Genomic DNA, 72,089 nt, shown 5'->3' with positions numbered 1-72,089 from the left:
CAAGGTTTGAGAAATCCATCATGAAAAGTTCGGTGGTAGTTCTTTCTTTACAGTTTCAGCCTTCAAAAGGACACCCAACAACCTCCAATCATAAGGTATTTCAGATTCTAACAGCCGATGTCCCAAAGAGGAAGACAAAAGACCACAGCCCTTAAGAGACCTTTTGTCGAACACTCAGTGTGCAATACTTAACAACCCACTGTTAACTGAAGAAACCACTTCAAAGTGTTTAGTATAGGTCCAAGAAGGGGCTGGAATGAAGATGAGACTAGTATCACTTTGTTTTAAAATAGTCTCAGCAACTTCCCAACCCAATAATCAGCTGAATAGGACCTCCAAAGCAACCCAGAAATTTCTAAGTAGGAGCAGTCCAGCAATAGTGGCCGAATGAAGCAGTCTCAGCAGTAGTGATTCCAGAGGTATTTTGGCTACTTGACAATCCAGAAAAGAAATGAAAAACAACCCAGAAATCTCTGGATTAAATCAGACCAAAGGATAGCCGAATAGTTGTACTGTTTCCAAAGAAACTTCAGACTTTTAACAGTCTAGAATAGTAAAATATTAACCCAGAAACAACTGAGCAAAGACTTACAGTAAGAGAGTCTCTGGTTTGAACTATAAACCAGGTTGAACACTTGTCCTTAGGATGACTTTGAAAACCCTTTTCTCTGATTTTAAATCAGGCAAAGTAACTTGTTCTCTGATTCTTCCTGGTCACCAAACCCTTCTTCAAGTGTGTAGAAGCTTGGGAACCCTCCAATGACCTCCAAGAATTAGACGGATGACTGTAAACTTTCAGCCTTAGAACCTCCTCATGTAGTTGGCTGAAATAGAACCACATGAGGGACATGCCAAGCAATGGCCTGCTCTGATACCAAGTTGAAAAATAGTCCTAGAAGTAGGGACTGTGTTTGAAACAAAGAAAACTAGCAAGAGAAGATTAGAGAAGAAGAGAGAGCTACGACAAGAAGGGTTAGAGGATGAGGAGTTCGAACTTAACCTCCCTATAACTCTCTAATACACTTTTATTAAGTTAATTTTTTAGTAATTACAACAGAGGTCCTTAGTTGGACAAGAAATTGCAAAAGATGAACATAAAAGAGTATGGGCCCAGAATAAGGCCCATTACAGAGAAGAACATAAAGATAATATACAGTAACATCCTATGGGCCATTCGGCCCATCTTCTCTACACTTTCTTCTTCCTATTCAATGGAGCAAGGTCTCGGCGGTGATGCCTTCTTTCTCGGAGGCTTCCAGTTTCACCGTCAAGCGAGGCAATAGAAGGCTAGCAAGACCAACATGTCTATTTCATTTCCATCGAGACAGGTGTCGGAACTGGCAGTGGCAACGGCAATGGCAACAACAACGGTGGTTGTGGTGGCATTTATGAGATGCAATACCCTATTCATGATTAGGTTTGAAGAACCCTAAAGAAATGGAACTTTAACAAAGGGAAAGGTAGAGGAAAGGAGAAAATTTATGAAAAGATCTCGCTACCCAGATAGCCCCTCCTAGTTTTCCTCCCTTTCAAAAAATAACCAGCAAGAGTAGCTTTCGGAAAGTCAGCAGGGAACGTTGTTGTTCGATGGAGACGAAGGGCTTGTTGCCGCTCGATGGAGATGAAGGGCTCCATCAATGGAGATGATGGAGCAAGTAACAACGTTGCAGGGAACAAGTAGCAAGAGTAATTTCCAAAACAAGCAACAAGTTGTTGAATAGTGCTTCAAACTTAATGGGTGATTTACCTCCTAATTGTTAGGCATTATTTTGAGTTAGTGGACCATGCTTACCCACTTTCTAGTTTAATTGCTTAGTTTTAGCTAAGGTTATTTTTGTTGTAAGTCTATTTATTTTGACCCGCGATGTTGCTTTTTATATGAATAGAATTGGTAGTGGCTTTGTTTTCAACATATAAAATTTCAATTTCCCAACAATTTCTTGAGTATCAGAGCCAGGTTTGGGTCTTTGTCTGGGAAAGGGTAAAGTAAGAGAGAAAAAGAGTGAGAGAATCCCAATTGAGTTAAACACAATGAGTCAAACATAAAACTGAGAAGAGAAAAATTCCGCCATGGCAAGCAACGGAACTAATTCATCAGCTCTACCCCTAATTCCAATCTTTATAGGGGAAAATTACCACTTTTGGAACCTCAAAATGAAGACCATGTTCAAGTCTCAAGTGTTGTGGGACTTGGTGGAGAAGGGATTTGAAGACACAAATCCGGCCGAGCCCGATCAACGGTTGCGAGAAACCCGTAAGAAGGATACAAAGGCTTTGTTCCTCATTCAACAAGCCATTGATGAAGAAATTTTTCCAAGAATTGCAGCAGCTAGCACCTCCACTCAAGCATGGGAGATTGTAAAGCAAGAATTTTTGGGCGACAAGAAGGTAATTACTGTAAAATTACAGACCCTTCGTCATGATTTTGAAATGTTGGCCATGAAAGAAAAAGAATCTGTGCAAGTATTTTTATCTAAGGTGTATGAGATTGTTAATCATATGAAGTCATATGGTGAAAATGTTAGTAATGAAACTATTGCGAGTAAGTTTTGAGGAGCTTAATCTCAAAATTTGATCATGTAGTTGCTGCAATTGAAGAGTCTTTGGACTTGTCTACTTATACTTTTGATGAATTAATGAGTTCTCTGTTAGCCCATGAAGTTAGGCTGAGTAGATCCTATGAAAAGGTTAAGGAGAAGGCTTTTCATGTTAAGAGGGAGCCTTCTTACAAGGGAAAGTCAGAAAATTCAGGAGGTCGGGAATAGAACAGAGGTGGTTTTTGTGGTCGAGGTCACGGTGGAGGTAGAGGAAGAGGCCAATTTGGTGATCAACGCCAACACAAAAGCACCATCCAGTGTCGATATTGCAAGAAATTGGGTCACAAAGAAGTAGATTGTTGGACCAAGCAGATAGATGAGCAGAAACAAGCCAATTTTACAGAGAAAGTTGAAGAGGAGAGCAAGCTATTCATGGCTCATTCTCCTATCGAAAATGCTTCCAATGGAGTGTGGTTTCTGGACTGTGGATGCTCCAATCATATGTCCGAAACAAAGTCTCTTTTTAAAGAACTTGACGAGTCACAGAAAAGCGAAGTTCGACTCGGAGACAACAAGCAGATGCAAGTTGAAGGGAAATGTACAATTGCCATCAAAACCTCACATGGTAATGTAAAACTCCTCCATGATGTGCAATAGGTTCCTAATTTAGCTCATAATTTGTTGAGTGTTGGGCAATTGATGGTTGGTGGATACTCTATTTTGTTTGATGATGGTTGTTGTTCTGTCCAAGATAAGAAAACATGGCATATAATAGTTAGCATTCCTATGGCACAAAATAAAATGTTTCCTTTAGAAGTCTCTGAAGTAAGAAATTGTGCCTTGATTGCTAGATCTAGTGATGCAAAAATATGGCATTTGCATTATAGGCATTTAAATTTGAAAGGGCTGAAATTGTTGGCTTAAAAAAATATGGTTGTTGGGTTGCCGAAAATTGATGGTCTTGATTTTTGTAAAGGTTGTGTCTATGAGAAACAAATTAGAAATTCATTTCCTGTAGACAAGTCATGGAGGGCTTCTGATTGTCTTGAATTGGTACATGCTGATGTATATGGTCCAATGAGTATTGAATCATTTGGTGGAAGCAGATATTTTTTGTTATTTACTAATGATTACAGCCGCATGAGTTGAGTGTATTTCTTGAAATTCAAATCAGAAGATTTTAAAACTTTCAAGAAATTCAAAGCATTAGTGGAGAAGCAAAGTGGGCGTTGTATAAAGGCGCTCCATTTCGATAGGGGTGGTGAATTTACCTCTAATGAATATAATGTTTTCTGTGAGGAAAATGGCATTCATGGGGAGTTGACGGCACCGTACACACCGGAGCAAAATGGTGTGGATGAGTGGAAGAATCGAACCATGGTTGAAATGGCAAGAAGCATGATGAAAGAAAGTGGTGTTCCTAGTCAGTTCTGGGCAGAAGCAGTGGCAACAACAGTATACCTTCTCAATATCTCACCTATAATGGTTGTCATGAATCGGACCCCATATGAAACTTGGAAGGGCAGGAAGCCGTAGGTAAGCCACTTAAAAATTTTTAGATAGCTTATGCCTTGGTTATTTCTCCAACCTACAACAAACTTAATGAAAAATTAAAAAAAAATGCATTTTTGTTGGCTATAGCCCTCAATCCAAAGCATATAGGTTGTATAAATTTGTGAGTGGCAAAGTAATTATAAGCAGGGATGTTAAGTTCAACGAAGAAGAAACTTGGGCCTGGAAGAACGACAATGCAACACCTCTCAAGTTACAGAAGATGCTAGTATAACCCCTGTGACAGAACCTCCAGAACCAGCTAGTCCATATGCTGGTAGCAACAGTTCAACCATTCACTCATTTCCCTCCAGCAACAATAGGGCATATACTCCAACAAACTTGTAGTCCTCATCTTCAAGTTCTTTTAGTGAAACACCTCCAAGAAAATTCCGATCATTGAGGGATATTTATACTTCATGTAGCATTGCTTTGTATGTTTTTGACCCCACTTGTTATGATGAAGCTCCAGAAAGTCAAATTTGGTAGGATGCAATGAAAGAAGAGATATCGGCTATTGAAAGAAATGAAACTTGGAAGTTGATCAATCTACCAGAAGGCAAGAATGTTATTGAGCTCAAGTGGGTGTACAGAACAAAGTATCATGCTAACGGTATTATACAGAAACACAAAGTTCGGTTGGTGGCGAAAGGGTACTCTCAGCAGCAAGGTGTTGACTTTGAAGAAATCTTTCTCTGGATGCTCGCTTTGAAATGGTAAGAACCATTCTAGCCTTGGTTGCACAATTAAATTGGGTTGTGTACGAGTTTGATGTGAAATCTGCCTTTTTGAATGGAGAACGAGATGAAGAGGTGTATGTTTCTCAACTTGAAGGTTTTGTTAGTGGCGATGACAGCAAAGTTTATAGGTTAAAGAAGGCTTTATATGGCCTAAAGGAATCCCCACGAGCTTGGTATAGCAAGATCGGCTCCTACTTTCAGGAGAATGGATTTGAAAGGAGTATAAATGAACCAACGCTTTATGTGAAGAAACGAGGTAACTCTGAATTTTTTATGGTGTATGTTTATGTTGACGACACAATTTTATGGGGTCTTGTGAGTCTCTTGTTAAGGAATTTAAGTCTTGCATGATGAAAAATTTCAAGATGTCTGATTTGGGTTTGTTGCATTATTTTCTTGGTTTGGAGGTGAACCAAAGTGCAGCTGGGATTTTTATTTCTCAAAGAAGATATGCTAATGATTTGTTGAAAATGTTCAATATGTTAAACTGTAAAATAACTTCAACTCCCATGAATGTAAATGAGACACTCGTAACTATTGATGGCACCGGAATGGCGAGTGCGAGGTATTTTAGAAGTATGGTTGGTGGTTTGAACTACTTGTCTCACACAAGGCCTAATATAGCATTCCCTGTCAGCGTTGTTTCTTGATTTATGCATAGCCCAACAATGCATCACCTCGGGTCTGGAAAGAGGATCCTTCATTATGTTGTTTGGCTATTGGTTTTGGAATTTGGTATTCAAAAGTATCAGATTTCAAACTTTTGGGTTTTAATGACAGCGATTGGGCATGTTGTTTGGATGATAGAAAAAACACTTCCCGCTATGTCATTGCAACGACATCAGTTTGTCAAGCAATTTGGCTAAGGAGATTATTAGCTGATTTTTGCCAAGTTCAAGAAAATGCAACTAGTGTTTTGTGACAACAATACAACAATTATATGGCAAAAAATCCAACTTTCCACGTCAAAACAAAGCACATTGACATCCGCTATCATTTCATCCAAAATTTGGTTGCCGAAAGAACAATAGTAATGAAGCATTGTGGGACCAATGAGCAAGTAGTTGATGATCTTATCAATTCACTCCGAGTGCTCGTTGCAGTTCGATAGCCCCTCCTTCCCCGCCGCTCCCCTTCATTGTCTCTCTCGCCCCGTTTTCATCACCGCCGCTGCTGCAACGGGGAGGAAGAGAGAAAGAGAGGAGGGAGCCCTTCGCCGCTGCTGCAACGGCAACGATGGGCTCGTCGCCGCTCCCTCTCGGCACAGCCGTCGCACTCAGAGCTCTTTGCAGCACCGACGAAGGGCTCCCTCCACACACTCGGAGCTCGTCGCCTCTCTCCCTTTCGTCCCCTTCGTTCTCTCTCTTCCCCGTTCCCTCTCGCCCCGTTTTCATCACCGCCGGCGGTGATGAAACAGGTGCGAGAGAGACAACGAAGGGGAGGAAGAGAGAAAGAGAGGAGGGATCCCTTTGCCGCTGCTACACAGCAACGAAGGGCTCGTCACCGCTCCCTCTCGGCATAGTCGTCGCACTTAGAGCTCGTTGCAGCACGGATGAAGGGCTCCCTCCACGCACTCGGAGCTCGTCACCTCTCCCTCTCGGCACAGCTGTCGCACTCAGAGCTCGTTGCAACACCGGCGATAGGCTCCCTCCATGCACTCGGAGCTCGTCACCGCTGCCTCCCTCCCCTTCGTTCTCTGGCCGCCGTTCCCTCTCGCCGGCATCATCCCAGTCACCGAGATCAGCCTCGATTGAGTTGGGTACACTGTTCCCTCTCTTCCTCCGCTTGGAGCCTCCCTTACTAGAAATCCCCGTCGGTTTCGTTGCTGCAGATCATTGTTCTCCCCTTAGATGGAGATGAAGGTGAATAATGAAGTTTTCGGTCATTGTTTCAGTTCGATGGAGAGAGAGAGAGGGAAAGGAAGAGGGTGAAGAAGAAGTCGCCGGCGAAAGTGGTCGGATACAGACGACGACAGTGGTGGTAACGGCGGCAGAAAAACAGGGAGTGGACGTTGCAGACTGTAGCTGTCTTCGGGGAGAGGGACGAAGAGGAAAATTGGGTTTTGAAAAAAATTCATACATCACGTGTGCCTCGTGTGTATGAATTTAAAGAATAGGGTTAGTCAATTGTCATAAAATTCATACAGCCCTCATTTGGAGCATTTATTAGGCTCCATTTAATGCGTCTTTTTATACGGTTTGTTGTCTATTTCCAAGTCCGATAAATTGCAATTTTGTCTTTTTCCGTTTGATTTTTGAGAAGTTTTAAATTTAGTTTTTACAATTTTTATTTATTTGTCTTTGCATGAAAATGCATAGAAATACACACCTTAACCAAACGGGCTTTATGCTGCTCCAAATATAGCTTTTCCAAAATGACTTGCCAAATAATCCTTTACTTTTTCTTTTTTCATTTGAAACATCTATTTACAAAATTAGTTTTGTGATGATTGAACCTGAATTCATGGCGTCCACCCATACACCGGAAATAGACTTGTTCATGGGCCAAACCGGGTTAGGCTTTGTATATGTATCAATAGAATACACTTAGGCCCAAGCCAAGCCCGGCTCGATTATTGGGCCTAGGTCTTGATCTCGAGCCTGGTCGTCATATAAAGCCCAAAGCCTGGGCCTGGGCCCGAGCCCGAGCTTGGACAAAAATTTGAAAATAATTTTTTTTCTTTTTTATTCAATAAAAAAGTGTTTTATTTACATTAAAACCTCCTAAACTCAAAAATAATAAATATCTCATTAGTTGGATAAAAAAAAGAAGAACAAAGAAAAATATAGAATATATATTTTTTATTAAATTAAATAATTTTTTATTATTTAATATATAGTACCAAGTTGGGCTTGGGCCATGATGTTTTGAGAAAGCCCAAGCCTGGCCGTAAAAAAGTTGGGCACGGGCTTGCCCATGAACATGTCTAATTGGAAACATCTTCCATGATTTTAACACACATGTGTGGGAGATACTCCCTTTGTGTGAGTGGATGTCAAGTGTTTTGGGGTCGTGCAGAGTTTTGTGGGAAAGGAATCTGGGCCCTTTTTTAGGTATTTGTCACTAAGACTTGGCATGGAAGGAGTACAAATACAAATATGTATTGTACAAATCTATACAAAATAATACAAAATATAAGGTTTTGCAGTCTACATATTTGTATTTGTACTCCTTCCAAATGGAGCCTACGGCTCAATTTGAAAGGAGTACAAATGCAAATTTGTAAGCTCAATTTGGAAAGAATATAAATACAAATATGTGCAGTGCAAAAGCATACAAAATAATCAATGTTTTAAAAAATGACCCGGAAATGGAACCATTTTGGCCAATGGTTTTTGGGTCAATGGTCCAACCGTCCAATTCAAATAGATGACCAATTCTGACAGCAAAATTAATAAAAATTAAAACATAATTAAAAAACAATAAAAAACCGTTGAACGGGTTGACAGGTCAATGGTTCGACTGCCTGAGCAACAATTTGTTGACTTTTTCAATGGTTTTTTACTAGATTTTGGGTTTTGGGTAAAACAGAACTGGTTGCCTGGAAGGTTTCTGGGCCAAACAGTCTGACCATTTGGGTCAACAACGGTTTGAAAAGGTTGAAAATAATACAAAGTGCAAGGTTTGCACTCTACATATTTATATTTAAAAAGAATACAAATACAAATATATAGAATACAAAACCTTATATTTTGTACTATTTTGTACGTATTTGTTCTGCAAAACCTTGTATTATGAAGCTTTTCAAATACATTTCAAAGTTGGGGTACAACACGGTATTTGTCACTGATGTTGAATCCTGGTCCAGTGGTCCTTCTTTGGACGTATACATCTACATAATATAGTTGTTTTATTGGGCTGCATATCTAGTATCTACTGTTTGACAACATATGATTGTTAATATTTAGGTGGAGCTTTTTGCAACATCAATTTAGACGGAGAGCACTTTTGCTTTTCTTTCCGCCAACCAAACCAAGCCACCCAGAAAAAAGTAGCGATGCAAATTACTTCTCTGGTCCACAAATTGCATTTACAAAATAAAAAAAAAAAAGATCATAAAACTATTATTTGGGTCTAAGAGGTCAATTGTTTGACCACCTGAGTTAGTGGGTCACTTATCAAGTCAATGGTTTTTGCATGGTTTTCAAAATTGGACAGGACCGGACGATCGGACCGAAAAAATCGGGAATCAGTCAGGTACCGGTTCTGTTTTCCTCAAAAACTGGATTTCCCCCCAAAACCATTGATTTTGTTCAGTGAACCACTGAATCGGGCGGTTAACCGTTCAAATCGTTCAAACGGTTTTGACTATTTTTTTATTGATTTTTTTTATTTTTTGTGAAAATGGGCAGAGCTTCATTTTGAACGGTCGGACCATTTGACCTGGTAACCAGACCCTTGACCGGTTCAATCACTTATTCGGTTTTAAAAACCATGGGTTTTTGACAAAGGAGCGATTTGGGGGTGAAATGCAACATGTTGCCTAGATGGTTTTCGGGTTTAATGGTCCAACCATCTGGGTCAATGACGGTTCAAAAACCATGGAACAAAATATATTTTGTCCATATGCATCCCAATCACTTGATTTAACAATGCCAAATTAACTTATGATTGATTCATCTACAACCACATCAGTAATTTATTTCATTGCAAACAAGGTTTAAAATATTGATACACAGCGATATGCTGGTAGGGTATATCGGCCTGTATCGGTACTGTCTTTTTATGTTTTTTTTTTTTCGAAACTGGTTTAGAGAGGCCGGTTTAAAGCCAATATATCCGCTGAACCACTCATCGGCCCGAAATACCTCCTATAAAAACATATTAAAAAGGCACCAATATAATACATATCAACTGATACAAGCCAATACATATCGAATTTTTTATCATTGATTGCAAATATATGCATTTCATCTAGGGATGCAATTCATGGTAGATGTTCCCAATGTGCGGTGCGGCTGTGGTGTACTGGTGTTGTAGCCAACCTTCTTCAACCTTATTTCTTGTTGGCACCACTTTAAGAAACTAGCCCATCAAGGCATCTTTACAGGTTTTAAGCATGGTTTTTAAAACTGAATTAAACCGGATGGTCAGATCGGAAAAACTGAGAATCAATCAGGTGATTGGCTTTGTTTTACCCTAAAATTGTTATTTCGCTAAAAAACTGTTGATTTGGTTAGTATAATACTGATCGGGGTGGTCGAATCATTCAAACCATCCAATGGTTTTGGTCTTTTTACTTATTTACTTATTTTTATTTTTTTGTCAGAATGGGCCATCCATTCTATTCAAACAGTTGAACCATTCAAACCGGGAACTGGACCCCTGACCAGTTCCAATTCGTTGTCCGGTTCGGTTTTAAAACCTACCCTATAGTTTATCATCATCATCCACACCTTAATGCCTTATCCCAACTATATGGGGCCGGCTTAGTGAATACTGTTTTGCGGTCTTTTATGAGTTTTTGAAAAGCTCAACTCAGTTTGATCTAAACTGATTTTCGAGTCAAACTTGAGCCTAATACAATCTTATTTTCTAGTCAAACTGAGATCATCGAGCCCAATATAGCTTAATTTGTAAGGTTTGTGAGTCTTATATATAATAAAAATATTATATATATAATAATTTTTGTTTTTATGTATATAATAGTAACTAGTTTTTATAATTCTTAAATTTGTTTATATAAAATAAAAAATATATATTATATATTTTTTTAATTTTATAGAAGGCTTGGCTCACAGTCGAGTTTGGGCTTTTGAGTCGAAAAGAACTCGAGCTCAACTCTCTAGCTCGAACTGAGCTCGAGCCTCATGTTTTCTGGTGATCCATACTCAAATGTCCAAATGTTTGGCTTGGTTCAGCTTGGCTCGAATCCACCCCTATGTTTTGCAACATCTTTTTGCTAGTACAAAGTAATATGTACAATGCAAATATATACAAAATAATAAAAAAATACAAAGTTTTGTACTCTTTCCCAACTTAGCCAAACTAACAACCAATAGTACAAACAAATTAATTGGTACAATGTTGAAGGGGTTAAAAAGACAAGGGGTAGGGAAAAGAAAAGAAAAAAAAAAAAAAAAAAAAAGAGGACATCTATTTAACACTCATAGTTTCACGGTATATATGGCATTAAATAAAATAGAATAGAAAACACGATTCCTGCAGTTAGCTTGAGGATGTAGGTGGTGGTGGTGACCACAAAGAATGTGCTTGGTTGAGAAAGTATTTAATCTATAAAAAAGCGGTGACTTCTGAAGGATCAAGTTTCAATTTCCTTTTGCCCGATCCGATTGGAATGGTGTAGTGTTGTTAAAATTGGATCATTTGAGTTGAAAATGGCAGCTAAAAATCAATTTTGGGTTAATGATTTCTTCACCATATTGGCCTTGTGATCTCTAAGTAATCTTTGTGAGTATTTATTGGGTAAATAAGTGCTTATCTTAATAAGCATTTATGACTTATGAGTGTTTGGTGGAAAATCATTTCTTTCAAATGAGGGTAATATAGGTATTTTGAAAATTATGTTATCGATTAAGACGGGCCAAAAACGTAATAAACATTTTTTTTTTCAAAATCACTGAGCCAAAGTTTTGAGCTTATTCAAAATGCACTTATTTCCTAAATAATGTACTTATTCAGCCTTATTTTATGAGTGCTTATTGGTGTTGTCTTGGCCTAAAATAAGTGCTTAAAAGTATAAGCACTCCTATTAAGCTTTTCTTTATGCAAACAAGTTTTATAGGACAATTTTGAATCACTTTTTCATTTTTTTTTTATTTGAAGCAAATTAATCAATTCAACTCTTAACCCGGTGATCAAATCTGCTTTCAGTCCCGTTCCTAGCCTAATAAGATTGTATTGACTCCTTTGGAGTGCAACCCAATTTAATGTAAGGAGGGTCATTATATAGACAATTAAGTCAAATTAGAATCTATCAAAGTTTCAATCAATTGCGTTAAAGACATTGGTCTATTTATATAATAATTCATTTTTCACAATACGTCCTCTCGTTATTGTAGCACTTTGCATAAGAATGCACCATACATTTGACCCATATTGTTTTATGCATAGTTTGAAAACTGACCTGATTGGATGATCGAACCGGTTGACCTAAGAATTAGTTAGGCAATCAGCTTCATTTCACTCGAAAACCATTGATTTGGTCAGCAATCTATTGATCCGAGCTGTTGATCCATCGATTCAAATAATGATTTTTGGTCATTTCTTATTTTAATTATTATTTTTTATTTTTTTTAATCTGAATAGGCCATCTTTTCAAACTGGATGATCAGATTGTTTGACTCAAAAACCAATATCCAAAACGATTCCGTGTGTAATCCGATTCTTAAAACCTTGATGTTATGTTCTGAAGGGGCCGGATCTGGTATGTTTCCAAGTATTCTGTAGCATAGTTTTAAAAAATGACCTGGAAATAGAACCTTTTTGGCCAGCAATTTCCAGGTTGATGGTTCGACCGTCCAATTAGAATGAAGGTCCATTCTGACAAAAAATAATTAAAAATAAAAATGGCTAATAAACTGTTAAATGGATTGACGAGTCTATCACCCAAATCATCAGGTCATTGACTGATTTAACAATTTTTTACCAGAATCGGATTTAAAGTAAAACAGAACTAATTATCTAAACGATTCCCCCAAGCCAAACGTTCTGACCGTCAATGACTGTTTGAAAACCATTTTCTGTAGTGAGATGACACTAACTCTCTATTTTGTCGGTCTCACACTGGAAGGACATCGTGCATCAAACTTATCCAGGTATTTCAATTGAGTTTTCAAGAACACATTCAAAGTAGACATCGGCCCTTAATAAAACTCCATATGGAGCGACAATCGGCCCAACCCATTAACCGGTATAACCGGCCCGGTCCCAACGCAATTATAATCCGAACATTAGATCCAATCCATTAAAGGCTCTACCCCGAGACCCGGATTGCTACTGTATCGCTGTCCTCTGGACACTGATGAAGCCTATGATGTGATCCCAGATCCAAGCTTTTGTCTTGCCATAAACCAGTCCTGCCCCAGCAAAGCAGTCCCAGCTTAAAACGTTGGCTAGCAAATTAAAATTCGTTGCCAAACGCGCCCGATGACAACATTTTTACAGTTGTACTCCACAACCTCTACTTCACCCACCATGAGACGCATCTTCAGTGTCTTGGGTGGGATTTGGGATTTACTCTTTACAGATCGCGCCTCACCCCGTCTTTATCAACATTTTCTAAATGATTTAAAGTATTGGAGCATATCGTATTATATTTTTGATTTCGATATACGTATTTAAAGGTGTTTTGAGACCCTCACTTATTTCAGTAAAAAAATATTGAAAATATCTTTAAATTTTAAATTAAAAAAAAATAAAACAAAAACTCATGTATTTTTTAGTATCAATACGTATGTGCCTGCCAATACACAGAGGTGTATCAATTGTGCCTGCCAATACACACTATCAATACTTTCAATCACTAGGAATAATAAATACAAGTAGGAAGATGTTTTAGATGTGAGGTAAGGACATGCTGTGAGGTCGCTGTGGACGCACTCTGTAAGAGAAGATCCAGATTCGGTGGGTAAAGACACAGCAACATATATAGACAGATGTCAATTTTACAGTGGATTGATCCATTCATTCTATTGCTTACATCTTATCGGTACACGTGTTATATATGTTCGATCCTTACTTCACATCTGGAACATCTTCCCTACTGATAATTATTATTCATAGTAGATATTTGGAGGGGTCGGTCTGCGGAGCAGATCCAGACTCGGTGGAATACGGTGGATGGAGGCACCGGCAACAAATATATGGACAGGTGTCAATTTCACAGTGGATTGATCCATTCATTCTATTGCTTACATCTTGTCGGTACACGTGTCATTATATTCGGATACAGGCTCTCGATATGTTCTGTTGAGAATCGTTGAATGAATTAGAGATCCACGTAATCATGTCCTTGTCTCATCTATATTTTTCGGGAGAAATTCACGAGAACCGCGTTTCATTGCTCATTAGTTTTTCGGAGAAGTACGGAGACAGACGATGAGAATTCTGAATTCCAGCCCCCCCTACAACTATCCCTCTCCCCCTATAAATCACATCCTGTCCGTGAATTTGACATTAATTCACGGTCAGGATGTATTCTCCCTTTACTTTAGGTCTAATAAATTTTGAGTTGGGTTGATTGATACTTCTCCCTTAGTTTTTTTTTGTAGTTCGAATCTCCTGTTCACACAAATTTTATCTACGTCTATTGAAGTCATACATAAAGAACATCTCATCTTCTGTAAGTATTATACAAGGGGATATGTTTCAAATTCATGGGGATAGTGTGTTGTGGGTAGAGATCTGCAGGAGATCCAGAGTCGTTTGGGAGACGCTAAGCGTACATTCCTTATGGGACCCACACCACTGACAATTGAGAAAGCCGCTTGAAAATTCAAACTTGAAACCATGCAGCTTTCCCCGCCTCAGATGTGTGATGAGTGGTGACTGAAGGATGATTTTCTAAACCTTGCCCTATGAGTTTACGGGTAGAACCGTATATAATTACGCTTTTAGAGCAATGAACGAGTTGAATTCATTGAAAGTCTAGGTTGCCACTAGGGGTGAGAAAAAGAAAAAAACGAAAAATCGAACATATCGAAATCGAATCAAAAAATTGGTTAACTGAATTGGCTGGTTTGGTATTTTTAAAAAATCGAAAGTACTGGTTCAATTTTCGTTAATCAATATAAAAAACTAGCGGTTAATCAAACCAACTGGTATATATATATATATATATGATATATTTTATATATTATAAATTAATAAATATTCATTATATATAAATATATATTTATAATATATGATATATTGTTTATTGTTTAAAAGATAATATTATATATATTTATATTATTTTATTTTTATAATATATATTGTAAAAATAAAAGAATAAAAAAACCAATGAACCGAACCGATGGTTAACCGGCTGGCTTCCATTTAGTTTCGGTTATTGGTTTTCCAAATACCAGTAGTACCGGTTCGGTGAAAACAAAAAGCCCCATGGCTCAGTTAACCGGACCGTGAACACCCCTTCATGCCACTTTGCTCCACTTCTGTAGGGCCTGTTTCTTTCCTCTTAGGCTATGTTTGGTTTGAAGGAAAAGGTAGGGAAAGGAAGGCAAAGACAGAAAACCAATACAAGGTTTGTAAAGGTTTCCCTACCTTTCCCTTCCTTTCCCTACATTTTCCTTCAAAACAAACATAACATAAACTCTTATCTCTTAAAATGAATCTTGCAATTTGAAGGGGAAATAGTTGTTCGTTTCCTTTTATTAATTATTAATTATAGTAATATTAATTATTAATTACTAATTAGTAATATATTATTAATTATTAATCTTACCTCAAGGACCCCACAAGTAAAATAATAATTATTAATTATTAATTACACTTATTATTATTATTATTATTATTATTATTATTATTATTATTATTATTTAATTGATAATTAATTAATACATATTTTATAATAATTAATCATTAATCTCTAAAAATAATAATAATTATTATTACTTAATTAATAATATTTTTTATTTTAAACTAATTATTATAATAATTAGTTTTAATAGTAAATTCATTAGTAATTAAATAATAATTATTATTAATTATTAATTATTAATTAATAAGATTTATTATAATTAATAATTCTTATTTAAATAATAGTTATTAATCCATAATTATTAATTAAATATTATAATAATTACTATCAGTTATAATTTAATTTTAATTAAATATTTTTTATTAACTATTATATTAATTAGTAATTAATAATTATTATTAATTATTACATAATGATTATTATAGTTAATTATTATGAAATATTAATTAATTATTAATCAGTACAACAATTTTTAATATTATTTTTTATTGAATTACTAAAAATTAATAATAACAAAAAATATTAATGCTATTAATTATTAATTTTTAACTATTAATTTTTTATTAAATATTATAATAAGAAATATTATTTATTAATTAATTATTAACTATTATATTAATTAGTATTTATTAAATTATAATAATTGTTATAAATAATTATTAATTAACATATATTATTTATGAATAATTATTAATTTTTATTGATTAATTATTAATCATTATAACAACTTTCAAAATTCATAATTTAAAATTTAGAACAACATTCTTTACATTCAAAGTTCAAAGGAAAGAAAATTTCACCAATACCAATATACCTCTTAATGTAATTATTGGACTTTTAGATGTCGGGCGTCAAAGCAAACAAACAAGCTTGTAGCCTTAAGCCTATGTTGAACTGATAAAATGACAAAATATAATGAGGGTAATTTTATCAATGAATTTACAAAAGGGAAAATATATGGTACCGAGAAGACACTGGTCAAAAGATCTCTGACCAATTAAAGCAACCTATGAATTTTTTATACACAGCACTTGTACATATTTTCAATATGATGTCTTTTCAGTATGACAGTCTAATCCTCTAGTAAAAGATACCCTTTGGGTTGTGTTTTAAAACACTCCCAATAATTTACCACCGATTTACTTAAGGAGGTTTTGTAGCATAGATGAGAAATTGCGTGGTGTGTTTTCATTCATACCTCAATAAGGTAGTTGTTCTGTACCACAAGCAAAGATCTATCGTTAACTGATTGTCAATTATCTGTTGAAAATGTCAAAACTACCACTCAAAAGAAGATATTGTTCATTGTCTTCTACCTTAAGATTGAACTGATTGAGGTATTTGAGATTCTAGACTAATGAAGTCATTGTCTTCTATCTTTAGATTTGAAACACATTATTGTGTAGTTATTTCTTTGCTTTCAGTTATTGTTTCCCTCTATCATATTTCATGTTTTTTTCTCTCTTTTTCTTTGAAGATAACCGGTTTAGTCTCAATGTAGAAGATAATGACCAATTTCTTCTTTTGAAGGGTAGTTTTGACATTTTCAATAGATAACTAATGGTTGGTTAGTGACAATGACCAACTTGACACTTTTTGAAGGTTTAGATACTATACTGACATGTTTGAAAGTTCGGGTATTAACTTGACACTACCCCCAAGGTTCAGGGTACTAAGGTGGAATCTTCCCTTATTTTTAGTAATATACACAATAAAAATCAATAAATTACTAATAATTTTAACAAATAGTGATAATAATTATTATTGTTATTACTAATATTTAATAATAAATAATATTTTTAATAATAATTAAAAGCAATTATTAATATTCATAAAAATAATATTCAAAACTTAATAATTTATGAAATAATATCAATAATAATTAACAATATTAGCAATAATATTGATATTTATTTAATAATAAAAAGAATTATTTATTAATAAAATAGTATTTGAAAATTAATCATTAAGAAAATAATGTTAACAATAATGAACAATCTTAATAATAATATTAATAAAGGAGGTCTTGCCCTAGGGTCAAACATCTCATGCTCGGTATGGTGTCATTATTCCATAGGTAAAATGATGTAGCATAGATGGTTCCACAAGAAAAATTCATGGACGAGAAAATCGGTTATGGTGTGGACTGATCCACAAGACTGCACATGATGGGACAACCGAATGCAATACATAGATGTGGTGTGGATTGAAATGGTATATATTGTGGCCCATACACACCACCCAAAACCACCTTAGTAAACTTTAGGGGTGGCCACAAGCCGAGCCTTTCACAAGCTATTCGAACTCAATATCGAGATTCGAGCTGAATTCAAGCCCGATATATAGGCCCATTTGCTAATCGAGCTAAGCTTGAGCCTAGTGAAGCTCAGCTCTTAGGGCTCGCGAGCCTAGTATTATATATATATATACATACATATAATAAATGATTTTATTATATATAATAATATTTTTATTTTTATGTATAATAGTAAATAATTTTTATAAATATTTTTGTATATATAATATTAAATAATTTTTATAATTCTTAAGTTTTTGTCTAAAAAATAAAAAATAATAATTTTATACATATAATTTTTATTTTTCAAAAAAACTTGGTCTATAGTTAAGCTCGAGCTTGAGCCGAGCTTGAACTTGTGAGCTATGAACCGAGTCATGCTCGAATAGCCAAGTATTTGGCTCGGCTCGGCTCGAATCCACCCCTAATGAACCTTAGATTAAATTGAAGTGAAAAATGATGGTTTTGACCTTAATGTTATTAGGATCAATTTAATCTACAAAAATATATAAATTAAAATATCATTCCTGCCCCTAAGAAAACATAGTTAATAACTCTATTTGATCAATTTTGTTCTTCATATGAAGAAGGAAGACATGTTACAAATGGGATGCAATGTTTTCTCTTATTCGTCATTTTGTTGAAACCAAACATTGTAAGGTAGATTTGAAAATTAAATATTGACTGGATTTAAAAGTTTAATATAAAATATTATAGTGTTTGGGTTATGGTTGAGCTAGCCTGGGTACCACATGTCACGTCCGTGGCCATCTTATCTCTTCGGTCATGTCGGCACCACATTAGATGGATAAGCGTGACCAAGAAAGGAGAATTTCGTATGGATCAAGAGGACAACTTCATTGGGGATTAGGTCTTACCTCAAAGACCTCAACGAATAACCTCATCCTGACAACTTTGGAATCATCATCCAAACAGGACACAAATCTTCAACTATAAATAAGTAACCTCCGCTCAAGGTAAGGGATTTTTGACTTTCTAGTACCCATACTGTTATTTTGCTCGGACTAGCACTGCTCTCTCAATTGCTCCACCTGATCACTCATTATTTTCACTGACTTTCTAGTACCCATATGTTTTCTCTTATTCATCATTTTGACTCTGTTCTTAGTTTCAAATCTTGTTGGTTGACTTCACCCTTCCATCTCTACTTTGTCCAATTAATAGAATCATCTGACTACAAGTTCAGTTCAAAACACTTTAGATCAAGCAACATCATTCAATATACGGGTACTTTTGAAATTAAATACCATACACCATGCACTTGAATATTTTCCATTCTTTGTAAATGGTCACATTACCATTCTTAGACAGCAGTATAAAAGATTCTTGATAGAAGTTCGATTTAGTAAATGGTTGCCAATTATAGGGGAAGTTTTAGTAAAACTTAAATTATAAAATAGACGCTACTGAAAAATTAAAATTCCAATTAGGCGCTGCAATTTTAAGCAATTACCTAGGGTATTTCTATAATTTTGTATTTTTGTAACGCCAAGAGGTCTCAGAGCGAGTTGCGTGTCTTGCGTGTATAGAAGAAGCCGAGTCGAGAAGAGAGAGAGGGGGAGAGAGTATGTTTGTGTGAAAAAGTGAGGGAAAAAAAGACGGAAACAAAAGAAAAAAAAACACGAAAATCCATCCAAGGGAAATAAAAGGAAGAAAGAACGAAAACGAAAAAGAAAAACCCTAGTTTTGAAAAAAAGGAAGGGAAAACGATGGAGAAATTACAGAGAGATTGAAGCTAAGAGATGAGAAACCATGGCGAAAAACGACGATAAACAGACGGATACATGGGGTACTTGGGAAGAGCTATTGCTAGCATGTGCCGTTAACCGGCATGGGACCAACAGATGGGACTCTGTCGCCATGGAAATACAGACAAGAAGCTCCACTCTTCACCCCTTAACCGCTCAGAACTGTAAACAGAAATATCATGACCTTAAACGCCGATTCATGGCAAAAGACGATAAAACCGACGACGGAGAAGACGGGTCCGAACCCGACGATAAGAAGGGTGAGATTCCGTGGCTCGAAGAGTTGAGAAAACTCAGAGTCGCTGAGCTTAGACGTGAGGTTCAACGATACGATGTTTCGATCGTGTAAATCTCCGTTTGTTTTTCGGTGCTTTTATTTATTTATTTCGTTTACGTTATATTGCCGAAGATCTGAATTTAAAAGTGGCCTTTTATCTTTCTGTTTTCGGTTGGACGTCAAGGGAAGGGATCTATAGCTTTCGTTAAGATCTGAAAGTTTTCTTTCGGTTTTATTTTTACAGGTCTCTGCAATTGAAAGTGAGAAGGTTGAAAGAAGAGCGCGAGCGGAGCTTGATAGAGAAAGAGAGCGTAGCGAAATCAGATCTGGAGAAAGATTCGGAACAAGATAGAGCTAAGGAGGAGAAAGGGGAGGTAGATGAGCAGCCGGAAAAATCTTCACCGGAGAACGCCGCCGGAGCACGTGTTTCCGGCGAAGAATCGGACCGCGAAAATCAGTCGTTCAACGAGTCCAATTCAACGGATCCGAAAGCTGAGATTCGCGATAACGGCGTCGGTGAGACGGAGGAGAAACGGGAACCGGTGGAAACGGTTACCGGAGGAACGGATCCGGTTTCAGGCGAGTCGAAACCCGTCGGGGAGGGGTCTTACAACGGGAGTTCGGATACGGTAGCGAAAGAGTCTGCGGCCGCCCCGCCAATCGGGAAGTCGTTGGGAGCGGTTAAGGCCACGGTGGACGGTGACTCGCCCGAGTTATGGGAATCGGTTGCCGAGTCGAAAGGTGGTGGGGAGGAAGGAATGAAGGAAAGCAGCGACGTGCAGAGTTCGGCGAGTTTGTCGAGGAAGAATAACAGGAAGAAGACGATTTCGGGCAGTAGCAGCGGCGAAGAGCCGGGGACTGAAGAGATTTCTCCCGCCATCAAACGGATTTCTGTTAAATCTCAGCCGTTGGTGGCTATTCTCGAAATTATCCGGTCTCACAAACATGGCTCCATGTTTGAGCGCCGGCTCGATAGTCAGGTATTCCCACGTCGAAAACATCGTCGATTTTTTTTTTTAATTAAAGAAAAATGAAAATAATATCGAATCCTTTATGGTTGAGTAACACAGTGCCGTCTTCCTAATATGCAATTTTGGCTCCTGCGGGGCCCACTCAAGGTTGGATCTAAACAGTTCGACTAAAGCCATCAATTATTATGATGAACGATGGACGGTCTGGAATCCATGATGCATGTCCCACGCAAGAGTTGCCGCCGTACCGTGGCCCGGCTCTTGGCTTTTGCGTTTGTCAACCGATCTACCATGCGGGGCCCGCGCAACCGTTGGATGATTTTCGAAAGAAGGCCATCCAACGGTGGAGAGCCAAATATTCATTTTTATTTGGTCTCGTTGCTCATGATAGTGGCATGCTCTACGACGTTGTAGTTTTTGCATCAGGTTCTCTTTTGCAAGCTGTAAGGTCAGAAACCATTCATGCGGCAGCTGGGTTGTGGGGCCAGAAGTAGTGGCACTGGATCACTGCCGTCTGATCAAGACATTCGTTTTGTACGGTCCCTATCGGAGAATAATAGGAACAAGGAAAGCGGTCTGCCGGTCTCCGTGGTGTTTCTTGATGGGGCCATAAATCACCACAAACGGTTCTCATTCATGACAACGTGGCTAATAATTTCAAAAAGAACGGTTTACAAGGAAAGAGGCTTCATTTGGTGGGACCCGGCAGTACCCCCTCCTTGATCTTTTTTTTTTTTTTAAATTCTCCAGACCGTCTTTCGAAGTAGAATGCTCTCCAACTGATAACGAGTCAAAAACGTAAAATCACCCATAAGCCATAGCCAGGTTTATTTACCTCATAACCTAGCTTATGTGTAAAGTTTGCTATGCGTACTACGCATCCCGTGCGTTTTAGTTGCAGAAGACCTTCCACTTCACGTTTGATTTTTCTTTCCCGCCTGGGCAATAGTTATTATGATAATGTCTGAATGAGGTTCACGCAAAAAAGACAAATAATTTACAGATTGTGCCGGAAAACCGCGTAATTGGCCGGAAAACCACATTGCAACTAGCTGCTGATGATTTTTTTCCCGATTTGCAGGATACGGCCAGGTACAGAAGCTTGGTCCGGCAACATCTTGATCTTGAAACAGTGAGATCGAGGTTGGAAGAAGGAGGATATTCTGGTTGCAGCCGCAAGTTCTTCCGCGATCTTCTTCTCCTCTTTAGCAATGCGATTGTATTCTTCCCCAAGAACTCGTCCGAGTCCTCTGCCGCAATTGCACTTCGAGACGTCGTCAGAAAGGAGATGGCTAAAAGACATCGGAAATTAGATCAGCTCGCAGAGGACCCACCTCCACCACCTCTTCATGTTTTTCCGGTACCATCCAAAATCGAACCGCCGGATTCAGTGCTTCTTAAACCAAAGCCTGCTGCTCCCATGATTGCCTGCCGTAAACGCAGTTCAATCTCTGCCAAAACTTCTACTACGACAAGCGTAGATAGGAAAGGGGAGCAACGACCAGTGGAAGGATCAGGTTCTCCGACAAGGTTCCGGCGGGAAACAAACTGCAGAGCAGAGCAGTCCAGCGAAAAGGAGTGTCGGGCGCCCGCCGAAGCGGGCCATGGGAACGCCTCCTCTGCCCCCTCCTGCGCCGTCGAAGCGGGTGAGGGAATCTGCGGAAACGGAAGCTGTGGGCTCCAGGCAAGCGAGGAAACGTGCGAGGAGGTGATGGCAATTTCTGTAAATTATGTCGCGATTTAAGATTTTATTTTGTAACAAATTTTATTTTTGTTGCTTTTTTCGCTTCATGTTATAATAATACTACTGTCTTTCTTTTTTTAATGGGGTCGTGTAATCTCTTAAAATCATTAAAATACATTATTCTTGATGAATGATGATAGATTAATAGGTAAGATCGCCTTTGTTAAGCTGTTATTATCAGCATTTTTAAAAACGGACCCGAAGGTTGAACTGTTTTTGCCTCCTCGGATCAATGGTTCAATCTTCTGGGTTGGTTGGGTCAGTTCATTATAAGACTTGTATTATCATTTGGCTAGTATTTATAAAACGATGTTCTAGCGTTGTAGATGGGCAGATGGCCTAGACGTATTGAGATTTTGTGTTCTTTTCTTTGTATTTAAAGATAAAAGGACCATTTTGATAAACGGTTTGGTTATATCAGGTTTTTAAAAATGCATACAGGGGCTAGGAAAATACTAGCTTCCTAAAATTTCGTGTTTCTCATAGTGCCTCACTCCGACCTCACATGTATATCTCATCATGCATTAGGAGCATTTTCCGTGAATATAAGTACAATGGGAGATGTTGCCAATGCATGGTACGATGTGGGTATGAGGTCGGTGTGAGACTTCCTGTGTAAAGAGCAGATACGGTCCCTATTTTTAATTCACATCTGTGCCCCATAAATGTTCCATATGCACATCCAAGGTTCTTAAAATCAAATTGGACAATGAATGGTCCGATCGTTCAAATGGAATGGATGGTCTATTCTGACAAAAAAATAAAAAAAAGGTCAAAACCATTGGACAGTTCGGATGGTATGAATGGTTTGACCGCTTGGATCAGCGATCTGTTGACCAAAACAATGGTTTTTGGCAGGGTAAAAGGAAACCAGTCACCTGATTGGTTTCTAGTTTTTCTGGTCCATTCCGATTTTGAAAACCATGTGCACATCTCAGTGTGCATTGTGAATTTTTGAAAACCATGTGCACATCTCTGTGCATTGTGAATTCTATGCTATGGGGCGTTTGTTGGAAACCCTCTTTGGGGTGCGCATGTGAATTTATATGTTTTCTAGTAGCTTTTGATTATCAAATTGAAAAAAACCAATTTTTGGTCTTCCAAGTTTTCCCAAGCTCCAAAGATCACGCTAAAAGACTTGCCAAACATCATTTTAATATATGGTTTATGTTAAATCTAATTTATGTTTATATTTTATTTTTCATAGATAATAAAGATAAAAATTCAAGGCAAATTTTTTTTTTTGGCAAAAATAATGTATCAAGTTAGGGCCTTTTGGAAGCTTCAATATATTTTAGTGTGACTGCAACCCTTAGTAATCAAAATTGAATGAATCAATGGTTCAACTGCTCGATTGACAATGCTTTGACACTGCTTTGTGAGTTTTAGGAAAATCGGGGTGGTGGTTTTACTTTACTGTCTGAACCGATTATTTTATTAAATAGATATATTGTTTTATTTTATTATATTTCATGTTTGAAGACTGAAATGGTAAATTTTAACATTAATTAAAAATGTTTAATTTATTAACGTATAAACAAATAACCAATTTAGTATTTTACTATCATTTTTTATTAAGATTATATGATCAAAATTTATATTCTAAGTTATTATTTAAATAAAAATATAATTCTCAGAATAATCAGGTCTATCAAATAAGATCCGATAGGACTCAACTATTTATCGGGGCAGTTCTGAGTCAGTTCTTTTGTCTTAATTAGACTTGTTCATGGGTCAGGTAGCCTGAAGGCTCAGCCTGGCTTTATCTTAGTCAGGCTTGGCAGATATTTAGGCCAGCAGGCTTGGGATTGGGCCCAAAACACTTGGCCCAACCTTTTTTGGGTCAGGCTCGGGCTTTCTCAAAAAAGCCAGTTCAAACCTAAGACCAACCTGACTGAACTTTGGGTTTTATATGAGGATTAGGCTCGGGCTCAGGCTTGAATATATTCTGTTGGTATAAAAGCAAAATCCGGCTTATGAACAGGTCTAATCCCAATAAATAATTGGTTTGACACTGATTCTACCAAAAACCGATCCAGACCCAACCCATTAACAGGCATAGGGAAATGATTTTGATGGTTCGGCTGTATTGAAAACATGTGTTATTATTCTGAACAAACACTTCACCGGGCTGAACCCATTGAAGCGGTCATCACGTAATTAATCCGATTAAGGTGGCAATAGGATTACATATTGGACCCAGCCCTAAGATCCGAATGGGTATCCAACATTAGCATAAATTTATATTAAATTAATGTGCATTTAATAATGTAATATGTATTGTTCTAGTAGATTTTATTTTAAAGTCAATTTTTATGTTATATGATAAAAAAACTATGATGCCGGAAAGATATGGCACTAGAAGAGTTAAATTAATCAAAATTTACATGTGAATTTTAATAGATTTCACATGATTAATTGACAAGTTTATGATACTGGTTGATAAATTTGGATATAGTTGAATCTTAGATTATTTCTAATTCATTTTGGGGTTGATCTTTCAATTGGAATGGTTTTATTTTTATTTATTGAGTAGAAGACTTAAACCTTCCTTAATTTTTCTCATAAATACTCAAACCTTCCCTTGTTTTCCAAATTGGACTAACACTCCTTTGTTAGGTGATGTCGTTAGACAAAGACCTCCCCTCTCTTAACAATCTGTTAACATGTGAAATCACATCCCGTTAAAAGTTTTTTAGAAACCCAAATTTGCCCCTTTGTGTTCCTTCCACCATGACTAGCGAAGTAGTGAGAAAAAGCATACAAGTATCATTCATTTAAGCTGATTTTTCAAGTCAAAATTGTTTTCTCAAAAGTGAGAGATGAGAGAATTGAGAGTAATGGTAACTAACTACCTCTAGTTGTGAGTCATTGTTTGATGCCATATGTTGACTTACAGGTCAATACAGGTTCAAAACCAACCTGATACAACTTCCATTTGTAATAAGAGTCTGTGAAGACACTACCTTGATTCCTCCAGCTTAGAACTCAATTTGGATTGGCTTGCTGCAACTCCAATATTTTGAAATTTTGAAGAATTAGAAAGGGTATACGCATGGTTTTCAAAAAACGGACCCGAATAACCGGTAACCGGTCAGCCCTGGGTCCCGTTATACTGTAAACCAGTAAGTCATTAAAACCCGTTGAAAAAGTCAGAAAACCGCTGACCCGGGTGGTCGAATTGCTAAACCATTCGACCCAGGCAGCGATTTGCAGGTTATCATTTTTATTTTTTCTGATTTAAATAAAATAAAAAAATAAAAAAATAAAATGACTCCCATATCCCCGATCCAAAATCTTATGAATGCTTAGGGTTAGAATCCACTTCCATTCTAACCCTTCCCTCCTCTCAGCCCTCACACCCAATCGACCGACGGTGATTCACATTTACCGACGACGATTCACGGTGACCGGCGATGGTGGTGAGTTTCATCTACGGTGGCCAACGTTGATTTTGCAACACTTCCAGTCTCCAACAGTAACAGTTGCGGTAGTAACAGGTATGGCGCCTGACGATTTTGCAGTGGCGGACGGGGTTTCTAGCTGTAGTAACAGTTGCAACTGCAATCACCTACGACCAAGCACGAACCCACTAGCGGCGAACCCCCTGTCACACCACCATTACCGGCAGTGAAACCATGAAGGACCTGAAGGGATAAAATGATTACTTTTTTGAATTTTTTGCTTAATTCTTTGTTTAATTAACTTGCTTAATTATTTTTTTTTTCTAAATTCTTTGCTTAATTATTTACAGAAATTCACATACTCACATTGGCTTAATTAATTTTGCTTTATTAATTTTTTTTTTCAATTCCTTGTTTATTTGCTATGTGAATGATGATGATGATCAGATGATGTGAAATTAATGGTTTTTTCAATTCATTGTTTATTAATTTTTCTAAATCTCTCTCTCTCTTTTTTTTTTTTTCTGCAAACATATGGTTTTTGTATTTTCTGCAAGCAATTTTCTACAAACTCAATATGGTAAAATTGCTGAAAGTTTTGCTTAATTTTCATATGCAGATTTTCTGCTGAAAGTTTTGCTTAATTTTTTCTGTATTTTGTTTGTATTTGTTTTCAATTTTCTCTATTTATTTGCACTTTTTTGTTTTATTTTTCTGTATTTATTTGCACTGTTTTGTTTTATTTTTCTGTTTTTGTTTCTGTATTTATTTGCACTTTTCTGTTTTATTTTTCTGTATTTACTTCTATTATTTGCAATTTCCTGTGTTTTTTTCTATTTTTTTACAAATTTCTGTGTTTTTATGTAGCTTCGAAATTTCCGAGATTGAGCATAGGTTTTGTGTCCAGGTCTAGTTCAGACCCGGGTTACATCAGGACCAAAATGTTTTGGTCTTGGGCTTAACATGGGCTTGCCCAGGCTAGACTTGAGGTTTAGCACTTATCATAGGTGCCAATAGGGGTGAGCATTCGGTTCATTCAGTTAAAAATCGAACTGAGTAAACCAAAATTTTAAAAATCGAACTAAGAAAAATAAAAACTGAAACCGAAATTTAGAAAAACAGAATTTCTCTGTTCAGTTTTCAGTCATTTCAGTTAAAACCAAATTTTAATAATATATACTCTATTATATATTTATAAAATATATATTATGAAATCAAATTTTAGTATATTATATATTAATATATAAATATATTATATATTATATATTACATATTATATATGTTATATAATAATAATAAAAAGTTTGCTTAATTTGATTAACCAAAATTCTAATTTTAAAAATCGAAACCGAAAATCAAATTATCAAAAACTGAACCGAAAAAACCAAAACCGAAATTTTCAATTTGGTTTTTCGGTTTTAATCAAATAGTGCTATCCGTAAATTCTCAATTGTGTGGATCAGATTCTAACAGATCAGTAAATGCATCATATTTTTTGACCCAATTGAATATTCAAATCAGTCTTATAATTATTCGGCCATTTAAAAGTGGCCCATTTGCAATCCTAATTGCCACCTAAAGATAAATTGTACATACGTACACAGTTACACACATAATTATATAACTATTTTTTGCTGAAGATTTTTACTGTGTAACGTTGGTCAAGGACTCAAGATAGTTATTCCCACATTCCACGCTCCCGATGATATTTGGTTTGTACTGGGGAATATTTTTATTACTCCCAACCAAAAGCAATGGCTTGATTCTGTTATTCTTTATTTTGTATATCAGTAGAGTAAATTATTGTATGTATCTTATCATCTCTTAAACAAAACAGAAAAACATGTTCTTGGTTATTAATGTGTTTTTTGTTTCTAAAACTGAAACGAAAAAAACTCTTAAATTTCTTATTGAGCAAAAGGTCAAGGTCTCTATTGGATGATGGATTAGTCTAGCCACATCATCCTTCCATTTGACAAACTGTATAGAGAAATCCTTGGCCCAATTAGGAAATCTTTTTCCATAAAGCTCAAAAATTAAAATATCGTAATGTATCCGATGTGGGATAATTTGGTCATCCTAATCATATAGCGACACATGGCCTTTGGATAATAATTCGACACTGAGAAAGCAAATAAGCTCAGCAAGTTAGCTTGGAACATCTCGCCCAGGCCGACCATCTCGACAAGGCTGAACTAGTAGACCCTATAAGATTACAACGACCTGTCCTAGGAACCGATCGAGTTGTAAGAGTTCAAGGTGACCTGTGAGGAAGAGCTTGCAAACCATTTTCGACAATATGCTACCAAGCTAAGATCTCAGAGCGTTGATATCTCGACAGTTAGAACAGCTTACCGCATCGCATGCCTTAGAGTTACTTGAGCAAATCGTAACCCACGCGTGGATCTCGCAACCGACACATTAACGCGCCCAACAAAGCAAAAACATTTTTGCGATAAGCTCAGGCCCGTTACAAGAGGACCTTGACCATTGATGCCTATAAAAGGTATTCATTTCTACCTGAAAATGTATGTATAATCACACACTCTAAAGCTCTCTCAATTTCTCAAAGAACTCTCAAACACTTACTGACTTGAGCATCGGAATGTGCTCCCTGGGTAAATTAATTCTCTTCCTCTTGCAATGCATAACAGCTTGGCCACCTTTCAGCTCAGCCCTGACTAGGAAATATGCAAATTAGGTCTGAGTCATCAGACACGAGGGAGCTTACAGATTGCGCAACATCAATATCGATGTGTATATAATATGGTATGTATTACTTTATCATGGTCATCAATACTCTAAATACTAAGAATTAGGTGATTTTGCTTGTTTTAAATGGTAATAGATAATGTGACATATCCACTACCACTAACAATTTTCCAAAACCGAAAAAGTAATAAAAAAAGAGTTTGGATTGAATGAAATTCTAAATGTGCAATTTTTTTACACTTTTAACCTTGTTTCTATATAAGAATCTATGTAAATAGTAAAATTTTGGTTCCAACCAATGATAAACAGGTTAGTTTCACATAATTTATTCAGTATATGTGTATAACTACAGAGACTATTTATCACTCGCCCTCGATAGTGAGCCAAGCTTTATATAAGAAATAAAAAATTATACATGTAAAATATATATATATATATATATATATTATGCATATAAAAATATTTATTATTAATGGGTAGATCAGATTATCCTTGAATTATGTTTACATCATGTGCAGGATTAAGAACTTAGTGCAAAGAATGAATATTAAGAGGACCCACATCTTATGAGAGGGAAATTGCTGTTCTGATCTCCTAGCTAACAAAGGAATTGATGAAAGATGCATGCTTAAAGTGATTAATGGTAATTCTCAAATTCCTAGAGATTTGGCTCGTTTTATTCACAAAGATAATTTGGGTTTGTCTATCCTTAGAATTAATTAGGTTTTGTTAGATTTTTTTTTTCTTTGTTTTTCTTTGGGTGGGCCTAAGATAGTGAGTGAGAGCTATGTATGCTTGGGTTTTGGGGTAAGGTGGGCTAAGTCCTCCCCCGTTATTACAAATTTTTCTTTTGAAAATGGTTAATAAAATTTAAGGTGGTCGCCCCTCCACATCGAATAAAGTTTGGGGTTTATATTATATATAATATAAGTTTGATTAGGCTTCATTAATCTTAAGCTCTACTTGATTAGCAAACGAGCCTACATATTAGACTCGAACTCGATTCAAAGCTTGATTTAAATTAAATAGAATTGAGTTTTTCAGACCAAGCTCGAATAACTCATGCACATCTATTTGTAAGAATAGATAGGGACTGAGGTACCATAACTAATTGACCATTTTCTTTTTGGCTTCACATTTGAAGATGATGTCAATCTTTGTGTGATGGGGGTTCAGATGCCTCCCCAAGTGCAGGTTCTCTTCAAGGAGAAAGAGACGATGATGACCGGATAGAGCCTCATTACAGGTTCCAACATTTTATTCCACATTCAGTTATGCTATCTATCTATCAAAATCGTGTCAAAATCATCAAGAGATTTTTCAAGCCTGTAACATTTCTAACAGCCTTCAACTTTAGAAGTTTCATCTTATCACTGTTTTGATAGGTAATTAATTTTAGACCTTTATCAATGATCTTTATTAAAAGAGTGTTACCATTACAGCCCATAAATTAGCTACTTACCCCCTTCGAATGGAAATAAAAACAATTCAAAGAAAATTTTATATTATTTTTGTGTTTGCACAAGTGTTTAAAAAGCTGATAAGGAAAATAAATAATTTTTCCATCTGAGTAGTGAGTTGGCAGTTCAATTGTCTAGGTTAAATAGGTAAATCCATGATGTCATAAATCCTAAAATATGAAAATAGATAAATTTACAGAAAAATATTAAATTTTTGTAAAAATTATGGACACATTTATGACATTATATATTCATCATATTAAATAGAAATAAGTTTGATAAATGAGAATTATTCAAAATTAGAAAAAGGGACAAAAAGAGAATTAAAGCTTGATCCCTTACCTACCAATTGGGTCAAAATGTTTAGGGGGCACTCTACAACATGAATTTTTTTTTCTTGTTGCCCGTTCCAAAAACAAATCAAAACTATCTTGTTTGAAAACAGATTGTTTCTTAAAGCAAAAACATAAAGACATGTTCTTGGTTGTGGGTGTATTTTCTGTTTTCAAAACTGAAACAAAAAACATGTTCTTGAATCTAGTTTCAAGTTCACGTTTCCATAAATAAATAAAAACAAAAACGTTCATGTTGTAGAACGAGATCACCAGGTCTTTGACCAAGTAAACAATTTTGTTTTAAGAACCGATTCAACCGTGGTTTGGAAGGAGAAGAAAGTAGTAAAACTATCAAATGCTGCTTCATTTATCATCATTCATTTGTCTTGTTAACGAGAAGAAGCTGGAGAGAGAGAGAGAGAGAGGCAAAGATGAGAAAGACATAAAGAAGAGAAGGCATGGTTTTATTTGTTGTATTTTTCCTTAAATCCTAAGATTATTGTAAGTCAAAAGTGGTCCGAGAATTTTTCTTTTCTAACCTGTCGGGTACTACATACATTATTTCCAATACTTGACCCACTGATTTTACTTGATTCAGATTTGTTGCTAAAACTCTGAGTAGCAACATATTAGAGACAAAAGGACAAAAAAACGCCAGATCCTTTTACTGACCAAAATAACCCTGGTATTTTGTCCCTTTTCCCGATGCATTGACAAAAAGGTCCACAGGAGTTACACCTCTCTGAGAAAAATGTATTTAGTACTATTGCTGTTTCTACCGGATAATATAAGCATGTTCCATTGATCAATACAAATTGATGAGAGGTGTTGTTATGGGTAGACCTGTTCATTGACAGGCCGGCCCGGCCCGACTCAATCCCGGACGGACTTGAACATGTTTATAGGTTCGTGGGCTTAAATTCAGGCCAAAAAGTTCGGTTCGCAATAAATTCGAGCCGGATTTGGGTTTTGTCAAAATAACTCGGCCCGACCTAATATTAAACTTAAAATTAGTTATGTGATTATGTCCATTTGAATAAATTTTTTGATTTAAGAATGCAAAATTGTGTTTTAAAATATAAAAGAAAGGAAAAAATACCATCTTGTAGGCCCATTGTTCATTTAAATAAAAAAAAAATACTATATGAATTTTTAATTCTAATTTGAATAGGGAATTTTTTTTTTTCAGTTAGGTCGGGCTTCAGGCTCGGGTTTCGGGCTTTTTAATAGGGCCGGGCTCAGGCCCAAGTTATAGGCTCGTTGGTCGAGCCGGGCTCGGGCTCGGGCCTAGTATATTTTCATTAGTGACAAGTGAAATCCTGGCCCGAGCCCGACCCATGACGTGTAAATGGAATCCGAGATCCCATTCTATTTGGTTGAACTCGGATCACCCATGTTTGGACCATCGGATCAGATTCGGATTACCCTTATTTGATTCGAGAAGATTCAATTTGATATATATTATATATTTATAAATATAAATATATATAATATATATGTTATTTATTTATTTATAAATATATTTTTATAATTTTTTATATTATTTATGATGAAAATAATTAAAAAATACTTGTATTTTTGTTTTTTATTTATATTAATATATTTATTTTTTTAATAATTTATTAATTTTTAAAGAAAAACAAGTTAGATCGGATCAGATCCAAAGATCTGACTTATCAATATGATTCGGATTCAAATCGAGTCTTATTAGATCCGATTCGATCGGATCCGACATGAACAACGTTAGATCAGGTTCAAATATACCCTGATTCGAATCCGATCCGATCTGTTTACATCCCTATATTGTTATATCACATATGAGTGTCACTTCAACTAGAAAAATGCATTGTTCTAGATTGCTCATTTAACATTTATGGTTGAAACAACAATTTCACATTTCAAATAGAAATGATAATTTGTTTTGGTTAACCCAAAACGTTTTGAGATAGAAACATCAATTGTATCAAACACAACATACGTTTTATTGACAAACACATCGAGCTGAATAATGCTATAAACTAGTGGGATTACCCCGGACCAATATTGTATGAGATTTTTAAATGGGGTCCGACTTGCACCCCTTGATTCAATTGGTAGGGTAATTTGCATGGTTCAGCAATAATATAGGTGCTGTTTGGTATGATTTTCATTTATTTGATAAACGATGTTATGTCATTGTCAAATTAGCATTTGTCTCATCTTGTCGATTCATATGCATTGTTATTGATAAATTTTGATATTGATTTACATGTGCGTCAAGTCGCCAATTATTAGGGAGCTTCATTTTAACATTTTCCCCAACGGTTAAGTGTTCATTTACTGTTCCGCTGATGTGGTGCCTAATGGTGAGTAATGGTATTTAGTTGTCAATAAGTCTCACAAAAACATTTATCAATCAACTTTTCTTGGTTTTAAAAACAAATCAAATACAAACGTTATAATTATTAAATGGAAACCATGTAAAACATATACATAGTGAATATTGTACAAATTGAGCCATCCATCATTTGGTACTAAAATGTCAAATAGTTGCTAGTGTAGATAGTTGTGTGATTGTTACTACCTGTCTGTATGGCAACAGGATGTACAATTTGAACACTCTCTATAACCGTACAGCTGCTCTTTACTCCAAAATTAAATATTCATGTAAGATCCGATCCAATTCGAAGATCCAATCCGATCAGATAGGATTCAATCTTAATTTGAATTCTGTCAGATTTTTTAATTTGATTTGATCTGATTTGTTTTCTTTAAAAGTTAATAAATTATTAAAAAAATAAAATATACCAATTTAAATAAAAATATAAATATTTTTTAATTATTTTCATCATATATATATACATGTTTTTTATAAAAAAAATAGATAATATAACAAATTTATAAAAATACAATATAAATAATATATTTATAAACACATCGGATTGGATGAGGGATCCAAATCCAATCCAATTTTTGATGGGATCATAAAATCCGAACTGATCCAATCCAAAAATACAACCAGCGATAATCTAAATTCGACCAAATAAGATCGGATCTCGGATGACCAATCCATTTGCACCCATAAAAAAGGGGAGATTGACAAAATCTCGGATCGCCAATCCATTTGCACCCCTATAGGGGGAGATTGACAAAAAATTGGCGGAGAATAGATAAAGATGCACCCAAGATTTTTACGGTATGCATGATGGTTGTTCGGGCTCCATTTGTTTTTACAAAGCAAATTTCATTTGCGTTGGGAATGCAAATAGTAAAATTATGTGGTCCATTCTTTATTTAGGTGTAAATTGTGAAATGGGAGGTAAAATGATATAATCCTCACTTTATATGAGTGAAATTGGAAGGTAGAACAAAGGTGGTCTAAAATTTACACTAGTTTTTTTTGGGATACAAAATCTACTCCACTAATGAGTGCAAATGAGAAAAATTTTGAAAATTTTGCAATATATATGACTGCGTATCATGGTCACAAACAAAGAGATGCAAAATTTGCACTTGGTTCAAATTTGCACCACAAACAAAGTGCTGCATGAGAAAAAGGTGGAAAATGGTTTGTTCTTTCCACACATTTGAATGGATTAAAATTAATTCCATTTCACCTTTTATATCCTTCATATTCTATTACAATGGATCTTTCTTATTTTTCCCCGGAAAGGTTTAAATGATTCTGAGTACCCAAATAATACATTAAGCAGTTTAATTAGGCAGTATTATTCATCCCTGTTAATTTTCTTCAGCATTGCCTCCACCTACCAAAATTTCATGTTTGTGTATAATTTCCCATCAACAGTTTCTGTGCAAAGGGTTTTGCCTTGCTAATAGATTTCTTTTACACATAACAGTTCGTGAACTAGTTATAAGAGTTTTTGGTATGAAATGATAGCAAAACACAGAATGCTTCTAGTTATAGTTTGAATTTGTTGAAACACTCCATTTACTCAGTGTCTTAAGAGGAAACAGGAGGCAAGGTTCTAAATATTGCCATGGGCCGGTAGGGTGCCTATCGGCCTGTGTTGGTGGTTTTTTTTTCTTTTTTTATATATATTTTACTTTTTTTTTGAAATCGGTTCAGAGGGGCCAGTTTAAGGTCCAGTTACCCTCTGAATCAGTGGCTAATCTGATACAATCCTTGTAGGGACATATCAAAAAGCCACCGGCACGATACATATCAGCTGATACAGGCTGATATGTGTTGATACTTTAAACCTTGACAGGAGGTAGTGAGGCAACAATATAAGCAGAGACCGAGGAACCTACTATTACATAAACATTCACCTCGGAGATCTCATGTGATAGAAACTAACCATAGGAAGTGGTTACAAAAACTGAATATCTATGCATTTGAGATGTTACTTCTTTTAATGGTGAGAGATTATCTCAAGGAACCTTCAACCTAAAAGTTTGAGCTGTTAGGTGAGGCCACTGAAAAGGTTTTTAATCTCCAACACTTCTCCTTGCATATGCGAAAGCCCAATTGTCTTGAAGTATGGACAAATACAGACCCATTCATGTTGAATTTGGATTTAATCTTCACAAAACCATCTTCACAGCAATTTGCAATTGTGCATTAGAAATATCTCCATACTTATTTTTTTTTTTAATCATGGGGAGATATTCCCATTGGACAGCTGCAAGGGACTGTGAGTACAGTGTGATGATTAAATCTAAATTCGTCCATACCTTATGGTATTGACCAATTGGTCAAACAGACTCTTGGTACCATCTCAAAGAGCTATTCAACTTAAAGGATTAAGCTGTTAGGTAGGTCCAGAATTGGTTTTTTTTCTCTGACAGATAACACAGCAAAAAGTTAAAGGAAAATGTCAAATTCAAAAGATGGTTTTTCATTGAGAAGGCATCTAATCAATTATGCATCCATGTGGGGTTAATTGAATGTGAGGGCTCCATCCCCTTTTATGTGTACCAGACTGTACCTACTCACTACTGGCATTAACCCTTGGACCAGTTAAAAGAAAATGCCACTTCAACAGATCTTGCAAAGATTGAAGGTTTCTACAATTCTCTTGATAAATCGGAGATTGAAAGAGAAACAAGCTCAAATATCAAATTCCAAGCTAACCAAATAGTCTACAATGAACTTCTCTTCTAAGCTTTCACAAATTAGCTTAATAAAGAACACAAGGGATCTTCTCTGATCAATCACCCACCAGAATCCCATATCAAGAATAATTCAGCTCATCTCAACCACAGCAGTACCCCTTTGCCTGATGTAATCGAACTTAGATTAGCTAACTCAAATGCAGAAAATCTAATCATTGTCGGATTAGCTTGCTCAAATGCAAAAGACTCAATGGGTTCAAAAAGAATCCTCAGAAGCAACAAGCAGGTAATTAACACTGCAGAAGTTAGAAGACTATAAACGTAGTATGGGACCTCACCTAATAGCTTAAACTTTTAGGTTGAACTATTTTTTAAGATGGTATCAAGGCCTGTTTGATTAAGTGATTTAGTGTTTATTCTTCATTGTCTCCATTATAATTAATTAAATTTCAACATATAAGTGGGCCTATGTTTGTTTACATTTTAAGTCTATTGGGTTTTTGCATGGTTTTCAAAACTGGATCGGATCGGACGGTTGGACCAGAAAATTGGGAACCGTGACCAGTTCCATTTTCCCCAAAAACCAAATTTCCCCCCAAAACTGTTGATTTTTGGTCAATAAATCACTGAACTGGGTGATTAATCATTCAAACGGTTTTGACCTTTTTTTTTTGAAATTTTTTTTTGTTAGAATGGGCTGAGCATTCGGTTCAAACGTTCAGATCGTTGGACCCAATAACTGGACCCTGACCGATTCGGTTTTTAAAACCATAGGTTTTTGTGTGAGAGGACATGTTAGAGAATAAAAAAATGTTCAGAGACTTCATCAAAGGGCTTGAGCTTTAGGTTTCAATCCCGACAAAACTTGTGTATCTTGTTTCCAGCAGATCCAGACTAGAATACCCTTCAAACCAGTTTGGATCTGCTGACCACAAAACTTGCTGACTGCATTCATCCGGCTGCACATGGGTAACATCTCCTGTACTTTAAATAGCTGATATTCCTGTTGTGCGGCTAGATGAATGTGGCCATGGCAAAGCAAATTTAAGGAAGCTTCCGATGCAACTACTTTCTTTTGGGTAGAAATACAACTACTTCGTTCAAACACCTATTAAACATTGACAAGAAGACATAAATATGTCTTGTGTCCAGAAAATAATGTCTGCATCCAAATGCCTCTCGTTCCCTCCCTTTTTGCCTTCCCCTTTCTCTGATCCTCTTTCCCTTGCTCCATAGCTTCCTTATACCTCAATGGCGGGGAGCTGTCAGGTGGAATCCTGCAAGGTTGAAACCAGCGATGGAATTAAGCTCCACACCCGAGTGTTCAAACCTAGCGATGAGGTGAAGGACAGCCTGGTGGTTGTTCTCGTCCATCCCTACTCTGTTTTGGGTGGTTGTCAAGGCCTATTGAAGGGAATCGCAAGTGGGTTAGCTGAGAGAGGCTACAGAGCTGTGACCTTCGACATGAGAGGGGCCGGCAAATCAAGCGGAAGAGCTTCTCTCACCGGTTTTTCTGAAATCCGTGATGTTGTTGCTGTCTGCAAGTGGGTCACTGAGAACTTGTCCACTGACAGAATTTTGTTGGTCGGTTCTTCTGCAGGTATGACTCTCAAAGGACTATTCTCTTTCTCTCTGTGTTTATGTTGCATTGTTACATGTTGGATTGGTTTTGATGGATGGCTCTTGAGTTATATGAAATGGGTATTTTTTAACAGAAATTATTTGTTTCATGTTAGGGAATTGTTTGTGTTTGATCAGGGCTTGTTGTGCTAAGTGAATCTAATTAGTTTCTACCATTTCTGGCATGGATTACACTTGTATACTACTTTGTTGAAATAATTTTGATGTAGTGAAACGGGTATGGCCATTGATTTCCAGCTCTTCTAAATGGCTTTGGATAAGCAAGGAGACCTCTTTCCTTTCAATTTCATTCTACTCATGTATTGTCTGAGTTCGGATCTGCTGCATTGTTTAATTGGACACTTGTCACAGACTGAAAAGAAGTGCAACAGATCCCAACTCTGTAAAAGGTTCCCTGATCGTTGCTAGTGGAGAGCTTTTCCACATGGCCCCTCCTATTTTTGCCACGTAGAGGGATCTTTGTGGCTGATCCAAACCATACATCAAATAGGGGACCCATTGGATTTGCAGCATGTTCAAACTTAGAGGCTATCGGCCATGAGTTCACTTCCCCCTGTTTTAAGGAGTGGATCCTCATTTCTCCGTGGATAGCAAAGCCATCACCCATGTTATTATGTAGTTTAAAATTCTTTCAACACTAGCAATTAAATCCATACAATGCATGGGGTTGAATAGAATTTAGATTAGGTTTGGATTGTCAAATTTGGGTTTTCAGACCAAGTTCAATTTTAGGGTTGGCCGTAAGTTGGCCCTTAAACCTGGCCTGATCCATCTAATTTATAGACTGATTTATTAGAGAGAGTCAAGAGGGGTTCAGAGGGATTAAAAGGAAAGTAAAGATGTAAGAGGAAATTAAGACCAAACAGGGATTTTATTGCGACAATATGTTTTCAATAATTTAATTTAAAAATAAATAAGCAAATGGGCATTCCCTTATATCTGAAAGGAGCGGAAGTTTTTAATCAACCATATGGCCCACCTTATATTGGTGGTACACTGTTCAAGTTTCAATATCAAACTTACCTATAAAGGTGGGCTTATTTTACACGTATGGAAAAGTGTTGTAGGCTGAATCTGTTTCATAAACAGATGATAGTGAGGAAAGGAACTCTGAGACCCTTTTGAGTTCCAAATTAATGTTCTTAAGATTCTTTGGCCATTCAAGGAAGCTCACTAGGGGGGGTGTTCAATATCAAGGATATTCCATGGATTGCTTGGTTCTGAAACGTGCCACACCCATTAGGCGTTCTTTTAGGGGCGTGGTGCATTACTGTGGATGTTTTTGAAACACAAAATGTCACACCGAAATCTTGTGGATTGGTCCACACCAAAGTAGACTTGATCATTATAATGTACTGCAATAAATGACCAAGATATTTTATTGACAATTTTGTTGACAATGCATTCACACCCATCCACACCACAGTACAGAACACGCTATGGAGTGTGGAGTGGTTCAAATCATGTTGTTTCAACCACACCACAATAGGCCCAGTGGATTCAAATGCACTGCACTTTATCAAGACCACAATACTGAATAACCCCTAAATGAACTAATTACTACACCTACTCCTTATGGATACTCATGGAAAAATTTTGGAATAAATACCTTGCAACATGTGTAAAATAGACCCATTTTTACAATTAAGTTTTATATTGTAAATTTAAAATTTTGAATGGCTAATACAAGGTGGGGCAGATAGATGATATGGATGGACTATGGGATTGGGCAAGTGGCCAATCCAGTGGATCACCTATCTGATGAATGGTCCAGATCAACCCCAAAATACCTTCACGTAGCAAAAGATACTGGAGGTTAGGTCCCTACCCAGTCCACCTTTCCCAAGACCCCAGATACCAGAACTAGCATTGGGTAGTAGACTTTTCTTGTTATCATTATTTTTATTTAGGGGGCAGTGAATTTTTTTGTCAAGCTTGTGATTGGGTTTTATTAGAAGGTCCACTAAGTTTAGATTGAAATCATTGTTAAATGTCTTAACTTTATTAATCCAGCCAAAAGAAGATATGCATCAGATACTCATTATTCTTTGGAGTTTGAACCTGTCAATTGATTAACATCATGATTGCAATGTATTATCTAATCCATATGCTTCTTTAGATTCATTTGCTAACATATATTAAAAGCTAAAATGTTATCAGTTGTTGTAAATAATGTTATAGGTTCTTATAATAATGAAAAAAGTGATTGTGTTGAACCAATATATGCATATATCAAGATAACAGTCTTCATAAATTCCCTGATGCAGACTTGGTACAGGAAAAGAATCCATGGAGAGAAATAAGTTTTCTTCTATTTCCTTATCAAGCGGCAATTTTGTAGTTTTTATCAGTACAATTTGGGGTTCAAAAATTTTGACTTTCTAGCCTGTTAGTATTTTGCAAATAGGGTTAATCATCTTAAGGGTCAAATTAGTTTAAAGACACTTTTAAGAGAGTTACTAGAGTTTTCAAAAGCAGAAAATGCAATCATGTCAGTTTTCTTCCAGCTTGTTTTTAAGAGCCAAAGTTTGTCCTCTTTGCATAATTTTGGTGTCATTAGTTAGATAATTTAGTTTTCTATCAAACAAGACCAAGATCTTGCAAATCCAACATGTTTTTAGGGAGTTATGTCCATTTTAGTAATGGGGTGTGGGTGTTACAGGACTTGCATCTTTCCATTTCTAGAGTCTATCTTGGAGTTCCACAATGATTTGAAAATCAAAACATTTGTTTTTCTTGAAACTAAAAAAAAAAAACCACTGTCTTGGTTGTGTAGTATTTGTCTTTCTCCATAGGTGAAACCAGAAATGTGTTCATGATTTTCTGGTTTAAATAAAAAAAAAAAGCATGGTTTCCTCTGATGGTTTGATATTACTTTTTATAAAGCATACAGTATTCAAGATCTTCAGGTAGAGATTCAAATAAAATGGGTGTCAATTCACATTTTTTATATTTATCTTTTTATCTTTACTTAATTTGAACCCAAGTCCATTTGTATGTGGCTTGGCATGACCCTAGGGGCTTTGAAGCAGTATAAGAGATTAGATATTTTGGTCCATATGCCACACAAGAAATGGTAAACCACACCAGCTTATGGAAGTGAAAACATGTTTTTGTTTTTGAAAGCATCTTTTTTGTCAGTTTTAGAAAGAGAGATTTTTTTTTTCAAAATGACAATGTTTTCACTTTTTTTTTTTTTTTTTGAGAAAATAACATCCAAGAAAGCATTGTTACTTTTTACTGATGTGACATTTTTTAGAAGAAAGAAAAACAAAAACATTCATGTTGGAGGGCACCCCCTTTATTGCCCGATTAGTAGATCATTTTTAGAGTCATTTTAGGAGCCTAAAGTCCTTTAAGTGTCTTTTTGAGTTATCCATGGCTTTGTGATGGTCATAAAGCAATTGGGAGGTGTATTTGGTCAATTTCTGAGTTCAAATTGAATTCTACAAGGGAGACGGGAGACCCAATCCCTTCTTTCTCTTTTCTCTCTCTATCTCTAAGGGTGCAGAACCTCTTCTCTTTCTTTTCTCTATTTAGATCTGAATGTCTTTCTCTCATAAATCAGATCCTTAATTTTGCTCTTCTTCTCACCATGTGAAGATTGTAGGAATCTTTTCCCTCCTGTCCTAGATCATTCCCACTATATTTTTAGGAAACTTTTTTTTTTCAATAAACAGGTGGTTGGTAATGAGGTTGATATCCTAGTGAGTATTTAAGAGAAATGTCAAATCCTCTTCCTTTGTGTTGAAGTGGTGGATCAGACGCCCAATTATGCATTTAAATGACTATTTTTATGTAGTTTCAGTTCTACATTCTCGAGATATTTTGTGTAACTTGGTTTAATGTGTGTGAGGGAGAGAGAGAGAGAGAGAGCAAGAGGTTTTATTAGTTCAATTGTTTGCATGAATCCATGAGGGATCTATATCCAATCTGTATTAAACATTCGGGAGTATAATATCCTAACTGTGAATAACTTGGATGTCTTGTGAAACTGTGATTGCAATTCCTACAAGGCCTATGTTTCTAGTTTTGCAATCAAGTAGGTTTATTATTTCACATAATCTTGATCTGTTATTGCAGCAAAGTAGTCTTAAGGTATCATTTTAACTCTTAGAGTCCAGACAGATCAGTGGAGAATCAAGTTCATGTTTCTAGCAAAAACATCAAATTTCTTTTAAGTCAGATTGTTGAACTAGTTTATTTTGTTGGATCCATCATGCCAGTTCCAGTCTTAGGTGTATTTTGGTCCTAATAAAAGGCCATTACCCAATGTTGGTCCCAGCTATCTTGGGTGGGATGGACTGGGTATCCAAATTTGTGTTACCAAGAATAAAGGCCCTTATGCTCTAAATATGCTACAAGGGTATTTGAGTCTTTTAACATTTTTTTGATAGATAAAACTCACTAGCATTAACTGACAACCAAAGAGTCAGAAATATACAAATTCAGTCAGTCAGGTGGTGTATGCCACCACTTCTTTAAGTCCAACTATCCTGAGAATATGAACAAAAAGTACATGGTTCAAAAGATTACAAGAATTCAAAATATTATCCACAATATATAAACAGGTCCAGAAAATAGCTGAATCCTCCCGCAAAAGGCCACTGATCACCCACTGAGAGTCTGAATCAATGCAAATGTCTACCCAGCTCTGATCCTTATCAAGAAGAACTGCTTCCAAAACGGCTAGTAACATATGGAAGTTTCATCATCCCATCACACACTAGCAGGTTGTTTAGTGAAGCCTAAACAACCCTGGAGTCTTCCATGAGGTTAGTTTGGAGCAAAAGATATCCCATTCATCTTTTCAACATATAGTAGAACAAATCTTGGCTCAAAAGAACATGCCACATGTTCAAAACAAGCACTTTATGGACAAGGTTTATATTAAACCTAGAACTCCAAATAGGTAATATTAGTTGGGAAAATTACCCATTCAAGGTGGGGTACAATGCTGATCAGGACTGGAGAACCAAACATGTTGCAAATCCAAAGGATCCCCTACTTGGTGAATAGTTGGTATTAGCAGCATCATCCATACATATTACTGCAGAAAAACAATTGTCACCAATCTGCGTATTTTGCAAGAACATCATTAGAAGGTAAATGAAACTTGAAGCAGATGGTTGTGCTTTGTATACAACCATTTGACTATAAATTTAGGTATTAGATTTGAAAACATGAACATAATTTGGAACTGTACCTCCAATTAATGCTTGGGAGGGGGATTGGTCATCCCTGAAATATCCTTTTTCTTAGGTTGGGGGTGGGCGAACCCATGAAACCTAGTTCCTTTGCGCTTTATTTGATCACAAGGCTCAGCCAGTGGAAAATTGGACATGGTGATTAGGAAGATAGAGCCCTTCATTTGCATTTAGGCATCTACAGTGTCAGATCTGGAGGGCCTTCCCCTTCTCATATTTTTGTAATGATTTAGTTAAATATTATCTTTTGACCTTTTCATCATAGGGTGGGGGAATCATTCCTATGCATTTATGCAATGTAATTGTAGAACTTTGTGCATGACGTGGGACCTGGTCTCTAAGCAAACACTGGCCCCCACACGGTGAACGAGATGAGATCCATGATGTACAAAGGGCTGTATTCCAAAAGACTTGACCAACCCGTACGCTTGGACAAGGATGGGTTTACACATGGATTCAGGATGGAGTTGGCAACATGTAGGTTTCATACCCATTATAGATTATACATAAGGTGCGACAGGTCGGGATTTTCTCATTTTTGCATGTTAGAGTAGCCATGCCTTGGTCACTGTGCAAGCAGGAATTATTTTGGCTTGGCCATGCGTCTACAGCTTCTTAGGTGGTTGGTTAAACTCATCCAAGGTGCACGAATATTGGGCACATTATTACATAGATTTTGCTTAAACATTTCCCTGTTATTTGTTATGTTACGTGATTACCTGCGAATGGCCGGCCGAATGGATATGGGTTATAACATGAATAGATAGATAAGCGGGTGTATTCACTTTTGATACAAGGATGCATGAAAGGACACCTTTGTTCAGCTAACGTACAATGAATGTGGTATTCTTCAAAGAAAAAAGCTTTGTTACTGAAATCAATTAATGAGTTGCGGATTACCTCATCTTGCTTTGTTTGCACAGGTGCACCCATATCAGGCTCTGCCGTTGATCTAGTAGAACAAGTCGTTGGTTATGTCAGTCTGGGATACCCTTTTGGTCTCACTGCATCCATCCTCTTTGGGCGGCATCATAAAGCCATCTTACAGTCCCCAAAACCAAAACTATTTGTCATGGGCACCAGGGATGGATTTACAAGCGTGAAACAATTTGAGAACAAGCTCAAATCTGCATCAGGACGTGTGAAAACTCATCTGATTGAAGGAGTGAGCCACTTCCAGATGGAGGGGCCCAATTATGACGCTCGAATGGTCGATCTGATTCTGGAATTCATCGGATCCTTGTAGTGATTGCACCAGCCTGGCCAATGGCCATGCTTTATGCTGGCAGGATAAAAGTGAAATACATTATGTTAGTAATTCCATTACCAAGAAGACTATTGACTTGGCTTTCAAAGACTCGGCCCAGTTTGGTCGTTTCCCATGATGATATTTGCCTCAAGAGGACTTGAAAACCAAAACACATCGTGCCAAACACAAAAGAAAACAGGTAGGAAAGAACAAAGAAATTAGGTCGCTTTCAAATTTCAATGGATACCATTCGTATATAAATCGGTAAATGTTCTTCATCCTGGCTTGTCTTTGTCTGGTGTACAAGTACAATTGCTCATATACGCTCTGCACCATGAAAAATGCCTCCTTTGCAAACATACAAGGAGAACATCTACCAGACCTAAAATGGTAAGAACAAATTTGAAAAAATAGAGGATAGAAGATTAGCAAGTTAAACAAGTGCAACCTGCAAAACCAAAGGCAACCATTTCCAAGACGGCTTGTTACATGGCCACAGGTTATTCACTGCTTAAATAATTTTACAAAAGAATCCTAGCCTACCCGGGTGAAATTTACTGGATCAATGGTAAGATCAGACCCACCTATGAGTCCTCTACTACACAAAATACCGAAGCAAGGAGCTGTTATTCCACATAGGTGGGCACAAGACAAGAAAATAGCCTTGACAAGGGAGGTAGGAATTTTCTGGTAGTACAAACCCTAGAAATGGTGCACTCAACATCAAATGTCATCGTCACCCTCATCACCATCTTGCTGGTCATCAGATCCAACTCTACCTTCTCCAGCTATATGATCCCCATCTGAACCTTCACCCCTACCTTCGCCCATTTCATCATCAAAATCTGTAGTGTGCTGGTTGCCACCATATTGCTGGTTTCTCCACCCTCGTTCTCGGTCCATTGATTGCCCATGCGAGAACTGGTGCTCGCCATCTGTTTCAAGGCAAAAGAACCATATGGAATTAAGCTTATTTTTTGAAAATCAATCATCAAGAAATGCAAAATTGATCTAAATAAACTAAAAAAGGTGATGCTTCCGTGGATCAGTACTTTATTTACGTACCCAACCACTGGCATACTACAGCTTATACATAAAGGTTGTAACCACAACCCCAACTGCCTCAAAAAACAACTATTCCATCAAATTATCAATTTTAGCAATGTACCATAAATAAGATGTTTATAGCAGAAGAAATAAGACCATTTAGTACTGCAGAAAGAAAAGTGACCTCAATTTGATGCAAGAAGTTCAATTAATGCAATGGGGGAACACATAATATACAAAATATGGTGCTCATCACCAAATATATAGAAAAGTGGAGCTGGGTCATTCCAAAGATTTTGAGAAAACTGAAAAGTAAAATAGAACATGGAGTAGTGAAATTTTAATTACCGCTTTCACCATCAGATGCATCTGCAAGCCTTGCAATAGCATCAATAAGTGCTTGTTCATGCTCCTGATTTGAAAGGAGAAAAAGGCCAAGCTTAGATTCCTAAAGATACAGAAAAGTAGTAACATCACATGATGTGTGACATTTCTTACCTTTAGCACTTTCTTTGCCTTCTCAATCTCAAGGGGATCAGGATGACTTGCACCAAAAACCCTCTCCACCTGATCAAAATTTAGAGAAGCTGAAAGTCAATTCATTTGCATTTTATGGCCTGAGAGCTCAAGTTGCACATTCATACCTCCTTAATTAGAGTATCTGTGTGAAGAATTTCGATATCATCAGAATTCTTTTTCCCAATGCCATTTTGTGAAGGTGGGAAATCCTTCTTGCCCTGAACCTTTGTGGTGCCTCTCCCTCTTCCAGCACCCGGAACAGCACCTCCACGGCCAACAGACTTCTTAATCCCACGACCAGACCCACCACGGCCCCCTCGGCGAGAAATTCCTGGATCCTCACCTTCCCATCTGATGTCATCCGGTGATATCTGCCATTAATGAATGAACATCATAAAATCAGTCAGAAATAAATTATCAATTTAGGACCAAGTCAAATTCAGAATAATTATCTAGTTAATGCCCAACTTAAGAAACATGGTAATGATTTTTAGCTTTATATATTAAAATGAAGCAAATTATAGGTTTAACAAATACAAGACTAAAGGCTATGCATGGAAAAGCATGTGCTAATAATATCGCTTAAAGATGGGTTCCAACATCAATTAAGACTAAAAAAAAAGAAAAAAAAAATCTAGAGGAATTGATGCCTTGAAACACCATTGCATAAAAAGCTAAATGAAATACCGGTACTTTGTTTGTCCTTCATCCTTGGATATAAATTTTGTCCTCTAATTCAAAAGTTCCAGTTGGCTCACCTGCTAAAGCCAGTGAATGTGGTTCACACTGACCTGGGATCAAATCCTGTCCTCTGGCTCCCCACCCCACCCCTCCCCTCCCACACCCGAAAAAAAAATGCCTAATACAGAAAAGAAAGCCCCCAAAATTAAATATTCTCTAATCCATGTGCAGCAATAAAGTGCAAGAGGACCAAAAAGCTGTTTCCCAGTGTTTTAAAAGGCCCTGAGGCATATGCCAGAGGCGTCAACACCTCTGAGGCATACGCCTCATGCGCTTTTTTCATGAGGTGTGCTAGAGACATACACCTCATGCACATCTTATATAAAAATACAGAAAAAAAAAGGAAAGGAAAGGGAAGGGAAGGGAAAGAAAAAGAAAGAGAAAGAAAAAAGAGAAGGAAAGAAAAGAAAATGAAAGGAAAGGGAAGAAAAGATAAGGGGAAAGAATGTGGTTTGCCCCCTGCCCCTGCGGCAAGACCCCCCTTTCAACTACTTCACATGTGCTTCCTTCTTTAAGTCTCTTTGCTCTCCCTCGGGACAAGTGGGTTTCCCAACTAAGGAGATTTGATCTAAATCTGTACCTCCTAAAATTATTATTTTCTGCTGAGAGGTGTTCTATAGAAAAATCAACACTTCAGACTTACTGTAGAAGAGAAGGCCTTCTATGTGTGTGTCTCCTAATTGGTGTGTACTATGCAGGGGCTAATGGTGAGGATTGCTCTCACTTACTTTTAACCTGTTCTTTTTCTGTTGCTATTTGGGGTTGGATCCTTGCTTTGTTTGGTTGCAGATGGAATTTGACTACAGCCGTAGATCAGATCTTTGACCTTCCTTTTTTGCGTGGCCCACAAAATTTGGTAAAACAATGTAGAGGTGCATTAGAGCTGCTGCTTTGTGGACAATTTAGGAAGAAAGAAATGCGAAGATTTTCAAAGAGGAGAGAAGTATTCAAAACATAAAGGATTGCATTTTGACCAAGGCAATCCATTGGCTGAGATCATTGGATTCCTTTAAAACATATTCCTTTTATGACATTTAGAGGAACTTGATTGATGTGGCTAGTAGCAATAACAGGAAGAACAGGGTACCAGCTGTGTGGGTGCCTCCTTCAGAAGACTGGACAAAGCTGAATTTTGATGGTAGCAGCTAAGGAAATCTGGGTCCATCATGGATGGGTAGGGTGCTGAGAGATAAAGATAGTAATATATTAGCTTTATTCTCAGGCTCTGGGTATAGGAGACTCTATTAGAGCTGAGCTTCTAGCGGCAATACAAGGTATTCAGATCGCAGACTAGTTAGGAGTTTGGTATTTGCTTATTGAAGGAGACTCCAAAGTCATTGTGGGATGGTTAAAAAATCCAACTTCAGTTATTTGGTGCTACAGGGATCTTATGAGGAAAGCTAAATGGTTTTCAAGGAACATGACTGTTAATTATCAATGGGTGGGTAGAACAGCTAATACCATAGCGGATGGGTTATCTAAACAAGGGGTATCAAGGGAACATTTATTATGGGCAACACTGTAAACTTTCTTTTCCTAATCTGAGGTAGTACTTTGTTGTTGTTGTGGAGAGGTACCAGCTCGTGCCTCTCCTTTGGGCAGGCTGTATTGTAATATCATTCTGATTATCATGAATAAATTTTCAATCATTTATAAAAAAAAAAGACCCCCCTTTCAACTAATGCTATGCATTTTTATTCTTTATATAAAAGATTTTTATTAAAAATAAAGAAAAAATTAGATCCTCCCTTCCTCCTAACCCCCCTTCTCTTAAGGACGCTTATGCCTCCTTGTGTTCAGGAGGCTTATGCCTCTTGTGTTCTGAACTACGCCTCACACCTCTAGGTAGTGGAATGCCTCGCGTCACACCTCCACGTTTTAAAACATTCCCCTCCCCATAAAAAAAGGTCATTACCCAATGTTGGCCAAGCTATCCGGGGTCTAGGGAGGGGTGAGCTTGACATGGTCCTAACCTTTGGCATTTTTTTTTGGGAACAAAGTGACTGCCCTTAGTCCCAGACCATGTTCTCATGCTCGTTAGCCTTGTATTCTACCATTACAACTTAGGAGTTTACTATTACATCAAGCAATGGTAAAATTAAAAAAGATCATACTGCAAACTATTGCTCTATAGATGTGCATAGAAGATCCAAATACTTGGGCACCCAACTATTTGCACCTAGGGATGTTGTAGATTGGGTTAAGTGGTAAACTTGCACTGATCCAACCCAGACGAGGTATAAATATTTGTTTCATTAATAATATTATAAAAATGTACATAATATATGATTAAAAGTTACACAAAAGAAATAAAAACTTATTAATATTTAATACAAATAATAATAATTTTATAAACTAACAATTTAATCAATTAATTAATTAATAAAAAATGATTAACAATTAAATATATGATAGCTATTAATAACTATATTACTAACTAATCAATCCATTCGTTCATAATTATTATTTAGATAAATAATGAAATAGCTAATGATTAATGAAAGTAATAATTAATAAAAATCTAAACTATGTTTATTAATAAATAAATTCTTAATTAATTTTTTTCATAATCAACAATAATTAAATTAGTAATCATTACATCATTTATTAAATATTAAATAATTAATAACTTATAACAGTAATTTAATAATTTAATATATAAAATCATTCATATTAATGAAGTTTAATATTAAATAAAGATAAATTAATTCATTGTTTGAATATTAGTAACTATTTAGGTACTTATTCATTTAAATTAATTCAGGTGGTGAATTAAATAATTAAATAATTAATAATAAAAATTGGTAGTAGTAGTAGTAGTTCATTATTTATTATTCACTAATAACTAAACTAATTAGTAATTCATTATTAACTTTATAGTAAATTTTTATAAATTAAAGTAAGAGAAGTTTAATAATTAAAATATCAAAGAATTATGAAATCAGTATTAAATTATGAATTATTAATTCTTAAATAATTTTGAAATATGCAACTATTAAATTAGCAAAGAATTATTAAATTAATAAATGATTATACAATGATTAAATAATTATTAATTATTACTTCATTTAAGAATTATTTAATCATTTTCTTAATTATTTTCGTTGAATGGCTTTTACAATAGGATGGTAAGTTGCAATTTCCAAACATATTAGAGGGAATTATTTTTATATAATAGTAAGTCAATGAACCAAACGCTCTTATTACTGAAAAAATAAACTTTTCAGCAGTAGTGGTGTGGTTATCATAGACAAATGAAAGTACTAACAAAGTTGCGTAGCATTTCCCTAAAGCCCAATAAGTCAGATACAAGATCTTGGAAATGGTCAAGCAATGCCTTTTTCCTCTGTGAGCTCCTTCCAACAAGCAGTTAAATTATCCTACAAGATAGTCCAGGATGCTATAGTTCCCTCTAGAGTAACATTTCTAGTGTGAATGGGTGCCTTGTGGACATGCTTGACCAAGGAGCTGCTGTTTAGAAGGGGGAATGATCATCCAAGATCCTAACTGTGCCTTGTGCCATGAAGAATAAGAAAGTGCAAACCATGATTTCATTCATTAATCTTTTGCTCACAGAGCTTGGTCCCGCTTTTCTTGGCAATGGACAAATCCTCAATCAGTCAAGGAGCTTCTCGAGGCATGGAAGGTGGATGACCTGTCCAGAAAAGGGAGGGATAAAGACACCTAACCCTCACTAACATTAATGGTCAGATTACAACACGGCCCAAAAAAGATTTGCTTTTCCCACCCCTTGTTTGGCCAAAGAGTGCCAGAGAATTGGCAAACCTCTTGGCCTACTGAACCTGAATTTGCATGTTTCGAGTAATCTGGTTGATTTTCTTTTTTTTTTTTTTCATTTGAGAACTTCCACAGGCTAGAATCTTCCTCCTGCAACCATCTAACTGTCAGCCTAGAATCTCCTTCCACCAACAGATTTCTGATTTTCAACTGCTGGGTTCTTTTGATCCCTTTCAGAGCTGCTAAAATTTCAGCTCTCAATGAATCCCCCCAGCCTATAGGTGCTGAGAACATGGCAATAATTCGGCCTTCATCCTGGAACACTCCACCCATACCTGAAGGGCCTGGGTTTCCTTCACTGCTACCATCAAAGTTCAACTTAATGTATCCCGGATCTGGAGGAGTCCAAGCAGGACTAGGGGAAGAAGTCAAGGGAGCAGACCGAGCCACTTCTTCCCACTTCTTTTTTTTTTTTTTGATAAATAAATAGATGATTTTATTCAGCAGCAAAAATAACTACAAAAATCATAGCAAGCATACCAGAAAGGAGCCAACCATGGGGAACTAGAGCAAAAGGCAAATACAAAAACAGGCCCACAAAAAACAATTGAAAAATGGGCCTCCCTTTATCCAAAGAAATCTTCAACAAGGGCCACACTGAACAAAAGCCAAACGACCCAATCAAACCAATCTACACAACCTACAGAGAGATAACACAATTGATCCAACACCCGGAAACCCATCATCACCAGGCAAAAGAAACCGACAAACCAACACCCAACAGCTCCAACCAGCCACAACCAAGAATCAGACCAATGAGTTTCAAGCACAAATAACTAGCTCTAGAAACCAACCATCTGAGCTCTTTGAGCACTTATTAACTCTCATTTCTTTTTTACTTTCTATAGCAAGTAGAAAAATATTAAAAAAGAAAGAAAAACTACAATAGATGGTGAAGACATTTCAGCAACAAATACATCACCCAAGAAAAGGAAAAAGAAAGAAATTTGACTATACTAACTATAAATTAATCATCACAAAATACAATGTCTAGGAAAAAAGCAAAGCCGTTCCAAGAGAGACTAAATAAATCCAAGGACTCAAAATGCACCAAGATCTACTCCACCTGCATAGAACAAATATCTCACCACTTGAATTGTAGAACAAATATTTCCTTCAGAAGTATGCATCATAGTTTTCATGGCGCCAAGGTGAGGCTAGGAAACAGGGGGGCACCTAGTCGCCTAGGCGCTTGCCTAGGTGATGGATTTTTTTAAGTAAAAACATGTATCCCAGGGTAGTTCCCTAGGTTCCATAATCATATTTCCTTCATAAATATCCACAATTTTCATAAGTATAAACTTCATGTAAAAGTATAGAAAATCAACATATTCCAACATATTCATGAGAAGAAAAGGAAGAAAGAAAATAAAACTCAAAAAATATAGGGGCTGAACCCCTATTTCTGTTATAGGAAAAGAAGAAAATAAAAGGTGGAAGAAGAAGAAGAAAAATTAGTATATAAAAACACAAAATTAGTAAAGAAAAAAAGAAAATGTGTTTGGACAACATTTTATGTTCATTCTTACTTATTGGTTCAGGTTTTGAAGTCTTTGAGGGTTCAATGCAGCATTTAGCAATATTTGTGTTGACTAAACCCTAACAAATAAGAAAGTAACAAAAAGAAATTAGTATATAAACACACAAAATGAATATTTTAGTTTAAAATTTTCTATTTTATAATTATAACCTCAAAAAATTAAGAATATAAAAGTTTGTTATAACACGCTATAGAAAACTGCTTGACGATTAGACGAGGCGAGACTCCAAGGGTGCCTTGTCACCTAGGCATCGCCTTGACAACTATGGTATGCATATTCCTTTTCTTCAAAAGACTGTCTATTCCAAAGAATAATTGCATTCTTTGCGCCTAGAAGTGCAGGGCTACCTTGAAAAAAATATCCACAAGAGTAAAAGGACGAACACTTGGATGTTTAAAAAGAGTGAAGAAGAATGTCCAAATGAAAATAACTACCTCGCAGTAAATAAAAAGATGAGAAATTTAGGAAATGCTCCTAAAGAGTGCTCCCTTCATGCAACTGTTGATGGTCAAAGAGTCACCCTCCACCTCCAGTGAAAACATTAGATTAAGGTAAGCCAACTGCTGAGCATCCTGGGACAATTACGAAGATGTTCCAAGTGTCAAGCATCCTTGCTTTGGGCTAGCCCTTTCTACCCTCTCTTTTATCTTTCATTTACTTTAACTTTTTCTGCAATGTTTTTTGTAGATTCTTATATGTTTTACACCTTTGTAATGGTTTTCCAGCTTCTAAATTACCTTTTATTGCAAAACATAATTAAGATGAATTTTGATGGCTACAGAGAGCCCAAGTTTTCTGGGGATTGGAGCGTTTAGAACTTAGAAGATGCGATGGAGATGCAATGGCATTGTCTTTAGGACCTACTGGGTATAGAGATTCAACAACAGCAGAACTACTAGCTGTTTTGCAAGGCTTAAGATTACTTGTTGAGGGAAGTTAGGGCACTGGCCATAGAACTAAATGCTACATCCTCTTGGATTTACAGATCTGCCAACAGTATGGCAGATGCCTTGGCAAGACGGGGTGAAAGCAAATAGGACGGATGATGCTTTGGCCAGACAAGGGATAAATAAGACAGTTGTATTAGGGTAATTTGTAAAGCAAACAAAAGTAGGGTCAAGGGAAGGGGCATGCGCCAACCTCATGCAATGATTGAACAGCACTCTTTGTTTTTTTGTTTTTTTTTTTTGTTTTTTTTTTGTTTTTTGTTTTTTACTTCAGTGAACAGCACTCTATGTAATTAACCCATTCTTTTAACCATATAATAAAATTATTGTTATCCATTAAAAAAAACTTCTAAATTAAACAAAAACCAAGACCTTTTAATACCTGAAGCCTTAGTTCTTGAAAGTAGGACCAAAATAGCAAAATATCCATTAAAGCAACAATAATGCAACTAGCATCTGATCCCTAATTTTAAAATAGAATGAAGTGCAACTAAAATCACAAAAACAACCCCTATGTATATATCAGACAAAAACCTAGGTTAGGGACATCGCCCAATCCCCCACATGGACTTCTTTGGGCTTGCTTCATGATGCATTTATGGAGACAGAAGGCTATCTCTTAGGATTAGGAATACAATATTTTAACATCACACTAACTACTTCTAGAAATAAAACTAGGTGATAAACAAACATATTGAAAGTTCCACATACTTAAATTGTTTCGAGTGCTTGAAGCACTTTGATATGATCAACATATATTTGTCTTCACTTTCACATTTTCGCTTTGAATATGTTTTATATGTAATTTGAGCCAACAGTCTTTTACACTAGTGTAAGGACACATGCCATGCATGCCTGCAAGTAAAGATAAAAATGAAAAAAAGACATAATTTAAAATCAACCCAAAAGCAAAATAGTTTTTCCACATAGGTAGTAGGTCTGCACTTCAACCCTGTAGGACAAATGGGTCCACCCACAATGTCATAATTAAATATTAAAAGTTTTAAAAATAGGCAATAATATAGAAACATTTGTATAAAAATATGGGCATATCTAAAACATTATATTCATCATATTAAAAAAAAGTAACAGATAAAGAATATATTCTTAATAATGGAAATAGAATACAAATATTAGAGAAAAAAGACAATTAATGTCTGGCCTGTGTTCCCACTAATTGGGTCATATGGTTAAATAGTTCAATTAGACAGATTACCATGTTTTTTTACCAAGTCAACGGTTTGTACAAGCAAGTAGTTTTGTTGTAAATGGACCCAAAATCCTCATCAAATTATGAGTCAACCAGTTGATTTCACTGCAAGCAAAAAAACATTAATAGAGAATCAATGTTTTAAAATTTATTCGAACCACATTTCCCTCTCAATAAGCAAGTCAGGTTTGACTTGTGATGTCACAAATTAAATAACAAAATAAAATATAAAAATATTATATAATTTATAAAAAGTTTGATTGTGCCTTTAATATTATATGTGTCATATTAAACAAAAATATGTTAAAAAAAATGAGAACTATTATTGTTAATGATGGAAATGGCTATAATACAAACAAAAAGAAATTAATGTCTTACCATAGCTTGATGACTTGGTCAAATAGGGTCAGTAGTTCACCCAGTAAGTGGAAGATCAACAATCCAAACTTCTACATCAAATGGGTCGACCCATGATGTCATGATGAAAGATAAATATTTAAAAAATATAGAGACAAAAATATGAAAATGTAAATAAATTTTGTAGAAAAAAATTGAGCACACCTCCAATATCATATATGCATCATATTAAAAAAATTGTGTGAAAAATAAGAGCTAATTTTACTAATGATTAAATGGAATGTAAAATAAAAAATGACCCTAAAGTAAAATGACTTTTCCATCCATGTGGCGGGTCAGCAATTAAATTGTCTACATCAAATGGATTAACCCATGAAGTAATAATTAAATAATAAAAATTAAAAAACACAAAAATATAATGATCATCATCATCATCCATGCCTTATCCCAACTATGTGGGGTCAGGTCAGGTAAATGAATCTTGTTTTGCCAATCTGTTCTATTTAAAGCCATATCCACTGTTAAATTATTAGTGCTTAAATCATTTGTCACTACTTCTACCCATGTCCTTTTTGGTCTACTCCAAGCTCTTCTAGCCCCTTTAATGTGTAACAGATCACTTCTTCTAATGGATGCAGTTGGCGGTCTTCTATGCACGTGCCCAAACCATCTTAATCTACTCTCTCTCATTTTACCACACCTACTGGAGCTACTCCTAGGTCCCTACAAATAACTTCATTCCTAATCCTATCCTTTCTAGTTTTTCCACTCATCCATCTTAGCATTCCCATTTCTGCCGCATTCATTTTCTAAACATGTTGTTTCTTGACCGCCCAACACTCCACTCCATACAACACAGCTGGCCATACGACTGTCTTATAGAATTTTCCTTTTAATCTAAGTGGTATTCACCTATCACATAAAAGTCTAGATGCACCCTCCATTTTGCCCATCCTGCTCTAATTCTTTGGGTGGCATCCTCCTCAATTTCTCCCTTGTTACCAAATCGAGGGCTGGCCCGTTGGTGTGTTAACTGGTTTGTTCCAGTGTTAATGAAGAATTGAATCCCACAACCAGCACTTTGGGGGAAAAGGGGTCAAGGGAAAGGTTCAAAGTAATAGGCCAATACGCCGGTAGGGCATATCAGCCTGTGTCAGTGTTTTTTTATGTTTTATTTTTTTCCAAAACTGGTTCAGAGGGGTCGGTTTAAGTCCCGGATACCCTCTGAACCATGGTCTGACCCGATACAACCCCTGTAGGGGCATATCAGGAAGCTCCCGGCACGATACGTAATGGCTTATACAGGCCGATACGTATCAATACTTTGAACCTCGATCAAGGGGGAAGTTATTAATGGTGCATGGCACTGAATACCAAAAAACAAATCTCTCCCTTGTTATGAATTATTGAACCAAGGTACTGGAATACATAGAAATAAAATAAATTCCAAAAAATATAGAAGTTTTGTAGAAAAATATGGCCACACCTCTAATACTATGTATTCCTCATACTAAAAAAATAAATGTGATAAATAAATAATTATTTTTATTACTGATGGAAATGGAATACAAAAGCTAAGAAAAAATAGAACTAATGTCTAACCTGTGACCCCATAAATGGGCCAAAACATCAAGTGGTTCAATGGCTAAGTCACCATGTTGTTGACTAAGCCAATGGTTTTTATAGGCAAGCAGCTTGGTGGTAAATGGGCCCAAAATTCTAGTCAAGTGATAGGTCAACTAATCCAACCAATTGATTTGACTACAAAATAAAAAACATTGATAAAAAATCAATGTTTTAAAAATCGATCGGAACCATATTACCATCTCAGTCAGACAAATCAACTTGTCATGTCATAAATTAAATAATAAAAGTATACAAAATATTGTAATATTTGAGCATGTATTTTAATATTATTATAATGTTCATTATATTAAACCAAAATATGTTTAAAAAATAAGAATTATTGTTAATAATGATGGGAATGGATAAAATATAAGAAAGAAAAAGAAAAGAAAACCAATGCCTTATCCATGACCCATTGACCTGGTTAAATAGGTTAACGATTCAACTAGTAGGGTCAATTAGTTGTTCAACAAGCCAATATTTTTTTTTTCCTTTTTTTCTTCTTTCAATTAGTTGAGTTGAAACATGCTCAAAAATTTGTCTAGGTGACGGGTAAATATCAATCTAATCACCCAATTCAACTGCAAGTTGAAAACATTGATATAAACTACAAGCAAGCTTCAAAAGATCACAATGTATTGCGATGTATTCAGCATACAGTGCCAATTTGGGCTACACCCCAATACATTAAATACTTCGTGTTTTGGTTTTTTGTTATTTTCAAGGGGTAGGCCTTGCTAAAACAGATCCCTTGTAAAATTTTGAAAATAAATATTGGAGCACGTGATCAGAACACCCAATATGCGCGTTCGTGTGTATTGGGTGTCTCAATATTTTGAACCTTGGTTACAAATAAAAAAGATTTGGAACTAGGTCTCTAGGTTAAAAAGCAATAAATCCACCATGCATGTTTCAACCACTTATCTTTGTTACATGGGCTTTGATGTTATTGAAATTGCTACGCGCAATTCATGTGCACATTTACTAGTACTTGGAAATTTCTCTAAGCAACAAGTCAATTAACCCGACTATCTAATTCAACCACAAGTTGAAAACATTGATATAAACTACAAGAAGATTTGAAGTTAGGCCTTTAGGTTGAAAGGCAATAAATCCACCATGCATGTTTCAACTACTCATCTTTGTTACATAGGCTTTGATGTTATTGAAATTGCTACGAGCAATTCATGTGCACATTTACTAGTACTTGGAAATTTCTCTAAGCAACAAGTCAATTAACCCGACTATCTAATTCAACCACAAGTTGAAAACATTGATATAAACTACAAGAAGATTTGAAGCTATGCCTTTAGATTGAAAGGCAATAAATCCATTAGTAGACCATCCTTCAATCTTTTTTACATGGGTTTTGATAAGAACTAGGGGTGTAAGCGAGTCCAGCCAACTCACGAGCTACTCGAGCTCAACTGGCTAAATACTCGAACTTGGCTCGAAGATTATGAGTCGAGTCAGACTTGATTCAAGTCCAAATGTCCAATAGTTAGTTTAGCCGAGTTTGAGCTTCATAATAGCTAGCTTGAGTAGCTCGCAAGCTTAATCAAGCTTCTAATAAAATATTATTTTTTTAATATATTGTTATTTATAATATAAGTAAATATTAATTTTTATATTAATTTATTCATAATATAAATAAATAAATTTATAATCAAATTTCATAATATATTTGTATTTACAATATTTCATAATATTGAATTATTTATAAATTTTAATAGAAATTTATTTATAATTGGTTCAAACCAAGTCAATCTCAAGTCGCTTATGAGTATCAACTCGAGTTGAGTTTGAGTATGAATCTCAATACTCAATTGAGCTCGAGTCGAATTTTGAACTTTGAGTTTTTGAGTCGAGATCAAGCTCGAGCTTCCTAAAACTCAAGTGACTCAACTTGGCTTGATTACAGCCCTAATAAGAACACTCATCATCATCATCATGTGCAATGCACATGCACATTTACTGGTGTATAGCAAAGGGCTATTGCCCAATGTTGATCTCATGTAGTAATTTTTTAAACCCTTAACATTCATTTTAAGTGGAAGAAGAGGATTCTAGAATCATTGTTGAATCTTTTTTTGGATATAATTATTTAAAAGAGTATCTCCTTTTATAATTTCAAAAAAAAATAGTGGTATTTTCAATCATTAATACTAACAATGTTTTTTATAAGTAACAATTAGTATTAACAATGCTCTAAAGCATAATACTAATATAAAATTTTTAACATTTCGAACATAATCTTCTCAAGTAGTTGAAATTTTCACAAAATTGGCATTTTAAACGTCACATTTATGCCAATGCAACAATATCTAACAAACAAAAAAAGCAAGAATATGCATTTCACTCACAAGAGTATAAACATTACCTCTTTGAGATTAACCCATTCCCATGTCTCATCTGCTGTATTGATATCATAGACCAAGGCATGTCTTCCCTAATAGAATGGAATCACAAGCTTAGCTACACATCCCATTGAAGGCTAAAAATAATGCATCTTCAACGGTCAAATATACCTCAACAGGGTTATAGTCAGTTATAACAGCCTCGTAGAAGTTGTTATCTTCTGGCCACCTTGTCATCACTTTCCGCCCAATTAATGGATCAAATGCTGCTGCTTCAGTAGGTTCATTTGCCACGAGGGCACCAGAGGAACCTCTATTAGCCACTTGGCCCCTTCCAGCTGCACCTGTCAAAGGGTACTGCATGGACTTCATTGAGGATGTATCAGGCATAGACTGACCCTAAAAGGAAAATGAAAGAAAAACTCAAAAGGAAGGAAGGAAAAAAAAGATATTGGTGTCAATTCTTAATCCTGCTTTTTTTGAAGAAGGTAAAGTAGGGTATTGTATTAATGATCGAAGCTGTACAAAAAACCCCAGTACAATGAGATTCCATACACACCAGGGCAGATACATTAAGTGTTCAAAAAAAAGACAGAAGACAGTAAATCATTTCCATGCATATCCCTGAATAAAGAGTGATTTGCCAGCCAGGAACACAAAACGTCCAGGCATGCATTGATCACTCCTTCAACAGAAATCTTTTTTGCTCAAAAATGTAAGTATGTGTCTCTATCTATGTAGATTCTTTATTTTCACATGACACATAATTCAAAATATTTTGACTTACTGATTTAGGTTTCTTGCCCCTGGCTCCTACTCCAGCCCCTCGCTTTGCAGCCGAAGACGATGGCTGCATGGATGCAGATACTGTTTGTGGGTGAAAAGCCGGAGATGGTGCATTCAAGGAAAGAGAAGGTACAGATTGTGATGTCTTCTGTTTCTTGCGTGATGCTGAGACAGTAGGACTGGGTACAGGATCATGAACAGGTTGAGAACTGAGCAAACTAGCTTGTAGTCCACCTGCCTGTCTCCATTCCCTAATGTCATTACCCAATATAGCTTCCAATTACAAGGAAGAATTGGCCAAGAAAAAACAAGAAAGCTTGTTTCATAACACTATCAGACCTTATCCTCCTGATGATATCATCCGCATTGACCCTTGTTAGAAGCTCTCTGTGTTCCTCATCTGATACTCTGAGCTCTTTTCGAAGTTCCGTAATTAAACTTTCCTTCTCCTGAGGAAAATTCAATTCTAAGCAGTTACTTAAATCTATTCAAGATATATGGTACATTATAATGTTTAGCAGACAGGCAATTATAAATACCCAAGTAATAGCATCAGATTGAGCTTTGAAAGCTCGAAGGACTGAACTGTATGCTTCTTGCTCAAGCTGGTGGATCTGGGTCTCCATATCGGTATGCATCCTAGGGTATGCAGCAGAACCTACGACAGCAGATCTTCCATTTCCTGCAAGGCGACCCCCTCTGGGAACTCCTCTGTTTTGATGTGATGGAGGAAGATCATCATCAGTTCCTGTTGGCATTTGAAGAAAGAAATATAACATGAATAAATCCATAGGTATGCCAATACTGTGATGAGTTTACCTAAAGAAGTAATTCATGGTGAAAAATGAAAGAAGTAATGCATCCTCAGTGTGAAGTATTTTGTTTCTGAAATACAGATATAGGATCCAGTTATACCGTCCCTTGCAGAAAATAACCTGTGAGCTATGATATCCAGATACCATGTCCAGCCAGTGTCTTTGATGTATCTAGGTAATATAGCTTCTGAGGGTTAAGTAAGCGGGCTATCAGTTATTATGTTCCTCATAAGACTGACGATTGATATTCTTAAAAAAGGATAGGTGGAGTACTTCCAGCCTATTCAGGGATGTATAACACTTTGTACAGACTTGATTCATTACACAAAGTAACAAAGCAACATGGTAAAATTACATTTTTCTTTCAACTACCAAAGAAATGCAGATGGAGTATTGACAATTTGACATGTGTCCACCAGCTCTGCATACATAATAGTGAGGATTAAAGCAAGGTATATGTAATTAGGTACCTGAAAAGAGAGTAGCTAAACAAGATAAAAAAAGGCATCAATCTTTGTATTCTGTTATATGGAAGAGAATCAAAGTGTTGATTCCCTTGTTATCAGGATTTCAGGCAGGATGGTAAAACAATTGATGGCATCCTTGTAAAATAAAAAAAAAAAAAAAAAGGAAATGATACAAAGTTAAAGAGCTCAAGGAACTCTTCAACAATCAAAAGGCATTTGAGGAGAACCTGCAAACACCGTGATAAATGGTGTCTGCCTCTGCCATAAGTAAAAAAACTTGTTGGTGATCAAAAAGGCACCGTTGGAAAAATCCAACAAGAACACACAAGGGATGGGTCTTGACCCTGCCAGGAAAAGGCATTAAAACGAATTCAAGGAAAGCTAGAAGAAAAACAATGAAACTAAGTGCAAGGTGCCAACCAGCTGGTCGTAGTGGAGACTTGGGGTCAAATCCTGCCTGCACCTGGGTTGGGGGATGGGCTACCCCCTGTTGTGTAACCCTTCAGAAGATATATATATATATATATATATATAAACTAAGCCACAGGACTAAAAATCTATAACCACAGGTGACAGGCCCAGGCCCAGGAAAACTGTTAATAAGACTTACAATCCATGAACACAGCAATCCTAATTTAATAGCAACTAAGTTCTGAATCCAATAAGCCCACTTAATCAGTATAAGATTCTCTTAAATCAAATCTTAATTTGCCAAATAACTCAAAAATATTTTTTTATATCCTCTACACATACCTATGACAACATTCTTGCAAGGACAATGAATGAAAGATAATTTCTTTTACAGTTGTGTCTAGTGCCTCAAGCTCATGAAGGTGATGATACCATATCTCTGGGTGCATTTTCCTTGAAAAATGGTGCTGATTTTGGTTATTCTATCCTTTATTTACTTCCTCTACTGTTTTACTTTTTCATATGGCTGATCTAGAATCTTGCCCATTATGTTCTCATTCTGACCCCATTGTACCTTTATTAGAGCCCAATATGAAACCATTCCCTATTCTGTAGGAAATCCCCCTTATAAAAAATCATTCAATCATACCCATATAGCCCTAGTTTTGGTATTTTTATGTATTATGGGCAACGGCTCCTCACTGTTCTGGGACAGTGCCTTAAAGCCTATACTTTAACCAATCAGACAGACAGAGACCCTATTTTTATCCTCCTGTACTTCTTTTGGAGTGGTTTACTTACAAGTTACAACAACTTGTTGTCACAATTTCAGTGACCTTTAGCCTGGCCAATATCCCCTATTTTCCTCTGGCATTGATCAAAGCCTCACTTCTTTTTCCTTTTTTTTTTTTAAGATTAGGAGGAGCTACACAAGAGGGGGCAGCTCTGCCCCAAACATCACTTGTGCAAATATACATTAAAGCACTAGGAAGAGCAAAAATACAAAAATTTAGAGGATTGGTGGAGGAAGAGAGAGCTTGATGCACCACCCAATCTGCAGCTTGGTTCACTTCCCTGAAGGAGTGGACAAAGTAAATACTGCACCCCAGACTATCGGCCAGCTTTGAGCATTCATTGATGATGGTCTTCAGCCTCCAGGGAACATCAATCTGCTTCTTGAGTCAAGAAATAACAAGGAGATAATCACCTTCAATACAAATGGGGTGGTCCTTGAAATTGAAAGCAACATTAAGGGCTTCCCAAGCTGCCCAAGCTTCAGCAACATTAATAGTGGTCATACCAATTGAATAAGCTTTAGCATCTAGCACATCACCAACATGGTTCCTAGCAATGCAAGCAATCAAACAAGCTCCATCATCCTTTCCCGATGCATCAAAGTTTATTTTGACATTACCATATCTTGGTGTCTTCCAGATAATGGGCCTACATGATTTTAAATTGTTTGGATTGCTAATATTTGCTAAGCACAAAAACGATCTTTATAAGAGTTCACAGCTCTCACAATAATACTTGACGAGGGAAGACACCGATTGTTAAACTTTTGTTTTTCATTTCTATTTTTCCAAAGAAACCAAAGAATGGGGTTATATTTCTCATAGGGCATAGGCTCCACAGAATTTGCCACACTCTTCCACCATTCCTAAATTGAATAATCTCTACTGGTCGGCCCAACAATGTTGGGATCAATGATATGCCAAACTTGTTTTGCAAAGAACAATTTCTAAAAATGTGATCACCATCTTCGTTCTCACCACAGAAACAGCACGATCCATCAATGGCAAGTCCTCTGGAAATGAGGAGAGCTTTTGATGGCAGACAAGGTGAGGATAGGTGCAGTCCTTAGAGATGAAATTGGAAGTATTGTTCTTTTGTTTTTAAGAGAAGGTAAGGTATTGTATTAAGATCAAAAAGAAAGGATCATTTATTAACACAATGAAACTGGAAGTATTATCCGTAGCTTCTCAGGTCCATTTGATGTAGGTAAATCTAAGTGATGAGAGCACATCCCTTTTGCAAGATCTCCAAATGGCTTCATCAATAAATTTGTCAAACTTAGACGTGGAAGGTGACTGCCAAGTGGTCATATCATGGTTCTCTTTAAATGTTTCAAGACTTTGTGCACTAGAATATCATTGTGAGTACTGTCACTTGGCAGTTTAAGAATATTTTAAAAAAGGTCAAATGGCTATTAAGGAACATGACAGTCAGATTCCAGTGGTTGGGGAGATTGGCTAATGCCTTGGGCTGATTATCTTGTTAAACAAGGGGCTACTCGGATCTCCTTATATTGGGCTTCTCTGTAATTTTCTTTGTCCTTTGTTATGTTTAGTAACTAAAGGGTTGATGTTTTCCTCCATCTCCCCTCCTTAAAGGGGAGGTAACGTCTCGTGCCTCTCCCTAAATTGTACCTTCTTTGGCTTCGAATTAATAAATCTTGCAATCCACTGATAAAAAAAAATAATGTTTGGAATAGAGAGAGAGAGAGAGAATGCTATAGACAAAAGGTTTTTATTACTAAGAAATAGAGATGATGATGATAATGAAAACATAAGTACTGCAATAACACCAACACTTTTCTTCACTACTCAGACTTTTTTCAATCTATTTATCTACAAGACATTTTTGCATTCTTTCAACGTTTCAAAACTACAATAACCTATAACCCATAAAAACAAGCAGAATTGATATTGACTTCTAAACAACTTGAACAATCAAATACTAATCATAGTACAACTAAACAAATCAAAAACAACGAAAATTTTGGCCCGAAAAGAATAAGGACAGTTTCCACCACCACCAACCGATACATGACACCCTATCAATCAAAGGGTCATATCTCACACAAAGCATAGAGAATGCAAGAGATCATGACCTCAAAAGACAAGGGGCCATTGTTTGGTGTATTGGTAAAATATCAGGCTGACAAGCATGAGAATGTGGATTTGAATCTGACAGCAGTCACACAGTACCAAAAACAAAAAAGCCAAAGGTTATTCTAGTGCCCAATCCACCCCTACCAAGACCCAAATAGCAGGGACCAACATTGGACAATGGCTTTTTTTTTATGGTCTCACTAGATGGACAATTGGTTTTTTTTTTCTTTTTTAATGGGTAGATGGACAATTGGTTTGATCACAGGCATAGAAGACCTTTGACAGCACCTGTAAGAATTAAGAAGTTATCTGTTACAAGTTGAAGGGGCTTGAAGGAGTAGGGGTAGACCAAAAAGGACATGGGTTGAAGTAATAAGAAATTATTTAAGCACAAACAATTTAACAGTGGAAATGGCATTAAACAGAATGGAATGGCAAAATGAGATTCATGTAGCTGATCCCACATGGTTTGGATAAGGCTTGGATGATGACAACAACGATGATGATGATTATGATGACTAGATAGGCAATTAAATAACCTACCTAACAACATCAAAATCAAGCCAAAAGAACATGCTTTGTCCAACAAAAACAAAGGCTGAAAGAAAAGTGAGGAGCCTAAACTGAAATCAATGGAGATATTCTCTGAATTCTCTATGGCAGACTTGCTGAGAAAGTGGAAAGAGGTTGCTACTGCTGCTATGTATAAAAGGAACTGTATTCCTACTTGGACCCCCCTCCCGCCGGATTCATAAAAATGAATTTTGATGGATGTAGCTTAAGGAATCCAGGGCCTTCTGGGATAGGGGGTGTTTTCAGGAATGAGGAGGGGTATATTACTGCCATGTTCTCTAGGCCAATTGGAGAGGGTGACTCTATTAGGGCCAAAATTCTAGCAATTCTTGAAGGAATCCAAAGAGCAAGAGAATTAAGCATCAGATGCTTAGTGATTGAGGGGGGCTCGAAGGTGGTGATTAGGTGGCTGAAAGGAGATATCAGTGGCTTGTGGAGTTACAGCAATGAAAAGAAAAAATTTAATTGGCTGTGCAAGGACTTAGAGGTGCAATACAGCTGGGTGAAGAGAAGTGCTAACTCAATGGCTGATGGGTTAGCTAAGCAAGGGGTGGCTAAGGATTCTTTGTTTTGGGCACATTTTTAGTATTTTGTTGTCATTTTGATGTTGGGGAGTTAAGATAGTTTACCTCCCTCCCCAATTTCTGTAATTAATTTTCACAGGTATTATTCATTAATAAAGATTTCTGTTATCGATCAAAAAAAGCGAGGAGCCTAAAATCTAAACTTCCCTAATTCTAAACAACTCTCCAAGTTACAATTGATTAGATGAGGGACGACTGAAGTCTGAAGAAGACAAGGACCCTTAGTTTCACTGCCTTTATATTCATACGGTCAGGTCCTTGGTAGCCAGGTTTCACTGCCTTTATATTCTAGAATGGGTGGTACAATCAGAAACATAATGAAGAGTTATATATCTTTTCAGGTTAAACTGGGAAAGAGGATAACTTGAGATATGGACTACCATCTCTCCACCAAGATCTTCAAATTTGTTACTCATTCAACATACCATTGGATCCCCAGAGATGAAAGAGACTCTCAAGCTGTGACTTGTAAGAGGGTGGATGACGAATGAAAAAGATGGCCCATGAGTTCTATGACATGCAATTAGGGAATCAAGATCTCTAGCTTCAAATATAAATGACATGTTCAAATGGGTTAGACAATCAGCTAATCTTTTACTGACTCATTGGCAAGAATAAATGCTAATGATGTGGGATTGTAAATGGGGTCAAAATTACATGGGTGGACCATTAGGTTTTTATTTATTTTAGGTGAAGAAAACAGAAATGATTGTTCCTGCTCTCCTTGTGAGGAAAATTTGATGTACTTTTTAAATTTTCTCTTAGCATACGTATTTAAACTTGTGAACGATCAAGAAAAGAAAACCCAAAAGTAACAAATTTTCAACTAGACTAAGAGAAATTGAGGAAAACTTGATGGGGCGTGATCTGCCCTTTGTAATTTATTGGGTGTATCATGTATGGGGAGCTGGCTGATGGCCAGACAGGGGGCTTTTAGTATTCTTCCAGATAGCCGTTTCTCTAGTGTTTTTGTACCTCAAAATTTGATAAATTTTTCTTAATTATTACCAACCAAAATAAAAAATATAAAGGATCTTGATTTCCTCCCCCAACAGCTTCTTCATTCTTTGTATAACAAACTTTAGTCCAACTCTCTTAGATTCTTAGTCTTAGAGAATGTTTAGTTCCACCTGATTCTTCCAACCAATTTAAGTAATAATTCACTTATTCACTTTTGAAGGGGACTAAAAAATTGTTGTAAACTGGCTGAAGAAAGAGGAAGGAGCAATATGGAGGCTAAGGAATGAGCTCAGGCGCTTCAAGCAGGTTTCTAATGATATGGTGATTCAAATAAGATGGATTAGGAGATCAGCTAACAGCATTGATGATGGTTTAGCTAAAGCAATGAGTTCAAAGACAATCTATGTTCTGGGCTATGTTGTAGTTAGTGGGATTTCCTTTGGGCTATCTTTGGGGTTGTGTTGTAAGTAATGAAATTGTCCTTTGGGCTATAAATTGGGACTGTGTTGTGATTAGCGGGATTTTCCTTTGGACTTTTTGTCTGCCCACACCTTCTTGTTGTACATGATTTTTTAATTTAATGAATCATTTATGTGTTTCTGATCAAAAAATAATAATTCACTTTTGATGATTATGTTGTGAGTCCAAAAAATAATAATTGTCAATAAATTGAAAGAACTAGATTAAGAAGTCATAAGTCAAAAGAATTATCTATTAGATAATCCTCCGAACAGAGACTTCTGGAAATGAACATTTTTTTATAATTCTTCTAGAAATGAACATTTATCATAGCAACTCTATTAGCTTTCATTTTTAAGAAGCAACTAATTAACTAATTATGATGGTTACTTTCTATTTGCTGTTTTCTCTTCTATCTAACGCATAGATAGCCAAGACTGTCTACCAGCGATCTCATCAAAAAAAAAAAAACTGTACCCCAGTCACTCGTGCAAACCTCTTGGCAGCACGATGAATGTTCAGCAACATATACACTAAGTTGAAATCATGTTGTCAAATGTAAAATTCTTTTTTTTTTTTGTCATTTGAAGCACTTGAAAACAGACATGCGTTCATTTTCTGAAATGCCAGATGCGCTTCTCAATGAGAACAAGCTCAAAAGATGGAAACCGCCAAGATAAAGAAAATGTAGAAAGAAAAAGTAAAGAATTTTATGTGCCTTTCACCATAGAAATTGAACCGGAAAAAAATAATAACCAGTTTGGTGATGATAAATCACTTCCTGCAGGTCCAACCATCCCGTGTAACTCAAATATTACTGTATACTCCTAGAGGGAGATGATTGTCTTAAGGTTTTCACAAAAACATTTATTTTGTGCTTAGGATTACTGACAGTAACCTCTGACACCCCAATGGTACTCACCCTTGATCAACACCCAATTTTTCTAGGTTCAGGATACAAGCCAAACAAAATACACAAACCAAAGAGGCAGAAACCCTAGCCCGCGTTCGCTTGGAGCGAATTCCTAAATTGAATAAACCCAGCTTCCAAAAACCAACCCAAATACAATTCAAAAGTTATAAAGCAAACATACTTCAGCTCAAAACCCTAAAACCAGCTACCAACAGATCAAGCTCTAAACCCTAATTCATTCGCTCTGCTACACTCACCAACTCCCACCCCCGTTCAGCAGCTCCAACGGGAAACACCTCGAAACTAACAATGTGAATCAAATTCACCAAACTCTTAAACCCCAACCCGTGAAACAAAGCACAGAAACTCCTCGGAGATCACAAAACGCGCTAAACATAGGATCCTGAAGTAACTCACCGCTGCTATCGGAGAGCCCGTAATCCATACCAAGGTTCCTGGAACCAGATCCCTACTCGAACGAAATTAACCCCGGAATTCACTCTAGGCGTCCAGAAAAGCTGAAAGAACCGAATGAAGCAACAGAAACAGAAGCTGCAATCGACCACGAGCGGGATGTTGGCGATCCTCTTCTACATTCTTCCTGGAAACATGACGGAGAAGCGATTCAGTAGGCTTTGAAACGAGGGCCTGAGCGGGAATTCGAAGCTGGAGAAGGAGATATCCGTGTGACACTTGAAAATCAGTTAAATAGAGGGAGGGAGGGAGAGGGAGCAGCAAGGGACACGACTCACGAGCGTGGTCGACCAGTCAGGTCCGCAAGCGAGAGGGAATGCGGGGAGAAAAGACGGACTTGAAATGTGTTTTATAGCGCCTTTTTTTTCAATTTATAGTTGAGTTTGAGGTCCGCCCCTTCTCGCTTCTATTGTGTCTGCTTGTGCGATCTAGGGCTTTGAAAAGTTCGGGGCTTTCCCGAGTTAGAGAGGGCACCTTTAAATATGCAAAAATCTAGTTTGATTGATGATGGATCATGGGTCGTCGATCGTGGATCGTGGATCATGGATCATAGGTGGAATCGCATCCGTATCGTATGAACCAAAAGACCCGTGGGCCGTGGCCGGTCCGATCGGGTTATTTGCTTTTGATTTGATGAATAGCCAAGTAGGGGTGAATTAAATTCTTGTGGTTACATGATTACACGTGTATAGCAAAGAAATGGACAGACTGACACTCAAAGACAGCTGAATCTAATAAAAATCAACCTTAAAAGAATCTACTCAAATCGAGTTCTAATTGTCTACAGTTCTACTCGACGTACTCGTAGCATTCGGCCATCAATCAAGATATTCCACGTCAGCTCCATACAAATGGGAATGAGAGTTATAGGTGTAAATCGGGTTGGCTGGGCACGACAGCTCGCGGGCCGTGTCAGGCCCAGCATTATGATCCGTGTCGTGCTGGGCGTAGGGTTCGTAGTAGACCTGTTAATGGGTTGGCCCGGCCCTCAGACGGGCTTGAACGTGGTTATAGGTTCACGGGCTTAAATTCGAGCCAAAAAGCTCAGCCCACAATAAATTCGAGCTGGACTTGGGTTTTGTCAAAATAGCTCGAGCCCGAGCCCGGCCCGACCCAACTTAATATTAGACTTAAAGTGAGTAATGTGATTATGTCCATTTGAATAATTTTTTTTTCATTTAAGAATGTAAAACTATGTTTTAAAATATAAAAAAAAGGGGAAAAAAACCATCTTGTAGGCCCATTATTCATTTAAATAAAAAAAATATCTAAATTTTTAATTCTAATTTGAGTAGGGAAAATTGTTTTTTTTATTAGGTCGGGCTTCGGGCTTTTTATCAGGGCCGGGCTTGGGCCCAAGTTATAGGCTCGTTGGTCGGGTCGGGCTCGGGCTCGGGCCTAGCATATTTCCCTTAATGACAAGTGAAGCCCGACCCGACCCAGCCCGACCCGGCCCATGAACAGGTCTAGTTCGTAGTCCACTAACTGGTACGACCAATAGGACCCGTAGTAGGCCATGCTCAACCCATCCAAAAACTAGGCTATCCATTTGGCCCGGTGGCCCCCACTCCCTAATCCCCCCAACAGCTAGTTTCAATTATTTGGGGGTTTTACATAAATAGCCCCCAATATAGCTATTTTAGGGGGGTATTTATGTATTTTTTTTATGAAGGGGAGAAAATGACACAAATGCCCCCCAACAACTATATAACAACTAGTTTAGGGGGGTTTGGGTAAAGTTATAAATAACTTTATAATAACCAAAATACCTCTCCCAACAACTAAAAAATAATTAGTTTTTAGGGTATTTTGGCCAATTGAGTTATCTTTAGATCCTATGAATAGCCCTCCACCATTCTTTTCATCACACCAATTCAACAATCAACAATTCTCTTAATCTCTTCCCATTCTCTCATACATTCTTTGCAGTGAACTCTAATAGTCTGATTGGTTGATTGTCTGATTCTCCAAGTTAGCAATTTGGGAGGCTTGAAGCCTTAGACGTTGAAAGACTTTAATCGTTGAAATCAAGTTGAGATTCTGAACTGACAACCCAGGGTAAGTCCAATTAAATTAATTTTATTTTTTTAGAATTATAAAAATGGCAAAAAATGTAGAAGATGTTCTGAACCGACAATTCGATTTGGAAAGTATTTAAAATAGAAGATGTTGAGGGGAAGGGAAATATAGCAATTTGCCAAAAATGTAGAAAATAATTTAGCTATTTTAGCAAGGGTGGTACTGCCATTTAAGCAAACTTTCTCACACATGCGAAGGAATAAGAAATAACCCACAATTTAAATGCATTATTGAAGTAATGGAAAATATATTTTAAAAATATTCAAAGAACATTTCTCCCCTTTATTGCTTAGCTACGATATTAGATCCTAAGATTATGAAAGATGGTTTTAATATTTCACATGAAACATATTGTGAGAATGTGAATATTAAAATTGGAAATAAAAAAAATAAATTAATAATTTATTATTTGAAATGTTCAATTTATATGAATTTGATTATCTGAAGCAGTAGGACTTGAAACATATTGTGAAAATATGAATAGTAAAATTGGAAATAAAAAATAAAAAATTAATAATTTATTATTTGAAATGTACAATTTATTTGAATTTGATTATCTGAAATAGTACGAAATAATAAGTAGAAAGTATAAATTTGCTACTTCTACAACAAGTTCATTTAGTGAATTTAATTTATTTACAAGCAAAATTTTCTAGTTTAGGTGAGGGTCCTGAGGGAACAAATAATTTTGATATTTTAGCATGGTGGATTGAACATTCAAAAAATTATCAAGTTCTCACCGTGATAGCACGTGATCTACTAACCCCTCTAATGTTTATAGCTACAATTCAATTGGAGTCTTGTTTTAGTGCAGGTACCACTGTACTAGGGTTGGCTAGATGCAGTCATGCAGAAGATATATTACAACTTTACAAGACAAATGAGGGCATGATACTACTACATACATCAAATATTTCACCTAAAGCAAATGATGAAAGTCATGATTCATGAACAATAGTTGACTATTTGTATATAATATTTTTTTCAAAATATTGTAAATTTTGTTTTAATTTTGTTTAATTTATTTGCTACTAATGTAATTTTGTATTTTCAATTTGTAACTATATTGTATTTTTTATATTTTATTAGTTTATTCCATTTTCATATTTCATGTATCCAATCATTGTATATTTCAATATTTGTATGCTTTGTAATTTGTATCATTCAAATTTAAATGAAATAAAATTCCTATTTGAATTATTTATATTTTTTGGGTAATTGTAATCCATTCAATCTAGTCTGGCATGGCCCAAACCCATGGCACAGCCTGTAACCTAGCACGGCCCAAGCCCACAGCACAGCATGGGCCTAGCCCAAGCCCACAGTATAGCATGGGCCTAGGCCGTCAGCCATGTTGGGCCGACCCCCCAAACTTTCACTAAGGAGTGTGACATGGCCCGTGACGGCCCATGAGCCAACATGGTATGGCTTGCACTTTGCACAGACCACCCGCAGGCTGTGCCATGCTGGCCCGACACAACCCACTTTACACCTCTAATGAGATACTTTGGCAAGTTGAGGATCTCCTCCCAAGTCCCAACAAAAAAGTGTTCTTCTTAATGCATTAAATCCTTATCACCTCCCAAAAAATATGTTCAAACACCCTCCCAACATTATCTTTCCATACATGATGATACATCTCATATATGGCGGGTCCTAGGTGAGATGTGTCGGGGTCGATCATGTTGAGAGGGTGTTGGAAGGAGTTTTGCTGGCAAGTGATCTCAACTCCTTTGCATGACACATTGGGTCTGTTGTTTCCTTTAATTTGGTGTTTTCCTTTTTTTTTCATTTTTCATTTGAAGTTCTAAAAGGGTGTTTGGTAATTACTATAAATAGCAAGCTTGAATATGGTACCTAAAAGATGCTATTCACACATTAGGAACAATTTTTCTACATGTGTGTTAAATTCATAGGGAGATATAAACGTAGATGTCAATGGTTTTAGAGTGTGTGTAAAGTATTTGTTTCCTTTAATTTGGTATTTTCCTTTTTTTTTTAATTTTTCATTTGGAGTTCTTAAAGGGTGTCCAGTAATTACCATTAATAGCAAGCTTGAATATGGTACCTAAAGAATGCTATTCACACATTAGGAACAATTTTTCTACATGCGTGTTAAATTCATAGGGAGATATAAACGTAGATGTCAATGGTTCGAGAGTGTGTGTAAAATATCTCATTGCCCTATGAAGTGTCCTTTGTGTAGCATTGTGGGTACCAACTCATTGGCAACTTCATTTAAGACGAAACGATAATGGGACCATCAATAGTAGCTCTAAAATGGTGCACTTCATTAGATGTAGCATCTACCATTAGATTGCATTTTTCGTGAATGTTCAATATAAATCTCATTTACCCCTTTTTGTGATTGTTCAATAGAAATATGTAGAGTGCAAAACCTTGTATACTGTATTATTTTCTATCTATTTGTTTTGTACATATTTGTATTTGTACTCCTTCCAAATGGAGCCTATGGTAGAGGTGTAAAGTGGGCCGTGTCGAGCTAGCATAGCATGGCCCATAGGTGGCTTGTGCAAAGTGCGGATCGTGTCATGCTGGCCCGTGGGCTATCACAGGCCGTGCCGCACTCCCCGATGAAAATTTTGGGGGTTGGCCCGGCATGGCCCATGGCCCAGGCTCATGTGGGCCCGTGTCATGCTGCGGGCTTGGGCCAGATCGGGTTGCAGGCTGTGTTGTGGGCTTGGGCCTGGGCCGAACTGGGCTAGACTAGTTTTTTTTTTCTTTGTGTTTTTTTTGGAAAATTTTTTATTTCTTTTTCTAAGTAAAAGTGTAAAACTAAAATATTTAACTTTCCTTTGAACTTTGGGAACTATTTGAAAAATTAAGAAATGAGAAATCTAAGTTATCTAACACATAAATGAAAAAAAAATACTTAACCAAATAAGAATGATGGAATAATAAATTAGAAGAAAAATAGGAATTTTATTTCATTTAAATTTGAATGATATAAATTACAAATACAATGATTGGATCATTGGATACTTGGATGAATAAAATATGAAAATGGAATAAATTAATAATATAAAAAAATACAATATAGTTACAAATTGAAAATACAAAATTATATTGTTAAAAATTTAAAATCAGCAAATAAATTAAATAAAATAAAAATAATAAT

The 72,089-nt window shown here is 36.3% G+C and overlaps 3 protein-coding genes across 5 annotated transcripts; 2 read left to right on the top strand and 1 right to left on the bottom strand.

Annotated features, from left to right (window-relative positions):
- The first annotated feature begins 19,096 nt into the window (after window positions 1-19,096).
- LOC148872710 (uncharacterized) lies at window positions 19,097-22,478 on the top strand. Its single transcript, XM_088967936.1, has 3 exons — window positions 19,097-19,679; window positions 19,856-20,591; window positions 21,664-22,478. The coding sequence occupies exons 1-3, from the start codon at window positions 19,339-19,341 to the stop codon at window positions 22,324-22,326; spliced, it is 1,740 nt and encodes a 579-aa protein (XP_088824062.1). The 5' UTR covers window positions 19,097-19,338; the 3' UTR covers window positions 22,327-22,478.
- A 13,690-nt stretch (window positions 22,479-36,168) lies between these two features.
- On the top strand, window positions 36,169-43,498 carry LOC148872709 (uncharacterized). The gene is made up of 2 exons (XM_088969578.1): window positions 36,169-36,895; window positions 43,067-43,498. The coding sequence occupies exons 1-2, from the start codon at window positions 36,547-36,549 to the stop codon at window positions 43,387-43,389; spliced, it is 672 nt and encodes a 223-aa protein (XP_088825704.1). The 5' UTR covers window positions 36,169-36,546; the 3' UTR covers window positions 43,390-43,498.
- Window positions 43,499-43,610: 112 nt separating this feature from the next.
- On the bottom strand, window positions 43,611-67,323 carry EML3 (Emsy N Terminus (ENT)/ plant Tudor-like domains-containing protein). 3 transcript variants are annotated; one of them, XM_088969575.1, is made up of 10 exons: window positions 66,815-67,323; window positions 58,861-59,069; window positions 58,661-58,770; window positions 58,323-58,572; window positions 57,707-57,934; window positions 57,559-57,627; window positions 45,084-45,329; window positions 44,938-45,006; window positions 44,788-44,851; window positions 43,611-44,327 (listed from the first exon to the last, which is right to left on the bottom strand). In XM_088969575.1, the coding sequence occupies exons 1-10, from the start codon at window positions 66,840-66,842 to the stop codon at window positions 44,116-44,118; spliced, it is 1,485 nt and encodes a 494-aa protein (XP_088825701.1). In that variant the 5' UTR covers window positions 66,843-67,323; the 3' UTR covers window positions 43,611-44,115. The 3 variants fall into 3 exon arrangements, with proteins under 3 accessions (XP_088825701.1, XP_088825702.1, XP_088825703.1); XM_088969576.1 differs by having other exon boundaries at window positions 57,707-57,901; window positions 66,815-67,318; XM_088969577.1 differs by having other exon boundaries at window positions 57,707-57,892; window positions 66,815-67,309.
- Window positions 67,324-72,089: the final 4,766 nt, after the last annotated feature.

This window comes from Nelumbo lutea, chromosome 2, assembly GCF_056320005.1.
Source record: "Nelumbo lutea isolate HS-2025 chromosome 2, American lotus-T2T, whole genome shotgun sequence".
NCBI classification, from domain to species: Eukaryota; Viridiplantae; Streptophyta; class Magnoliopsida; order Proteales; family Nelumbonaceae; genus Nelumbo; species Nelumbo lutea.
This window is presented reverse-complemented; position numbering and strand designations above follow the sequence as displayed.

Bases quoted from the DNA above. Each gene is read 5' to 3' on its own strand.
- EML3 (XM_088969575.1), bottom strand. From the start codon at position 66,842: ATGGATTACGGGCTCTCCGATAGCAGCG. The intron at 57,935-58,322 runs GTAAGTCAAAAT...TTTTCCTTTTAG, and splicing joins GGGGCAAGAAACCTAAATCA to GGTCAGTCTATGCCTGATAC. The intron at 44,328-44,787 runs GTAATTAAAATT...GCCTTGAAACAG, and splicing joins TGCATCTGATGGTGAAAGCG to ATGGCGAGCACCAGTTCTCG.
- LOC148872710 (XM_088967936.1), top strand. From the start codon at position 19,339: ATGGCGAAAAACGACGATAAACAGACGGATACATGGGGTACTTGGGAA. The intron at 19,680-19,855 runs GTAAATCTCCGT...TTATTTTTACAG, and splicing joins CGATACGATGTTTCGATCGT to GTCTCTGCAATTGAAAGTGA. The intron at 20,592-21,663 runs GTATTCCCACGT...CCCGATTTGCAG, and splicing joins AGCGCCGGCTCGATAGTCAG to GATACGGCCAGGTACAGAAG.
- LOC148872709 (XM_088969578.1), top strand. From the start codon at position 36,547: ATGGCGGGGAGCTGTCAGGTGGAATCCTGCAAGGTTGAAACCAGCGAT. The intron at 36,896-43,066 runs GTATGACTCTCA...TTGTTTGCACAG, and splicing joins GTTGGTCGGTTCTTCTGCAG to GTGCACCCATATCAGGCTCT.